Source organism: Alosa pseudoharengus, unplaced genomic scaffold, assembly GCF_046254945.1.
Source record: "Alosa pseudoharengus isolate Yale_2024_CS ecotype anadromous, Long Island Sound unplaced genomic scaffold, YU_APseudo_1.1 YU_APseudo_1.1_scf_4, whole genome shotgun sequence".
Classification (NCBI taxonomy): domain Eukaryota; kingdom Metazoa; phylum Chordata; class Actinopteri; order Clupeiformes; family Clupeidae; genus Alosa; species Alosa pseudoharengus.
In genome coordinates this window covers 34351977-34424065 of record NW_027468774.1, presented here as the reverse complement: position 1 = coordinate 34424065, position 72089 = coordinate 34351977, and the positions used below count along the sequence as shown (strand labels likewise).

The window sequence follows — 72089 nt, the reverse complement described above, 5'->3', positions numbered from 1 at the left end:
AGAATGTCTTCATGGGAAAACATAGTGTGTTTGGGTGACTCTGCGTAAGCAAAATAGAGTGTGTAAACAATATGGTCAACCACCTGTCACCACACAACACTGTTTGCCTTTGTCTGTCTCAATAGACTTTGGAGCAGTAAATACAACTGACGACCATCTCCGCGTCACACTAAGCCGGTTACAAGCGTAATATTATCAATGAATTTTAAAGGTCCAGTATGTAGGAAATAATGGAAAACAAACTGTAACCATTCCAAAAATGATCACCATATGTTGTCAGAGAGTGAGGAAACACGATGAATTGAAGTAATGGCTTATTTGACAACATTACTCTAACCCGTGAAACCCCGTAAAACCCATGACAAAAAATCAGTTAGGGGGCGGAATCTCTTGGAATTTTCGTTTATGTTTTGAACGATTAATTCTAGAATAGCGTATTAATAATGGGCTAGCGCGTCCTCCTATTTGGGTTGCCAAATTAGCAAAGGCCAACTGTCAACAGCTGTCAGTTGTAGTCATGAACGCCTACGAGAGGCAGGCAAATTTCCAAAATTAAAACAAGAAACAAATTAAGTGGACATCGGAGGAGCTTCCTGAGATGGTGACGTCTTCGTCAAACTAAGAATATCAAGTCTGATGCAGAGCTGGCCATATTTCTCCACAACAGGTAGCCTATGCTAAACTTCATCTGCATCGCTAACTTCAGCTAAATATGTTACGTTGGTTAGAGAGGTATTTTTTTTTTCACTGTTTCCGTAATGTGTAGCTGGGTCATGGTTGGAGAAACGTTAAAGCAGCTGCAGGTCAACTAACGTTAGCTAAGTCTTCATTACATCTGGCAACCCAGCGTCTGGTAGTCTTGAGAACGTTCACCAGTGTTTTGATTTTGGACAACAGAACGTTCGTTAACAATCCTACAAATCGCACCTTTAAACATAAGGAAAAATCTCTGCTACAGGATCTCTCTTTTCTTTCTTTGTAAGAAAATGTAATTCTGAGGAATAGTTTGTTTACTTTCAGTGGCATATTCATGAAGGCTATTATTTCTGAGAGTCATTCTGAGCATAAGCATACAGACGAAAACCCATTGCCTATGGGTTCTTCACTTTTAAATCTGGAAAATATTGGTTGTGTAATTAATGGTGTACGGCAATATGTGACTTTTCTGTCTTTTACAGAGTTGTCAGAAGGTTGAAAGATGGCACAGCAGAGATTTCTCCTATCCAGAGGAACCCACACACTGGTGCTGCAGTGACCTATGAGTGCTTTTCCACCAGGCCGATTAGGGGGGTCACTCATGCATGTGACTCTACTGGGCAATAACACTGACCAGAACATCAAAGAGCTTGGCTTGTTCGTATGGCAATCTGAGCACACACTCAACAGTAATGACATTTATTTTACCTGTGTCCTGGTGGGATCACAATTTCTAGCAAGTTGTGCTAGAAATCACAGCCATGTTTACGGCAAGTTGTGAGTTCAGTCACTTTTGACTGCAACAATCCCAACAACCCTCTCAAGATCCTGTGGTCCCATATGGCTGTGTGTCTCCTTCCTGTTCTGCAGATCCTCCATTCACTATAAGGAAAGGCCAAGGACCAGGAAAGATATGAATAACGTAGAGTGTTTTACATATAAAGATGTATACTGAAATATTTTCTTCTTTAATTATTATATTTTTATGTTATTCCTTGATAATGTTTTGGGATTATGCTTCTTTAAAGAGAACAGGCATTTTTTAACAGATGTGCCCTTCAGACAGGCAGCGTTCCGAGTAGGCAGCAGGTAGGCAGTTAAAGGGGGGCTGTGATAAGCCTTTGGGCCCAGAACAGAAGGCGCCCAACGGTTCAGTCGACTGCAGGGGCACTGCCAGTACCCGAGTTAAATAAACCACCCTTTTAGACCTCACATCGTATATTTTATTTGTGCATGAATAAAAACACCAGAGTAATGCATGGATAAAGAAGATATTTTTTTAATAAAGATCTACCACCACACCAGGAATATCAGTTGAGGTGATCAGAGAATATTGAGAAATTTCATCTTGAATAAAAACAGCCATCTCATCCCTAACCTGCCTCCAACCACCAACTGGTCTTGACGAGTTTTTGGGTAACACTTTATAATAACTACACACAATTCATCATTTATTAAGCCTTTGTTACTTATTAGTTAATGGTTTGTTCATCATTAGTAATTTCTAATTTATCATCAGTAAAGCATTTGTTCACACAGTTATAAATAGTTTGTTCATAGTAAATAAGCCTATATCTTAAATATGTTTATACATTATTGTTAATACTTAATAAATGATGCAATAATATGTTTTTGATTAAGTAATATTTCCATTATTTAACAGTTGTTACATACACATGCACTAATGATTAGTTAGGGTGAGGATACATATTTTATAAATCACTTCCTAATACTATAATTAATAATTAACTCAGGAGAAGTGGTTAGTTAATGATATTTTGTGAGCTCATCTAAAGTGAGGACGTTTTATGCCTTGCAACACATATACAAATGAGTTATAAAGTTTACACTTGCATTTATTCATTTAGCCGATACTTTCACCCAAAGAGACTTACAAATGTCAATGAAATTAAAGGGCAAGGCCACATTGGTGGACGTCGGGGTTTGAACCCACAATTTTATGGGATACTGCATGTTAACCTGGCTCCCTATCCACTACACTACCTCTGCCCAGTGGTATTACAACAGTCAATTCAAAAATATAATATAGATATATGTGTTTACTATGAACAAACCATTTTTAACTGTGTGTAAACATGATTTACAGATGAGAATTAATGTAGGAATAATGGATAGATAGATAGATAGATAGATAGATAGATAGATACTTTATTGATCCCCAGGGGAAATTTAAGAATGCTTTACAAATGAAGAATACAGCATTTAATAATAGTTTACAGATGTTTAATAACAGTGTTTAGTAGAAGAAAACAGAAACTCTTGCATAGTTGTAGGGGTTTCTACCTGGGCCAAGGTAGTGTAGTGGATAAGGAGCTGGACTAGCATGCAGTAGCCTGAAAAGTTGGGGGTTCGATTCCTGGCTTTCACTGTTATGTCAATGGCCTTCAATTTAATTGACATGTGTACGTCGCTTGTCTGCTAAATCAATGAATGTGAATGTAATCTTTACAACTCATTTAAAAATGTGTTGCAAGGCATAGAAAGTCCTCACTTTAGATAAGCTCACAAAATAACCACTTGTAACCCCTGAGTTAATCATGAATCATAGTATTAGGAAGTGGTTTATAAAATATGTATCCTCACCCTAACTAATCATTAGTGCATGTTTATATTGCATAATTTATTAAGTATTAACAATAATTCATAAACATATTTTAGATATAGGCTTATTTACTATGAACAAACCATTTATAACTGTGTGTACAAATACTTTATTTATGAGAATTAACATAGGAACAATGCTTTACAAATGATGAACAAAGCATTTTGTAAGTTTGCAACTGGTTTATAATAAGAAAATGATTTCATTATAAGTGGTTGTTTCATTACTTATTAAGTATAAATAATGTACTTACAAACATTTTCTGGATAGGCTTATTTACTATGAACAAACCATTTATAATAGTGTGAACAAATGCTTTACTGATGATGAATTATGTATGAACAAGAAATTACTAATGATGAACAAACCATTAACTAATAAGTAACAAAGGCTTAATAAATGATGAATTGTGTGTAGTTATTCTAAAGTGTTACCAGTTTTTGCTATGGTTATATTTATGGTGAATATGCTGTCTGGATCTTTCAGGCAAGGAGTGAGACACGATAATATCTTGATGGGTGACTATCTGATCACCCTAACAGGAAATGTGGTTATTGAATACATGGGTCATTGCCAGGTTTGGAGAGAGAACATCCTATTCCTTTTCTGCAGATGGCATTTTTGGACAGGGTCTCCCCATGTCCACAGCTGGGACTTTTACATAAGAGGGCTTAGTTTTTAGTGAATGGAAATGGCTGACTATTGGGTATTACCAGATATAATATCTAACAGTATATATTTGTATTGACACTGTTTTTAGTAAATCATGTCTGCAATACTTTATTTTCTCTAATTGTGGTTATTATATCTTTTCACTTTTAGCTAAACAGTACAAACAATATAGAAATGAGCATGCTCTTCTCTTTTCTCAAGCCGTTCTAATAGCCACTCATTCAGTCAACTCCTATGTGGTTTGAAGGGTATTTCTGGAACATCTGTGAAATGAAATCAGCTGTACCTTCACTTGATCTCTACCTACATTAATACTCCCAAGGGTGCCATTTATTCAGACTGACTCACTAAAGGCTTCTTGTTCAGGCTGTTCACACCGAGTTGAAGATCCCCACCCCCCACCCCCCTTTGGACTGATTACTGAGAAAAACCAATTAGTAACGGCCACCACAGAGGCACAGGCATGGGGTACAGTAAACATAAATCACATAAAACAGAAAATGATGTTCCCATTTATATCAACCCCTGTGGATATCTTAGGGCAGGAGTGGCTAACCAGTCCAGCATGAAGAGCCAAAAAAAAATTCCACACAACTCAAAAGAGCCGCACAACAAAAAAAGATGCCCACACTACAACAGCGACTTAGGCCTACAGTTTAAATAGATCTTCTCTTTTTCATTTTAAGTGAGACATTTGGCCGATGCTACAAATTAATGTTTTCAGGAATGAGTAGCAAGCAACAAAGATATCTGTTGTAGCCTACTTGCAAAGGTCAGTGCCTTTGGGAAATGTTCAGGTTTGAAGCTTTATGCATCAGTTAAGTCTGGCATACCAAGTACCAAACTAACGTGTAGAACACGTTTTTTAACGGTGTTATTTTGGTTACGTTGACATATCAACCAGAAGGTTACATAACCCGCTCACCTCACGTCCCCCTTGAGGAAGCAAATTCCTTTGAGGGCCCAAAAGCAAAGGTGATAAAGAGGTCTGTCACTCTTCACAGCAGGAGCCTATGTGATCTTCTCAGATCTCTGAAGGCACACTCTACAGGCTTTTTTGTTCTTCACTAATTTATGAAGGGGCATAAGCGATTGAGAGCTCAACTCAGCAGGCTAAGAAGGCATCCCACTGGTAGATCTCTAGATTCTTCATCTCTCTTCACGAGTGGCAAGTTCCTGGCCTGTCACTAAACTTGCTTCTTTGTATGGCAAACATGCATGTTCATTCATTCATTCATTCAACCCATTTATACTGAAAGGTTCATTGAGGGTAGTCCTCATTTTCAGTGAAGACGAGATTTGTAGACTTATCATGTATATTGAAAATTATACAAATATTGAAATTATGAATACTGTGATTGATTGCTATGACAGTTCACTGGAAAATACCGTTTTCCTAAGACATTTCCAGCTGAGGCTTAAATCAAACAATTTGTCAGAATCTGGTATCAGATCAAATTCGTTTCATGGTTGAAACAATGGATGGATACTTGAGCCAGAAGTTACACAGGGTTTTGATTGAGTAATTATGCCCCATCTCCTTTCTGGGCTCAGCAAGTTTAATGACAGCTAAACTCTTCACGTATCTCGTCACAGTTAATATAATTTGGAATTGTAATCTCTTTAATTTGTAATCTGTGCAACATCTGTTAGTGTGTCTGTATACCCAAATGACCGTGCTTCTTGAAAGCTGACCCAAAGTTTAGCCTACTTAAGATATTGTTATTTTATGAGTCGTTCATTGCTAACTTTAGCCAGATCTTACTGTTATCTTTGTGTGATCTTATGTGCACAAACTCTGTTATTGAGTACTGCCAAGTGTAATATTGATTAACTAATACACATAATTGACAATTATACAACAGTTAGATTCGGTCAAACTATTTATTAATTTCTGATTGGACTAAAGGCATTCTATGAGTCATCAAGAGTGGTGATATCCCAGGACATCCCCACTCACTTTTTCCTGCTAGTAATGACTCCGCATATTGCAACACAACATTTCATTCATTCAAAGCAAGAGAGCAGCGATCTCATAACCTCACATTTGAGTGAGAAAAGGGAGTAAATAAAGAGAAGGTGAATGTTAAATTTATATGAGACATACAGACAAGTAAAAAGCATAGGCAATATACAAGTTACCCTACAGTCACATTAGCTACAAAAGATAGCGATAACTCATTACAAACTGGTAAAACAAGGCGCAGGCATAGACATATAAGAAACCCATTCACAGCCAATGGGCGCTAGTTGCTTGCTAACATGCTAACGCAAAGTAGGTGGCTGGCAGATAGATCGTACATGAGCTCAGATGTATTTGAGTTTTCAGATTAAGTTTAAGACTAAATTAGATTACGATTAAGTTAGATTAATAGTGCTTATTTCTCGCTTTTACAAAATATAAGGGCACAAACCCTGAACTGTTAATACAGAAATACTGCTGTCTATGAGTTAGCTCTGCTATCTTAGATATTTTTTGGAATTTGCCTCTCATTCATCTTGCCTCTCTTGTGAAGGATGAATAAAGAAAAATCTAAATAAACAACAGAAAAAACAATTTTTCATCTTAAAACTAAATTAGTTGATAATGGAATTGTTGTATAAAAGCAATGCGATGACACTCGTGGTCGTCAGGTTGGAAAAGGATATCGCCAAGGCTGTAATTGCCCAAGGCCAATTTAATGACAATAGAATATCTCTATAATTCACTTAATGTACATCTGAAGGGCTGAGATTTGTGCTGTATTGTGCCATTCCTTTGCATCACTAAGTCTACACCGGCGGACCATGTTTAAAAAAAAAGAGCTCGATGGTGTTTTATGCCCCCAACGTCGTCTTCCAGGCAGCGCTGCCACCACTGACTGCACCTAATCCTGAACCTAACCCCAACCCCAACCCTAACTGTAACCCAATGCCCATACCATGCACGGGTCCAAGTGCCCACGGCGACCCAGGTTCGAATCTGACCTGCGGTCATATCCCGATCCCATCTCTCTCTCTCTCTCTCCCATTCGCTTTCTGTCAATCTTCACTGTCCTGTCCAAATAAAGGCAAAAAGCCCAAAAAATATACATAAAAAAGGGGAAAAAAGTCCATGGCACACTAGTTTCTCGTCATTGATGAAAAACATTTTTACTGTGTAAAAGAGGGGCATTAAAGCTACAGTGGGAGAGATTGAGACATAAGTCATGGTTTCTATCTGTAACAGCTTGGACGGGCCTCCACATGGAGAGAGCACGTTCTATCACTAAGCCTGCTGGCATAGCGCACACTGGGACTGTATGTGAGCACTGCCTTTTGTTTCAGAGAGCTTTTGTTGATTTTGGACAACTTTGCTTTTCACAGAAGAGGAGTGGTCCACTGTTGTCATGGAAACGCATACACACACGACACACACAAGGCACACAGACACACACACACACAGCACACAGACAGACACACACACACACACACACACACACACTTGTGCAGTGTTCACACAGTCACAAACGTTTTGCGCATGTTCACACAGTCACAAACGTTTTGTGGAAACACAGGCTCAGAGGTAACATTTGTGTGTGTTTGGAAGACAGCAGGCAATGGTGATTTCTCAGAGCACCAGAGCTTTCCTGGGATTTGAGGAGAGTTTTGGTGGCAAACTGACAGTGGATTATACATACATGTTTTGGATTAGCATTGCTCAACTCTGTTGCGATGACTCAATGTTTTCCCTCAAAACTGACGACAAATCCATGCAAAATGATTTTATGAAGAAGCCAGAAGCCATTGTGTGCTCAGCTCAATGCAGTACCAATTTATACTAATGACTCATTACCTTAATAGTCTGGATCAAATGAATCCAATAAATCAATTGTTTCAGATAACTAACAAAAATTCTAGAAGGTGTTTTCTCATTCACAACTTTCAAACCCTAAGGTAAGGTAACATGTACAACATTGAGAACATGTGTAGCCAAAGACCCTTGTGACCTGTATTGACTCCATGACACAACACCATAGGGTTGGTTTTTGTATATCAAGAAATATCAACAGATAAATGATGCTGGGGCCAATTCGATTTTCCATTTAAAACCATAGTTACGCTCAAAGAGAAAACATAATTCATTACAATTATTTGTAATGGCATATCTGCCCTGGGTGTAGCACTTGTGAGAAGCAAGCCCTCATCTATAAGGACAAACAGATGTGTGATAACAAATTAACATAATGCTTGTTTGATGCCTTCATGAATCATGCGTGAAGCATCTTTGTTAGAGCTTATAAACACCTGAACACATACAAGTTGACGCACTGTTTATGAAGTTTGTACACACATACAGACACACACATACACACACACACACATTCTCTCTCACACACACACACACACACACACACACGCACACACACATGTAGAGAGAGAGAAAGAGAGAGAGACTTTTGCTTAACATCTTTTTTTTCTCAATTCATTAACTGTTACCAATCATTACAGTGCATTCAAAGTATATACAGTATCCCCCAGAATTATTGGCACCTCTGCTAAAGTTGACTAAAAACCTGTATCATATATAATCTGTTTAATCTGTTTGTGATTTATTGTAATCAATGAAAAAAATAAGAAAAATCCAACCTTGAAGGGAAGCAAATTTATTCTGAGAAAAAGGAAAATCTCATAAAGAAATAAATATTTTTAACAAAATCAAGTCGCTCACAATTATTGGCACCCCTGGTTGTTATACCTACTTAAACCTCCCTTTGCCAATAAAACAGTTGGAGAATACAAAGCAAGGGATTTAAGGCTGTTCGTCTTTACCAAATCTTCCCAGATCGTCCAGATTCCTAGGTCCACACTTGTGCATTCTCCTCTTTGACTCACCCCACTGTTTTTCTATGAAGCTTAGATCAGGGGACTGAGGCCAAAGCTTGATTTTGTGTTCAGTAAACCATATTTGTTTTGATGTGGATGTTTGCTTTGGTTCATTGACCTGATGAGATTGACAGATTTCCTTTGAAAATGTTCAGGTTTTTCTTGGTGTTTATGATACCATGCACTGTAATTAGGTTTCTAAGGCCTTTGGGAATAAAAATAGCCCCACAATAGCACAGCCCCTCCACCATAACTCTCATTAGGTATGGGGTTCTTTTCAGTATAGTCGCTCTTCTATGTACGCCAAACACACCTAAAGTGTTTCTAGCTAAGGGACCGTTCGGTATTTATGGAATGGACCACCGGAGGAAAATAGAGGAGGGTCATGTCTTTTTATTTTTTGTTGAGGGGAGGGTCACCCAACTTTTTTTAGTGTAGGAGGGGGGGTCACCCAAATTTTTTAATCATGAAAACAGCAACATTTCAAAGTGGCCTAGGTGCATATTTTTCCATGTAGCTCTGTCTCAGTCTTCACACTTCGGGCATCCCTCTCTGCACACCACGTTTACCCCTCATTTCCTTCTTTCTTGCAGAGTAGCAAGATAAAGGCCTCGCGCTGCGGCTTTCGTAGAGACTCAATGGAGATGAGGGACACAGGCACTAGCAAAGGTTCTAGAGGGAATGTGATTTCTGGCGCCATATTACGTTCTCTTTCGTTTCATAGCTGTCAACATTGAACATTGAAAATAAGGGAGATGCCCCGGGTTTCTCACCCAAAACACGGGAAAATGTCAACATCGTCCCCATTAAAGTCGGAAGGGTTGTAGCAACAAAGTAGCCTACTTTATTCACGCCTAACAGCCTATATTACAGTAATTTGGTCAACTTTACACAGCCCTAAAAAGGCTACATTTACCTTTGGCTTACTTTTAGTATATCGTGTAACGTTAAACAGCGTGCATGCTTAACATTAGTAAAGCATACTTGTGCTTCATGCATCCACATCCAGCTCTTAACGTTTTGACAAGCATATCTACCAATTGACCTTGTTCCTGCCCAATCTCTAGCTTTGCTGTCTCCATCCTTTCTGTTTTTGTTGTTTGCAAAAAATATATAGTATTTATTGGTAAACAGCAACAAGTGCAATTTGTTAATCGCTGTCATTCTCTCTCCTGTGCAAACAAAAATGTGTTACATTCCAAGTAGCCTAGTGCATAATTCTGCTTCATAAAGTTCAACACATTTGCTTATTTCACAGAAAAATATAAATAGCCAGTTTAGGGTCTACAGTGCAGAGTTGGTAAGGGACCGTTCGTTATTTATAAACGGGGTCACCGGAGGGATTTTGAGTGCCTAAATCAAAAGTTGCATGACCCTCCCCTGCCTGCAAGAAAACTTTCAACGACCCTCCAGCAGTTTTTCCAAAAATGACATGACCCTCCCCGACCAATCGTCAATACCTAGGGCTATGGAGCGCTATGAAAACACATCGACTTAAGCAATCGTTCGAAATTCACCCTCTGCTTTCTGATCTTACACATCACACTTCACCAAGATGGTGGCCATTTCTGTAGATTTACTCACTAACATTGTTGTGGAAACACAATAAGCATGGAAACTAAATGCACACTTCCTGCAACTGCATTAGCCTACTTGAAATAATTTACTCCTCTAGTAAGTATTCACATGAAATAAAACAATAAAACATTGAGACCATTCAACAAAGCACACTGGGTAATAACAAATTCAACACATGAACTTGTTGCTATGGACTCGTCTCTAGGCTTCCTCAGTCATTGTAAAGCTGCCGAAGCTGAACATTATCCAAAACTCAATTTCTCAGACGAGCGTCAATTTGGGAGCTTGCTACACTCCTTCCTTCTCAAATGACTTGAAAAAACCGTTTGCACAATTTCACAAATAATCACAGGGACCGAAAAATACCTAACAAGCCAACTTTTTCCGGGTTTAGGCCTATCATTTTAACTTTTCCCCGCTGTCTTGCCGTTTTAATATTTTCCAGTAGAATATCCCATATTACTGTAATACTCTCATAACATTAGTCCTGCATTCTGGCCTGTCTCTGTGTTGTCCTGTTGTTACCCCTTGCCCTTCCAGAGAAACAGATGTATTCAAATCATCGTTTTGCTTGCTTGAATGCGAACTCAGAGTGATGTTAACCTACAGTAGGCCTATTTAAGTTAACGACGTGGTTGTTGTGAGAGCACGATTCATTGGCGCTTGCAGTGTTCGGCCGTAGGCTATGTCTACGTGCGCACCTGCCAGGCTAAGAGCCAAAGAAATCCCCCTGTATATTCACTCCAAGTTGGCCTACCATAACTTACCAACTCTAGCCTACACTGTAGACCATAAACTGGCTATTTATATGACCAATGTATTTGTATTCTGTATTCTGCTTTATGAAGCAGAATTACGCACTGCTACTTGGAACGTAACACATTTTTGTTGGCAGGAGAGAGAATGACAGCGATTAACAAATTGCACTTGTTGCTGGTTAGCAATAAATAGGGCCTACTATATATTTTTTTGCAAACAACAAAAACAGAAAGGATGGAGACAGCAAAGCTAGAGATGGGCAGGAACAAGGTCAATTGGTAGAAATGCTTGTCAAAACGTTAGGAGCTGGATGTGTGGATGAATGAAGCACAAGCATGCTTTATAAGCATACACACTGTTTAAAGTTAGGCTAGGCTACACGGTAAACTACAAGTAAACCAAAGTTAGCTTTTTTAGGGCTGGATAAAGTTGACCAAATGGATATAGGCCGTTAGGCGTGAATAAAGTAGCCTAGGCTACTTTGTTGCTCCAACCCTTCCAACGTTGATGGGGACGGATGTTGACATTTTCCATATTTTGCGTGAGAAACCCGGGAAATCTCCCTTATTTTCATTGTTCAATATTGACAGAGCTATGGAACGAAAGAGAACGTTATATGGCGACAGAATCAACAATCAAACAAGCCACTTTGATTTTTTGCTGTTTTCATTAATACAAAAGATGGGTGACCCCCCCCCCTCCTAGACAAAAAAAGTTAGGTGACCCTCCCCTCAACAAAGAATAAAAAGACATGACCCTCCCCTATTTTCCTCCGGTGACCCCGTTTATAAATAACGAACGGTCCCTAAGTTATGGTAGGCCAACTTGGAGTGAACATATAAACAGGGGAAATTTTTTCTCTAGTAGCTGAGTAGCCTGATGGTAGGCAGGTGCGCACGTAGACATACGGCCAAACATGCAAGCGCCAATGAATCGTGCTCTCACGACAATCACGCCGTTAAACTTAAAGGAATACGCCACCCCTAGGTGAAATTGGGTCACTCCCCGCAGTCCCTAGAGTTGGATGAGTGAGCCAAAGCATTTTATAGCCGACCCAGCCATTGTCCGAATCTAGAAACGGCCCGGTTAGCTTTAGTTTAGCGTAGTCGCTGTAATCCGGCGATATCAGATAGCATGTCGTTGAAAAAGTGAATCAAATAACTCAAGATTTTTTATAATTATTTCTCGTAACCTGTACATTCACATAGAGTACAAATATCAATGCAAATTAACACAAAGGGATTTACTAGACCAATTTAGATTTGGAACTATTTTCGGGCATAGCACCTGCAAAGCACTGCTGCCAGGCGCAAAGACATCACGCAGCATCTGTAAACCCTCAACTTCCGGCAATACACCAGCGTGACACCATAGACAAAATGTCTATGAGCGTGACTACCAAGTTCTCTGCTACTAGGCTGACACTGACAAGTGGGCTTTCTCTAAGAGTTCTAATGGCGATGAATATGGAAGATTACACGATAGACGAAGATGATGACTTCGACTACCAAGATCCAAGACCCTACCTTTTCGAACCTGAGTTCACTGAAGAGGAGTTGCGAGCTTTGGATCTGGGAAGAGAGGACGTTGCGACTAGTATTTATATACACAACCCCCCCCCCCACCACACACACACATATATATACAATACAGCTCTGGAAAAAATTGAGAGACCACTTCACATTTTTCTGATGTCATCCTTTGGTTACTGAGTGACATTCTGAGTTGACGGTAATCAGGCCCGGGGTGGGTAATCGGGAGAATCGGGAGAATTCCCGGTGGGCCGCTTCACTTTTGGGCCGGTCGAGGAAAAAAATATTGACATTTGTCACGTTAGTCTAACTTCTCTTAAAGTAGGCTACACGTTCCTCATTCTGTGCATGGCACCGTTGCCTCTGCATGGGTTGTAGCCTACCGTGTGAGGGAGTTCTCCCCTCCCAAAGAGAGTTGGTTGGGTCCATATAGCCCGTCTTTTCCAAAGAAAGTTTTCTCAGATAGGGATAGCCGGTCCGGCCCTACAGTAGCCATAAGCGTCAGGAAGGATGGATGGTAGAAAGAGGCCAGGAGGGACTGAAACGGCCAGGTAGATGCTGCTAAATGTGCCAAGCTTCTAGATTAGGCCTACAGACAAAAGTGGCAACTGGTAAAGAGAGATAGCTATAGGCAATGATTATTAGCAGTTATTGGGCTAATATTGGACGTTTGTAACGTTGTCAAGCTATTTGCAAGCAACATATTACATTTCTTAAAATATTAGCCTTTTGTATCCGATTCATAGACTTTGCAGTATGCAAATATTAATAACAAAACTGAAGTTTGATCTTTGTAGGCCTATGCGGTAAAAATTGTAGCCTCTGAGCAGCAGATCAACCAGTCGACCACTGAAAATGATGAGCCCGAAATTAGTGATAAAGAGGCCATGACTACAGGGACAAGTAGAGAGGATAAATTAAAGTTATTTAATGTAAGAAAGAGCCAAATATGTATGCTACATGATGAACCTATATGCCTTGTTTGCTTAAAAGAGGGTGTAGTAAAGGAGTAGGCTAAATCACCAAACAACAATATAGCCTATACCCATGCAAAAAACATGTAGCCTAAACATTACTTCAATATGCCTCTTTGTGGAAGCGTGGGATAGGCTACATTTCAAAGGCTTTCTTTCTTTCTGTTTTTGTTAACTTGTGGAATAGTGGAATATTTTTTGTTAACTTCTCAGTTGAAGTGAATTAATATAACCTTTACACATTTGTTGAACCATGGTACTAATAAAAACTACAGGATAGTAAGAGCTGAAATGTTGCTTCATTTATCCAATTTCCACCACTATGGAAAACGTGGGCCGGTCTTGGGCCTGAAACTCCCGGGCTGAAAAGTGGCCCCACTCCGGCCCTGACGGTAATATTCAAATTTGCAGTGGTCTCTTAATTTTGAATATGACCATCAACTCATTCAAACTCTTTACGCTCTCTTTATTTTTTTCCCAGAGCTGTATATTACCATTGGATGTTTGTTCATCTAGCTATCTAAAACACTCTCCCATGTGTCCACTGACGCTCCACAGTGTCCACTAGTCCCAACTTTGTGTGGTGGATTTAATGTCCAACAGATGTCTATTAATTGCTCTCAGCACTCTTTAGCCATTATATGTGAACCCAACAGGTAAATGGCATCCTCCTTGAGCATGTGCGTCCTTTCCTGTCCTGGCGGTGACCTGACTTATGTGGTATAGGAAACAGGACTCTAGGAGGTTCTGGAGGAAGCGCAGGAAATTGCGGATAATTCACTGCACAGATTGGACAAAAATCAGGTTGGCCAAAGTCAGTTAACATGTGAGTGGAAAAGAGACCCCTAAATAATAGTACAACACCTGGTTTAGAGAATTGAGAGCACTCATGTGCAGTGGTTAAAGTGGGATTTGGCAGGTGAGGGAACCCTAAAATCCAGTGTCGATACAACAGGGTGTAGCAATACTTTTTGGACAAGAATTGCTAGCTTCTTGGTCACTTCTATACACGCAAAAAACTGACCATTTATTTTAACAATATCATTACGCTATATTGTTGGTATGAAAGAATATATTTATTATATTAATTTATCTGAGGTGGTGGAACCGCGTTCCATGTTACAAGGCTTACTTACATACCTTGTGGTAACTGGTGTTGAACATATTGAGACCAGTTTCCTGGATATGGATTAAGACTAGTCCCAAACTAATAGCTCTTCTTCAGTGGCAATCTTCATTGAAGATTTACAGAATTCAGCACTTTTGGTCTCCTCAAACAATTGAACCTTGTCAGCAATCGGTAAATGTTATGACTTTTTTGGTCCTTTATATACTAATACAGCAACTGTGTAGTTGCATCTCAACTAGGGGTAAAGGATGCCCTCTGACCTCCAAATGTTTAACTTTAAGAGATATGTAGGCCAATGTCAGACATAGAACAAAAATATCAGAAAACATTGCATAAATGGTAGAGATCATGTCTAAATGAATGTGTATAAATCTTAGGCTTCTGTGACCTCTGTTCTTAGAGGTCTGTGGTGCAGCATTTTTGTCATTCCAACAGTCTGAGCTTCTAACCAGTCACATACATTGTTAACCTGTCTGTGTTAACTTAAGCCCAATTAAGAAGGTGAGGAATGAAGGCTGTCTGGATAGGGTGGTAATGATGTTAATGTTATATGTTATATGTTACATGTGACACCATGTATTTTCATACACAATTGATGAACCAGGAAAGTATGATGATACATACTTAAATGAGAACTATGTCATTTAGGTGTGAATAATGTAATTGTAAATCAGGTTTATAGGCCAAGTATACTTGCGTATACAAGTAATTTGGTCTCTGCATTTATCCCATCCGTGAACACACAGAGCACACAGTGAACACACAGTAAGGTAAAGCACACACTAACCCGGAGCAGTGAGCTGCCTTGTTACAGCAGCACTTGGGGAGCAGAGAGGGGTTAGGTGCCTTGCTCAAGCCGTGGGTGTGGGCATGGGAGAGCAGTGCTCAACCACTTCCCCCAACCACATCTTTCCTACTGTTCGGGATCGAACCTGCAATCCTTCGGTTCCAAGCCTGAAGCCCTAACCAGCAGGCCACGGCTGCCCCAAAGCTCAAAGCTCAAACAAAGCTCATTCATGTTTCAAACTATGTATTACATGATATCAAGAATGAAGGCATAAGATGGCATAGGATATCATATGTTATCCAATAAACATATTTGAGACATCTGCAATCAGGAAAAGAATTGGAGGAAATGATAAGCAGCTGAAGATCATGGCGTAGATAGCAGCTCAACTGCAATATCGTTGCTTTAATGTTTTTGTGCTTTCTTTATCAATTCTCTCATCACAGATATATATCAAGTGAGACTGAGAAATTGGAGCCACCACAAAGTAACTGAGAGAACCGCAGTTACAGCACACATATTATAGCCTTTCAAAATAAACCTGGTCTTTGCTTGTTTGGCTTGAGATTAATTTTCTATCCCCTTTCAACCCAATGGCTCATTGCCCTTGCCCTGTACAGAGAGCGTAACAGTTTCAAACTCCCCCCCCCCCCCCCCCCTTCACCATAAAGTGTCTAGTGCTTGTGACGAAGCAGTGCTCCTGGAGTGGTCTGCAGGTTGGAGGCCATTGGGGAAACGAGCCCCTGCAGTTTGGCCCACAGCCAGCAGAGAAGGCGCAGCACGCATTACCTCATCGCCGCTCTACTCCTTGGATATGGTGAGGAGAATACATCGTTAAAGTGAAAGGAAAACAATGTCCTCTGAAGACCAACACTTTTATGTCTTACAGTGCAGTCAGCAAGGGATAGTCAATCAAACAGGGCAATCAGTTTTAAGACCATTTGTGAGAGTGATGTTGCACACTACTGATAAGAGTTTGGTTGTGCGATCCTAAGCTGTATATTATATGTATTTGATATTGCAGCTGCAATTCTGTCACTATAAACTATCACTGGCAAACAAGTCAAGATGCTGTTTTTCACTGCTGTATTTCCTTTATACTTTTGCTGTATTTTAAAGTACTAACTACTTGTGTACAGTCTGTATACTCTGTATATTAACAGTTAGAAAATGACGTCTTTGTACCTGGTGTTCCCAAATGAAGTATGAAACTTGCTTGCCATCTCTCAGACGTCATGCAGGAGGAAATTTTAATTGCACGGTGCACAGATGTTTGGAAAATTTCTGAGAACACCAAAGACATAAGTAAGTGGAGGGGGACAAACCAAAATGGTTGGCATGAAATGGTTGGCCACCACGTGGTTTCTGGCAAATGGCAGATGTGGTACTGCTTTACAAGTCTGTGTGGTCGATGTCTGTAAAATGTAGCCTAATCCATGTTGTTGGAATGAACCACATGATGATGAGAACAATTTGGCAATGAGTTGTTTGGGTTGTTCTTAGGTTTCAAGAGAGACCTTTTACTCTCTGTCTATTTCACATGTTGTTAAGAGAAGTGTTAGTCAGTTACTTGGCCTTGTGCATATGTAGTTATTCCTTCAAATTTCTCTTCTCCCTTCGATCTTATCAAAATAAATCACCAGTGACTCCATGGCACTCTTTTTGGTGAGGGGGGAAAGTATGACCCAATATACAATGAAATAAAGCCTGACACGAGCCGCAGAAACCCAGCTGAAATAATGGGTGGCTGTACTTTTAAATGCCCAGGCCAAAAAGTGAGCTGTTTTATGGAGCCATGGTGAAAGCTCTGCGATTCACAGGCTGCCTTCTGTTTCATTAGCAGCAAGCGGGCAGCCCAGAGTCCATGCCAAGGTGATTAAGCTAATAATGTTCACGTCTGAGTTCCGCAGTCAAGCTGGCCACTAATGGTCAAACAGAGCGGGCAGTGGGGAATTGCAATTTATCATGAACAAATCCCTTCAGCAGGACATCCTCTGAGCTCCAACACACACGACTACGATGGAAAACAGAGCAGATTGGGAAAACAACTATGTGGGGCCTGTGCCCAGTCTACTCATCAAGAGAGGAAAGTAAGTGTGGTGTTTGATTATCACTGGAACCCCTTTTAGTGAAGGCTTTAGACTATTTTTGAAATGTTTCTTTAAAACTTCAAGTCACTCCAGCCGCAAAGTCAACAAATGCCATGTCAATGTCACCGATTGCTCAATGACCAGGAGTTTGTGGACAGACAACTGTGAACTGTCATGCACATCTGTGATTTCAATATGAGTTGTAGTAAACAAATCATAAAGCAATCACCAAGGTCTGCTTTTGTTTTACTGAACACACAATGAACACATTTTTTATTTTTTATTTTATTGAACTGGTCACATTTATATTGTTAATATACACCCCATTATCAGTGTTTGTTTTTACACAGCCATGTCTTTAATTTGAGTAGAAAATAGAAAGTTTTAAACACAGAGAAGTTTCATTTGCAGTTTGAATCACACTTGATCCAGAGGAACTGGAGCCCAGATTGAGCTGAGCAGCTTTGTCAGGTCTTGAAACATCGATCACTGATGCTTCTGTGGAAGCAGTGGCACCAGAGAAAGAGTTGGAGAAAATCTGAAGGCTTTAATTTCTCTGGACATTGCAAACTCTCCTGTTGCCTGTGTCTCTGACCTAATTCTGTCATTCTGTTCAATAGTCTGAGTATATGCTACACAGAGTGACTGCCTGCTCATAAAACTGAAAAAAAGGAAAAAAAGAAAAAACAACGGAAAAGAGACTCTTGTATGAATGGCAACTTCTGCCATCCCTGTACACACTTAATCCCTCCCTATGTGCTATACTGCTGAGCTAATAGCTTTATTAGTGCCACATGTTTGGCTTCTGTACACTCCAGTCTTTTGAGTTACTGAGCTTTCTGGCTTACAGGTCCCATGGTAATGGTGGGAAAATGATTGGCAAAATTTCTACAGGGAGTTTTGGGCCCCTACTGTCGATTTCAAGGCAGCGCTGCCTGATAGGCGCTAGGGTTAGGCAAGGGTTAGGGTTAGGGTTAGGTGCCTTGAAATTGACGACGGCAGCACTGCCTTAAAGTCGACGGTGGGGGCCAGATCGGCAGTATTCTGATTTACCTTCAGTGCAGAATACCAGTAACTAGGTTTCTCCAAATATTTTCCGCAGAGTGAACTGCATCAGGGGAATGCGCATCATCGGAAACAGACTAAAAGTGGGTTTGGACATGTCACCTCAAAGTGTTCGTCATCTTAAACAAGCTATTAATTTCACACAAATCTCCTCACTTCGCCCTCTGGGCACGTGTTCTGGTGATGCTGGACTTTACCCTAAAGTTGTTACCAGTGATCTTTTGGGTTCATGGTTTGTGTTGTGGAAAATGCAGTCTCCAATTGCCCACCGCCACACGTGCAGCCAGGAGAGTCCTCAGCCCAGCTGTTCTCCAGTCAGTGGAAAGACTTCAGCAGCCCTGCCGTCTGCTGAGCTGCCTCTGGCTAGGCTCACTCGTGCTGCATGACGTAATGCCAGCGCACGCTGCTGGGTAGAGGGGGCAGCCGGTCCAGCTGTTCAAGTCCAGTGTGCCATTTCATGCGACCGGCCAACTGAGGCAGAGGTGTTGTTGGTGCAGGCACTCTCCTGGGCTGGTGTGGAGCTATGGTGACCACTGTGGGTGTTCACACAGCCTCCCCTGGACTAGCCGCAGGGGGCAGGGTTATTTTCTCCACAGGCGCCTGCCTGAGTAGACCAAAAGGCACTAAACATCCATGAAGGTGGCCGTCCTCTTGTTTGCAAAGATAGGTGAAAAGGATAGTCTGTGTTGACAGGACTAAAAACAAACATGATCACCCACAAAGACTACCCCCCCCACACACACACACAGACATACAGACACACATACACACACACACACACACACACACACACACACACACACACACACTTTGTTGAAACCTCTGCTTTAAAAAGAAGTGTTAATGAGTTGTCTATGTTTCATAAAAGCATTATCTCAGAACAATACTACCCTAAAGGTCTCACCAGGTAGCACAGTGATTTTGTTTAATTTAGGAGTAGATTTACTGCCCTCTCTCCTTATTCAGCCAGTAAACTGCTATAAAGACCTTCTCCTACCATCAAATCTGAATTTAATACACAAAGGCAAATATGTTTCACATGGCCGCGGTCTGAGGTAAGCCCCTGATGGTGGTGATGTCAGCCAGAAAAGGGTGTGGCCACTTAGTCCGTGTGCTCTCCCAGCTGGAAGCTGCACTAAACCCTCTGCTTGTAGAGCAACCTTTAATCTGATTTAACAACTTTAGTCTGTTATTTCCTCAAGGTGTCATATTCAGACTCGAAACAGAGAAGGCAAGTATTAGCTATGTGACTTGGACTCGATCTACAGTGAGTTCTCACTTTTATTTGATTTTACTTGCATTTTCAACTTCATTATTTTGTCAGAGTGTCACTTTCACTCTCAGAAATGAAATCCACAGTGAGCTGTGTGGCTTATGTTCAGAGGAAATATTTCCAAACCCAGAGGAAATATCTATCATACTTTTTGGACAACATTATCATAATAAAGAATTGAAATATAAATTTACTTTGTTTTTAACTCCAGCCATTGAGCTTTTGGGCTGTTTACATCTACTTTGTTGCGGATCTTGTCTCTCACTTGACAGAACAGACTGAACTGAGACGATTTGAGGGTCTATTAATGACTGTGACAGCAGTAGTCATAACAACACGTCCATGGGAGTGCTGCGACTGGTGCAGATGGGCAGCAGGCAGACAGAATCGGCCATGGAGGCTGACTGATGATGATCCCACAGCTTCTGTGCGGTTACACTTTACTTGAAGGTATCTACATTAGAGTGACATGACACTGTCATAAACATGTCATAAACATTATAAACAAGTCATAAACATTTATGACATAACACTTCTGTCAAGTGTCGTTCGGTTTTTGTCATGACAAGTTAGGGTTAGGGATAGTGTTAGGGTTATGACAGTGTCATGCCACTTTATGACAGTGTCATGTCACTCTTATGTAGAAACCTAAAGTAAAGTGTTACCTTCTGTGCTTCAGTGCACCCCCCCCCCCCCCCCCCGATATCTCCACATAACATACCTGATAAAAACAGCAGTTAGTTGCCATCAGTACCAAGCGCACCTAGCGCAGCACTGGGAGTGCTCTTGTGCTAAAGCTGGCTTGTGTCTGTTGCGGTTCAATTATTCCTACAGGACCTCTGTCATTCCAGCAGCAGGTAGGAGCCCAGTGGCGTGTGTGTGATAAAGATGTGTGAGGTGACCCTAAGCAGCCTCTGACTGGCGCTGCTCAGCAGTAGATGGGGTGTGATAATTCCTCAACTTGACCAGTTCAAAATAGTTAGGCACAGAGCCGACAGAGGCAGAGGGTTTTTTCAGTGTTGCATTAAATGCTGGAATGGCTGAACTCTCTGATTGTGTACTTGGCTTCGAGTCACTTTCAACACGGTCAACTAGAAATGTGATGTGTGATATTTTTGGGATAATTCACCAAGCACCGTCTTGGCTCCAACTGTGCATCCTAACAGCATGACTGCTGTATTTGCTGAAGTTGCATATACTGATAATTTTGTGAATATGAATAATGCATAGCTTTCGCAGTGAAGAAGGAGACAACCAAAGACCTTACTTCTCTTTTGGTATTTTTCCAAAGCACACACAAAGACTTGACTTAGAGCTTTACCTGGTGATTAAATGTTCAAGGAGGCCGACTGAAAGGAGATGGCCACACATGGATTAGCTACTATGAGGCTGTGAGTGTGCACTGGACTCAACCAGTTATCAGCACCGGACTACCCTGCCACCCAGGCTTCCATGTCAGGGAAGGGGGATATTTACTTTGGACAGCTGAAGGCATAGAAGACATGGAGAGCCATTGCCAGACTCCAGGAGGTGGATGAGAGCTCTGTGTGTGTGTGTGTGTGTGTGTGTGTGTGTGTATGTGTGTGTGTGTGAATGTGTGTGTATGTGTGTGTGTATGTGTGTGTGTGTGTGTATGTGTGTGTGTGTGCGCGTGAATGTGTGGTGGTTTTGGTGAAGGGGGTATTTGAGAAAGCTGCTGTCTCAGTGTAACCCTTCTCCCAAACTCAAAATGAACTATTAATATAACACAAAGTATCTGCCCTGTATCAATCCGTTGCTAGTCAAAAGCAGGACATTCACGCATAGCAGAATAAATAATGGGATGTGGATAATTATAATCTTTCAACAAGATTGCAAACAAAGACAGATTGACATTTCAGTGGCACAGGCAGCATCTTCAGGGTGAAGTTGCAGTTGGGAAACTCAAATACAAAAAGTACCAAGCAGTGTGCCAAGCCACGAACATCCCACAGCTTCCTGTGGGGGAAATGAAGTCCCACATTGGGAAATGGTTCCACCTCAAGCACTCAATGATTAATTTAGAAACTGCATCTCTTAGCAGTACTAACTGGCCGTGATGTTATTTGTGATCGAGACCACCCTCTCATGTTATTTTCTTTTATTTAGTCAGGCTTTTATTGTATGCCAGGCTGCTGTTACTTCCAATGTTTATAAGCCCCAAAAACAGTTGATGAATGAAAAACCTCCTTATTTGCATTCAGCCGGTTTCAGTGCATGCTTCCGTGTGACTAGGGACAAGAAGTGAAAACTATTGTATTGGCAATGATGCCAGTTTTATAATGACTGAAATCCCTCAAGCCCTCTGACAATTATCTCCATTTATTACTGTAATATCAATATCAATTCAATATGCTCATTCAAGCCTATGTGTGTGGTTTAGGGGTAAAAATAAAAAGCCAATGTCCACATGGGGTTGTTCTACCAATCCACATAAATTCTTTTTTATTTAAAGTCTTTTCCCTGTACGTAAATCTGATTATTTCAAAGGCTGACATGGAGTTGAAAGGTCAAAACCCCTGACAAATCTGCTTGCTCTCATGGCCATCAGAGGTGTTAACCTATAAATGGCCAAATCCTCTCACAGACCTGTCTACTTTAGCTGTCCAATCCACACATTATAGTGCTTTGCTTTGTCGCAGAGGAATGTTGAGGGAAAATCCCATCTGAAACTCTTGGAGCACTGTTTGACTCACTGATTTAAAATCTCATCCAATTTTGTCAGAGAAGTAAATGACACTTTTATCTAAAGAACACAATTATGAAAAAAATGATAAAAAACAAAAAAAATACTTAATAGCTAAGCAGTGATGCCTAATAAATTCTTAGTAGTACTGCATAGGAAATGTTTTTGCTGTGGATAATCCATCATTAGAGTCTATTATTCTGACCAAATGCAATCTTGGTTTCAACAGACTCACTTCTTTGTTTAATTTAATTTCACTTTGTTAAAATAATCAGGTTAACTTTGTAATCACTGGTCAAGCCTAATGAATCACATTGATCAAGAATTTCTACCTTTTCTTCCTATTTCGCCTAACCTTTACAAACTGGCGATAAACTACGCGGGCAGTCAAGAAACAATGTTTTTACCTATATGCTGAATAAATGTATACATTTGTCCAACTGCATGTTTTGAAGTTTGTAGGTGTTGTTACCATTTACCACATCCACTTTCAATTTCAAAACTAACGTCATCAGGGCCTCTTGTTCATTTTGAAAACTGAAATAAGACTGACATAACCATGTTATAAACATGTTATAACAGATAATATATCTTTTCACCATGGCAGTTTGGGTTCTATTAGTTCTATGTTCTCCTACAGTGATATTCAGAAATCCCAGGGTGAGATCAAAATGACACATATTGGAATACAGTACACATGGTTACAGCTGAAACAAAACTTTGTTTAATCAACCGGGATCTGAGCATGTAAATCTGAGGCTTGTTTTGTGGTAGGTCTACAGAGGGAAACGTTGTTGTAGAATAATTGTGTGGTCTTCCATTGCAACAAATATCATAGCTGAAATGTCCATGACAGTATCTGGGCTGACAACAGCACACATCAGCCTCATTCAAGGGAAAGCAGGGAAGATAAATCGGTTTGCTGGGGGAAAATAACCATATAGACCTGATTCATTGTGGACCTCAACGTGTGAATAGTGAAGTTTTGCTTATTTCAGTGTCCCTCATGGACTCCATCAAATCATCCAACGTTAACCACTGAGCAGCTCAGTGGCCCTCCTGGATCCTTCTGTTTGTTTTTCACTGCTGCAGCCAAAGATTCAGGTGATTAACTATTGACATGTAGTGCTCTTTGGAGTATTACACAATTTTAAATTGTGTATAGTCTTAAAAAAGAGACATATACATTCCAGAATTGTTCTGATAAATCCATCAAGGCACTGAATAGACATATAGCAATGAAATCTGCCTAATTTTAGCTCAAAAAGTTTACTTGTTAATTAAGTAACTTGTGCTATTTTAAAATTCTTGCCAGAGTATGTTTGGGTTGCATGAATTATAAGGGCAAATTCACAGCAGGAAACACTGAATAAATGACTGTACTGGGTATTTTAAGATGAGTAAGACCATCACAACTGATGATTAAGAATGACTGGGTATTCGAGGGAACAGAACTAGCTCTAAAACACTCAAAGGTAAACGCCTTTTAAGGAAAACACTGCTCCACAAGAAAGGCTTTGGGAAAGTTAGTTTTTACATGAAAGATGGATACCATTTGAAATAGTCTATTTTTATGATTTCATTACACTATGAACAGGAATGCATTGAAGATACATTGCAGAACCCAAAGTCTTATCTGTAAGAGGAAGTAAAAGGGACCTGACGTCAGGGCAAAACTTTGAGAAGAACAGCCTGTAAGGAGACTCTGACCTGGCCCATAAAAAAAAAAGAGAAAAGGAAGTGAGATGATATGATGATGTGAAACAGGAAAATGGCAGAAGCTCAGTGTGGAGTTGTGGCCCTATCCAGCTGGAGGTGTAAGATCCCTTTCACAGATCCTAAGGGACAGAATAGGATGGAGCTCAACCCAACCCTGGATAACAGGACAGGGACTAAACATGATGATAACTTGGAGCAAGATCAAAACCTCACACACAGAAGCCAGCAGAGCTCTATCAGTTGGTTCCATTTAAGCATGTGTAAACATGCTTGATCCAGAAACAAGATTCTGGTAGAGGTTTATATCCCATTACATCAGGACTGAGAAGGGCTTTCAGAGCTTTGAACGTTTTCAGGCCAGATATCTAAAGGTTTTTATTCAGAACCCAACACAAAAGAGGGCATGTAAGTTGAACCTCTTGAAAGCCCATTTTGGCATTAAATATTTAAGCATTAGCAAATATTGCAGCATAAAGCAACTTTGTGGGCGTGGAGCAGCCTAGTGTTCAGTCGGCCTGGATTTGATTCTCAAACCCGCTGTTGTGAGTCTCTGGTATAAAAATGTCTGCTAACCCAACCTTAACCTTAGTGCTTCTTGCATTATGTTGGTATTTGACCCTATGGCATAGAACATTTAATCAGTTTAGTGATAAACTGTTGGTTGGATTAACTATGCATGATTTGATCAAAATCTGGCAAGCCACTTGGGAGACATCACACAAACAATGTATGACATGGGGAGGTGCGGTCATTTTCAGATCCCACCCCATCTCTCTCTCCCACTTGCTTCCTCTCATACTTCACTGTCCAAATAAAGGCAAAAAGCAAAGCAAAAAACAACAACAACAACAACAAGAAACCTAGAATACAAAATGATTTTTATCAAGGCTCTGTGATGAGCAACTACGCAAAGTTTGATGAACACAAGCCACTTGAGAAAGAGCAGTATTACATCTAGGATGCTCTGTGACCTTTACCTTTGACCCCATGACTTTGATTACTTTGGCAGTGCGTATAGCCTTTGTAATGATTATCTCTGCAAAGTTGAATATCCTTCAGCACACTTGGGAGATATTGCACAAAAACTGTGCTGCTGCAGACTAAAGTTGTGGGAATAAATCACAAAACATAAGTCCAGTTGCACTTCATACTTGTAAACACTAATGTAGTGATAGTTTACAAAACTCCTTTATCCTTCAAAGTTTAGATATACAGTAAGTCAGACTGAGACAGGATCAGTGAACACTTAGCAACATTTATTATACTGTAACGTCGGCGCAAAAAGACAGTGTTCGCGTTCTCCCGCGCAGGGGATCCTGGGATACAAGAGCGAACATTTGGGGGGTTTATGTCGTTATTCTCCTTAGTTTTGTGTGTAATGTTAGCGTCTTTATTGTAACATGTTTCCCTTTTAGTTCTCCCTCGTGTGTGATCCTTTTTGTGTGGGAGGCTGCGTCCTCCCCTGTATGTGTAGTGTGTGTGCGTGCTTGACCTGCCCCGTGTGTATTATGTTCTGTGTCTTGGTCTTGGTCTTGGTCTATCTGTGACCCGGCTCTCGTTCCCAGTGAATAAACCTTTTGATTGGACAACTGTGTGGTTAGCTATCAAATCGTTACATTGGTGTCAGAAGCGACTTTCGAACATGACCTCCACTCAGCGGGAGCAGCTGGGAGCGGGAGACCTCATCACTGGGTGGAGGCCCACGCAAGAGGATCCAGAGAGAGCCCTTGTAAGGGCTACTAAAAAGCTCAGGGCCTTCTATCGCTACTGCCGACGGAGGAGAGGAGCTTTCGGTTGGAGCTGCCTGCGGCCATGGGAGAAGTTCTTGCCGGAAGAGGAGCCTGAAGAAGCGTTCGCGGAGAGGACGGCGATGGCCTGGGCGCTGACTCCACGGCGAGCCGCGACGCGTGAACAGAGAGGGAGTGCGGCGAGGAAGAGGTTCCTAGACGATGGACGGTTGGCGGAGCCGCTGAGGGCAGCGAACTCACGACGGTGGGGCAGCTTCGACGGAAGGGCCCTCTAGTGTGTGACTGTTTTGGTGTGTGCTTTAACTTTTGGGTGCGTGTGAGGGGCACCGTGCAGTGCTAGGCGCTAGTTCTAGTTGGCCTGTTGGCCGGCGCCTTTTAAAAAAAGAAAAAAAAGTTCGTTGTGTGGAGTTCGATAGCACGACCATCTCGGGGGTCGTGCCTTCGCCGAGGCCGCGAAGGAGTGGAACGAGCCGGGAACAGAGCAGTACGGCTCTGCGAGATGGCAACACGAGGAGGGACGCCGAAGACGGTAGCTGCAGCGGGAGAGCTCAGCGCGGTCCGGTTGCTGTGGAGTCGGTGCCTGTCTGTCCCGGTCGGCGACTCGACGGAGCGGAGTGGCGTTGGTGCAGCTTCATCTGGCCCCCCTCGAACCCCGGTGCTTGGTACAGTGTCGACGGTTGTAAGGCCACCTAGGGCCCCGTCTGGAGAGGAGGAGTGCCGCGGTGTCACGCCGCGGAAAGTGCAGCCTGAGGGCGGCTGCTGAGAGGGAGCTGGTGACGAGCGGGTCGGCCACGTGGCTGCTAGCATGCCCGTACTGGATTGCTAGCAGCGTGGCGCCCGTTGAGTGAGCTCCTGCGGCGTGCACCCCACGTGAGTTGGCGGTACTGTCGCACTGAACTGAGTGGCGGGCGACGCGCGCCGACGTTAGCATGTGGCTACCTCGTGGGCATTGCCGAGGACGGCAATGGCTTGTTGGGGGAGCTGTGTAACGTCGGCGCAAAAAGACAGTGTTCGCGTTCTCCCGCGCAGGGGATCCTGGGATACAAGAGCGAACATTTGGGGGGTTTATGTCGTTATTCTCCTTAGTTTTGTGTGTAATGTTAGCGTCTTTATTGTAACATGTTTCCCTTTTAGTTCTCCCTCGTGTGTGATCCTTTTTGTGTGGGAGGCTGCGTCCTCCCCTGTATGTGTAGTGTGTGTGCGTGCTTGACCTGCCCCGTGTGTATTATGTTCTGTGTCTTGGTCTTGGTCTTGGTCTATCTGTGACCCGGCTCTCGTTCCCAGTGAATAAACCTTTTGATTGGACAACTGTGTGGTTAGCTATCAAATCGTTACAATACAAATAAAAAGTAATTTATGACAGCAAAAGCATAATCTCTGGCTCCAAAACATTTAACAGCCACAACATCTTTAATTCCCAAGGGAGTAACATTAGGCAGACACTTTTTAAAAAAAAAATATGAGAAAACCCCTCCTCCACCTCGCCTTTCCCACTTCCTCGAAACGGTTACTTTGCGTAGTGGCCCCTGCGTGAAACTGCTCTCCTACAGACAGGCAGCGCTTTGTGTGTGCCACACCAATCACCATGTTAACACCGGCAGGGTAACGCTGCCCCTGGGTGATCTCATGGGACCCTTAAAACTGTAATTGCCATGTTATAATGGAACACAATGACACCACAGCGCACGTTTTTGGATGGAGTCATGTGGTAGCGGTCCAAACCCAAACACTGCAGACGATCCCACCCTGGGCAGGGCGGCCTGGACTCACTGGGCCGCGCCCGCTGTTTGCTCTGGCCGGGGCCTGTCAGACGCTGGTCAGATTGATGCCTGGCTGGCTCCCTCAGTGAACACATATCACACTTCACATGGTTCAGTGACACGTTGAATTAACAGAGCTTTAAATGTTAACTTGTTGAGCAGATCATCACATGTCAGATGAGCTGAGTTATTTGCAGGGCTATACCATGAATTAACTGTGGTTAGATTTCATGCTGGGGAGTTTTAGCTGATGCTGTTGTGCTGTCAGGAAACAGTGCCCTGATTTTGTCTCAAAGTCTGGCAGGGAGTTCCCTGGTGATTTAATGAGCCGCAGCGATGATGTCAGGTGGATGGTCCTTAGCTTCTGGACCCAGGTATACCACCAGCCATTGACTTGGAACCCTGAAGGCCTTTCCTCATGAGACCTGCTGGCCACTGACCAATGATGAGATCACAGGCTCTTTGCTGTGTGTGTATGTGTGTGTGTGTGTGTGTGTGTGTGTATGTGCCTATACCTCTCTTGCTCACAGGGGCTTCGCTATGTGATGTCCTTCCACAGGAGGGTGGAAGAGCAGGGGTTGGGTGGCACATGAGCTCAAGGAAAGCCAGTCACAGAGGGGGTTTCAATAGCAGTGTGAGGAAGCAGAGGTCAGCCTAATGTGTTTGGACAACATCCATTACAAGATAATGAGTGCTCTAAGGTACACAGTTCACTAGTGCAGGCCACACCTTCAACAGAATTATGGTTAATTTTCCACTGACTCACTGAAATGTATTAGCTTTGTTTACAATGATGTAAACGGACTTGGTTCAGCTGAGAAAACCTAAAATAGGAACACCTGTCCTATTGATGCATTTTAAAGAGAGAAATTTGAAGAGTTAGGGATAAAGGACTTGATCTTTCCTTTGAAGTTTAGTGTTGGTACTTTTTTACCTTTTTGTCTAAATACCTTAATGAAAAATGCGCTACAGTGTATATAGAAGTGTCAAATGATATAACATCACACAGATGAGGGTTAAATAGGCCCTATGTGAATAGAATGTTTTTGCCCTTGGGCTGAAGCTATTTCTGAATGGACACAGATGATCTGTTTATATCATCTTTTTGAATGATAAATTGCAGGTATTCTGTGATTCTAAATGCATATGTGAATCATGCATTTTTATCTCCACAAGGTCTAGAAATGTTGCATGGATGAAAATGTGATAAAGCACTAATGTGAAGTCTTGAAAAAGAATAAGTCTTCTGTCGATAACAATGTCTCAACAGAGAATGATGTATTGCTGGTTAGTACTGTACACTAATCAAGCATGAAAGACCAACTGTAAATCAATATTTCAATTGCCTGCCACACAAAATATTGTTTGTAATCACCTGAGAGATCACCATAAGCCTCCTTTTGTATTCCTGACCGCTCCTGAGAGAAGAAAAAAACGTCATCCTGGATTTACTAAACTTCCAGGGCATCGCTGCGCCTTGTGGGGGGGATTGAGTCCAGACGTGGCAGGATCGGGGGAGAAATGTTTTGCGATAGTGACATTAGTGTTTTTCATGCTGAGCCAGAGCTGAAACCGCTAACACAACATTATCTGCAGAGCCATGCTCTGCTTCAGGACATGTGGAAAGAGCCGAATGGATGGAGGTAATTGCCTTTAACAAAGGCTTCATTCTCTATGATATAGCACAATAGTCGATGCAAACAGATGTGTATGAGTGCCAGTCTGTCTTGTTCCAAATCTGTTCCCCATTTCAGTCATGCTTGGGAAAAGAACAGACGCAAAGCTGACCCTTACACAGTTCTAAGAACTGTTCCTTCTCAGCCACAATCATTCAAAGTGCCTTTCCATCAGAGTTATATACCGTTAATTTGTATACTTACAACACACAAGTGCTGATACCCTGAATTTATGCCATTTTGGTGTATACATACATGTACGTATTTGAAGAATGCAAGATTTTGTCTCACACATTGCATGACTCTACCAACCTGATCCTCAAACTATGATTGCTTTGTTAGACATTTTTACAGCATCCATTCCGAAAGTGAAATGACAGTAGCAGGAATTGCATCCACCCAGGCGAATCCCGCATCAAGCCTGGTAATGATTGTGAGAGACGGAGGACAGAGGGTTCTTTCTCTTGCTGTTTGATTTTGTCGTGGAGAGCTCACTGTAGATCAGAGCGAGGTAAACAGTTCCAGCTGGGCTCCTGTGGCACTGTGCTGAACAGTGAGACAGCTTGTAGTCCGCTAGCTGGCAGATCCACAGAGGACTTGTGGAGTTTGTCCTCAATGACCCCAGATTAGTGGACTATTGTGAACATTGGATACTCCATGTTCTGTTATATGGCAAGACCTTAGATTATTATACATTCAGAGAAGTTTTTTTTTACTTCAGAATGATCAGACAGATGATCATGACAGATGATAGAAGATCAAATGACAGATGATTAGAAAGAGGAGTTTTTTTTGGAAACACTTTACTTGACAGTATTGACATAAGAGTGACATGACACTGTCATGGCACATGAACCCTAACCCTTACCCTAACCCTAAACCTAACCCTTGTTATGACAAAAACCGAATGACACTTAATGACAGAAGCGTTATGTCATAAACGTTATGTCATAAACGACTTTTTTATGACACGTTCACGACAGTGTCATGTCACTCTTATGTGTCGATACTGTCAAGTGTGTGACGGGTTTTTTTTAACTTCATGAATGATCAAGCACATGATCTTGGTTGGTCTTATAAGCAGTGTTTGGAATAACAGCATTTAAAAGAATGGCGTTAGGTAACAACATTATTTTTTCAGTAACGGGGTAATCTAACTTTTCCCGTCGTTACAACCTCGTTAACGTTACTGGACGTTAAATGTGATGCGTTACTATGCATTGATTGAATAAACTGTGTAATCCGAACGCACCCCTGGCTCACAGCTAGTGAGGAGGTGGGTTAATAACGACGTAAGCGATTATGATTGGCTAAGGCAGAATCATGTTTCATGGTAGCCAATCAGAGCCAGTGTTTTTACACACTTGCCAGCACACGCGCCACACACACACGCATCAGCTAAAAATAGAGATTTGACGAAACAGCAGAGGTCTGGAGCAATCCGATGAAAAGTTGGCATTTTCAAGGTGGAGATATAAGCCCTAGGCTACTTCAAATTCATTGTGGTCAAAGGCAACAACGTGCATGTAATGTGTACATTATGTCGAGGAGCGAAGACTTTGTCAACGTAAGCAACTCTAATTTAATGAAGCATCTCACACACACATCTAAAGCTAGTGGCCAAAAACACAGATACCTCCACCACAGATGATAGCTCGCCATCCACTAGCAAAGAAAGAATTGGAGCAAAGTCCTCCAAACAGCAAAAGCTAGATCTTTCTGCCTCACAACAAAAAACTATGACACACAGTCTGAAGTCAACCGTAGGTCTGTCGATGTGCAATATCTTGAATTTCCCCTTGGGGATCAATAAAGTATCTATCTATCTATCTATCTATCTATCTATCTAATAAATATTGAAAGTTATGTAGCCTACAAACACCTGTCTGTTCTACTCATTTCAACTGGCTGCTCAAAACTGCTAAAAAAATCCAAATTCTTTGACATATAGCAACTTTTTTTTTTAACAGTAGGCCTAACGCAAATAGTTACTTTCCCTGGTAACAAGTTACTCTTATCATAGAGTAATTCAGTTACTAACTCAGTTACTTTTTGGAACAAGTAGTGAGTAACTATAACTAATTACTTTTTTAAAGTAACGTTCCCAACACTGCTTATTAGCGAAACGTTCTCGCAGACCCAGCCAAACATACCACCAGGTCAGTGTTGCGCGGGTTTGGTCACAAGCGGCCCGCGGTCGCCCGATATTTTAATCAACCCGACAGCAACTCGGACCGCGAATATTAATTAGGACAAAATTATACCCGACCCGCGATCCGACCCGCTTATTTACAAAATGTGTGCTTTTGGTTATAGCCTGCATGCAGTGTTACAGTAGGCCATTTCTGTAAAACAAACGAATTTATTTGCGAAACTTTATGCAGTAGAACTACACGCGGTAGGCATGCAGGACATAATGTTTGCGCAGGAGAGAGAATGAGAATAAGAGCGCAAGCACGCACGCAACCACCAAGGATTAGAACAGGATAAGATTTGAAGGCCATGGACATACATCTTTCTTTCGAAAACAGAAATGGTGAGGCAAGGTAGGCAAGATACATTGCTGGTCAAAACGTTAGCGCAAGAACTGGTTTATAATGCTGAATGAAGCACAAAGCTTTACTACGTCCACTGTTTAAAGTAACAAACACAACGAACTAAGGTAACTTTTATGCATGCGCGAACCTATACATACCGGTAGATATGGCTGTGTAGTCTGTGCCATAACATTTATTCCTGCAGGCTGCCCGTTTTGGCTGTCATACTTTTAAATGGCTTCACAAGAAGTAGGCCTAGACCATAACTTGTACTACTGTCATCTTCTTTAACAACATTTCCCAATATTTCCCATAGCCTATATCGCTTTTCCTGAAGGGGTGTCTTTATTATTTTAACTCGCGTCTTGCTTGTTGCTACTGTTGACTTTACTGTATTGATCCTTTACTGTATTGATGCTAGCCTTCTCGTGATATTTTAAGTAGGCTTATTTGTAGAAAATATATATTAAATTGATTTTAACTGACCCGCCCGCAAATGACCCGAATATCATTAAAATATTTTGTTTATGACTCATAACCGCGGGTGACCGCGGTCATCCGCGGGCGACCGCTTAATTTCGGGCAACACTGCACCAGGTACGTCTCTGAGGTGCAAACTGGCCAGCGGGGTGCTAGAGAGAAATGTTTGGACATTTTTTACTACAGTTTGGTCTGGTCGAACTAAATCATAGCCTACATGAGCTCAGAAGTATTACCAAACCGACATTTTTTGTTTTAACAGTGCCTATTTCTCGTTACCTTTTAAATATAAGGGCACAAACCCTGAACTTAGTTGTTAATACAGGAATATTGCCGTCTATGAGCGACTCCAGCAGCTTGTACCATCTCCGAGGTGCAGCTGTTCGCGGGTTCGAGTTCGGCCGTGTGCCGAGTCCGACATGCGTGTGTTGTGTTGAATTGAGCGGCTTGACCCTGCACACGGCTGGACTCGAACCCACGAACACCTGCCCCTTGAAGCGGAAGTCGAACATGTTGACAATTGAGCTCAAATCCCCAGGCTGCTCGCTCAAAAAAAGGAGCTAAATCATAGACGGCAGTATTCCTGTATTAACAACTGAGTTTGTGCCCTTATATTTAAAACGTAGGTCTAGCTCCCCGGGGAACGTTTCGCTAATGAGACCAGGTTGTGATCTCGACAGATAATCAAACAGATCATGACAGATTATAGCATAGAAAACTGAAATATGTTATGTAACACAGACATCACTCTACCATCTAGTCATTCATGGGCTTCTCTCCACTTATACACATGGCCACCGAACTGAGTAACACTTTATGGTATGGGTACATTAATTATCATGAATTCATGCATTAATTAATTCATGATGTATGCATTACTTTATTCCTTGACACTCATTGACATGAGTTCATAGTCTCTCATTCGTGACCTCTCGCATGAACAACACATCAACTAAAGCATTAGTTACACTCCCTCTCACACCAACCTCAAGTTTCTTGAGAACTTTAACCATTAGTTTCTTCAGAACTTTAATCATCCATTGGGAACACATGGAACCGGTTATGTGGTTACCCTGCAACATTGCTCAACGTTGCCACATGTATCGCCTAAAGCAACACGATGAAAAACTCATATTTATGCCCCTTGGTGTCAATATAACACCATTTAGCACTGACACGGTACCCAGTTCAAAATCAAAAAGGTTCATGATGCTTCCTGATTAACAGTGTTACACAGTGCAATATCAAGCAATCTGGGCATGCATTGACAATTTCCAGAGGCTTTTATCTCCACTTTGCACCACTTGCAGTTGTGACTTTTGAGTGACTGATGAAGGAATAGATTATATAGACAGATATGGAAGGTTTGCAAAGTGATTTCATGCTCCCTTTAAAAACTATTTTTAGTATTTTCAAAATACAGTATTTTATTTTCATACATTGTGTGGCTACTGTAGTGTACAATATTTTGTAGTTTATTTTGATACACTTAAAATTAGCATACTCTATTTTTATTTTTAAATACATTTTAATGTTTTTTGCCCATCCCTGAGAATGATCAAGGTAATTTCTTTTTCTGCCAAAAATGTGGTCATCACTACTCATAACTAGATGTACCGCAGAGCGGTACAAAATATGACCGCCGGCCAGTCCAGCACATTTTTTCCACAAAAAGAAATCACGCTGAAAGGCCTATATGATTCTAACTGTCTCACTAAATTGCATTATCCACACTCAATTCTCACTGGTATCTGCTAGACAACAAGTACCAAAACATGATTAGTTCATAGATTTCACATGTAAAATACATTTTATACAACCCCACCTCCATCTTGCCTGTTCATAATTATGAGAAATTCTTGATTGTTTGTGTTATGTTTATGTTATGTGTGTGGGTGTGTGTGTGTGTGTGAGTGTGTGTGTGTGTGTGTGTGTGTGTGTGTGTGTGCGTGCCTGCGTATGTGCCTGTGCATGGAAGCGTACATATGTCTACTGTGTGAGTATGTGTCATGATTACTGTGAATGTGTGTGTGTGTGTGTTTGTGCACATGTGTGCACATGAACTGGGCTAACATGACCCCTGGAGGCAAATATACGGAAAAAATGGTCATCCTAGGCCCTACAGTTCTCAAGATATTCACAGAGAACTGTGTCTGGCCTACCCTCCTTTCGGGGGGTCCAGTCCAGCGGGGGGGCTACAGATCAAAACGAAAAATGACAGTTCCATGCTATCCATGTGGGGGTACATGCCCACCAAGTTTTGTGTACCCCGGTCTTTCAGTGTCCCGGGAATCCTTGTTGGTGTACGTCACTAAATGTACACATAAATTGTTTTATTGTAAGGCCCCCCATGAACGAAAGTACACAAAACTTGGCATGCATTCGGAGGGTGTCATAATGATCCTACACTTTCAATTTCGTGCAGTTTTGACCATGTCAGCCAGAGATATTGTGATGAAAACACCAATTTTTTTGCTTTTTAATTTTTAACTAGGTGGCGCTATACATGAAATAAGTGGTAATGGGATGGGTTGACATGGCCCCTTGAGATCAACATACAAAAAAAAGGTGGACCTCCTAGGCCCTACGGTTCTCGAGATATTCACAGAAAACTGTCTCCGGCCACCTACAGGCCAGTTGGTGTATAGTAACATAAATGAATTTATTGTGTGGCCCCCCATGAACGGAATTCCACGAAACTTGGCGTGCATTCAGAGGGTGTCATAATGATCCTACACTTCCAATTTCGTGCAGTTTTGACTATGTTAGGTCACAGATACCTGCGATTACAACACCTCATTTTTACTTTTTTGTGTTTAACTAGGTGGCGCTATACATGAAATGAGTGGTTATGGAATGGGTTGACATGGCCCCTTGAGATCAACATACAAAAAAAAAATGGTCCTCCTAAACCTTACGGTTCTCGAGATATTCACAGAAAACTGTGTCTGCCCTACCCTCCTTTCGGGGGGTGCAGTCCAGCGGGGGGGCTACAGATCAAAACGAAAAACGATGGTTCCATGCTATCCATATGGGGTTACATGCCCACCAAGTTTCGTCTACCCCGGTCTTTCAGTGTCCCGGGAATCATTGACAGAAATTTGGACATGCGAAAAAGAAAAAAAAAAAAAAAAAAAAAAAAAAAAAAAAAATCTGACTAAACCTATATGACCGCCGCTTCGCTGCGCGGCGGTCATAATAATAATAATAATAATAACTTGGACTTATATAGCGCCTTTCATGGTACCCAAGGTCGCTTAACAATGAGGGGGGGGGGGGGGTAAGGGGTCAAAGGACTTGGTGAAAAGAAATGTTTTGAGGTGCTTTTTGATCATGGGCAGGGACGGGGCAGAGCGGACATGGAGTGGTAGACTGTTCCAGAGTGTGGGAGCGTTGGCAGAGAAAGCCCTGTCCCCAAAAGTCCGCAACCTGGTGCGGGGGGTGGCCAGCAGGTCCTTGTCAGAGGACCGCAGGGAGCGTGACTGAGTGTAGGGGTGGAGGAGATCTGTGAGGCATTGTGGTGAGAGTCCATGGAGATATTTGTAGGTGAGCAGGAGGATCTTGTAGGCGATGCGTGACTTGACTGGCAACCAGTGGAGCTGTTGGAGAAAGGGAGTGATATGCTGCCAGGGCTTTGTGTGGGTTAAAACCCTGGCAGCTGAGTTCTGGACATACTGGAGTCTGCTAAGGGCCTTGGTGGGCTCATGGAATTCTATTCAGTACTAGGGTTAGAGTTAGGAGTGCCATACTTAATGATGAGTCATTCATCAGTGTTAAAGAAGGACCTATTTACCACTTTAGCTGAGGGGCCACAAACATGATGAAGTCATGAGAAGGTAATGCTTAGTTAATGATGATATATGCATGCATGAAATAATATGGATTCTTGTATATTCCCTTAATAATTCAAGAAGTCTTACATGCATGAATTCATGATAATTCATGTACAACCCTGAATTGAATTCCATGAATAATGATGACCACATTTTTTTAATAAAACAAATCATCATGCTCATGCTTAATCAATCATAATTCATAATGATGCTTTAGTTGATGTGTTGTTCATGCAAGAGGTCACAAATCTATGAACTCATGTCAATTCCTGATGATTCGTAAGATATTAAGGACTGAAGTAATGCATAAATCCATGATAATTCATGTACCCTAACCGTAAAATGTTACCCCCGACTGTCCACATAACTGCACAAAGAGGATCTGACCCTGAACAGTTCCTGTCTGAAACTTGATTAAAGGTGCCATTAAGGCATACCTGTCAACATTTAGCTTTCCAAAAACGGGAGATTTCGGGGGGGGGGGGTGGGGGGTCAGTGTTTATACCGGATCTGTGTTTGCATATTTAATACGTTTCATACACGTGTTTCAACACTGCATTTCGGTCATTGCTTTTACCTTACCATTACCTTACGCATGCCAGTTATGTATCCACCAGCTGCCTGCCTGCAGCCTACCTTCCAAAACTCCAAAGCTGCTTGCTGATGTGTTAATCAATTAAATTCCCAACAATTTCACAACAGCTAGTTCTGGAGTAGGCCATTCAACTAGCCCGCTTGCTTACGACGAGATTCAGGCTGCACAGTCGGCACCCGCTTCCTTATTTGGGTTTTGGGTTGCCAGGTTTTAGCCTATGACAAAACGGTTGAAATTGAAACTAAGTGATCGTGTATGTGTAGGGTGTATTTCATACACAATCTGGCAACCTGAATGGACTAATGATTTTAAAATGAAGTTTGATGGCCATGCAAATTACGGGAGTTTTCCGGGAGAAATAACAAAACGGGAGGGTGCTGGGAGATGATCTTGAAATACGGGAGAAACCCGGGAAAAACGGGAGTGTTGACAGGTATGCATTAAGGAAGTAATTACCACTTCAACATGTGGGGACCTTGGTCTCAGCTACTGAGGAGTAAACAAGCAATATGACTTTTACTTAAGAAAACCAAAGTTTTATAATCTGCATTATTGACTGATAACAAATCACAACTAAGTCCCCACTAAGATCAGACAAGCGCTGGGAATAAGACTTAACACAAATTAAGCAGGGGCCACAGGAGTAGAGTTATTTTAGCTCTGCCATTAAGCAGGTAAAGGTTTTACCTCCCAGTGTAAACTGTATAGTCGTCTCCATTCCAACAAAAATAAATAGTTGTTAAGGAATCGTTTATTTTTGTGGCCGCAAATAGGTTTACTTTGCTCTTCTGCGTTTGGATCAGAAGTGGCCTCTTCAGCACTTGAGCAGGACCAGAGCTCACAGGACGTGCATGTGTGCGGGCTGAAGCTTGCTGGGAGACTGTGTTCATTCTCACTGTTGGGAAATTGCAGGCGGCTATGACAGATCCCCAGTGCAGTTTTATGTGCCAGAGCCAACCTCAGTATTTACCTATTTCCAAGACCATTACATTGCTGACTAATTGCACTGTTTGGACATTGAGAGGCAAGTGATTACAACACATCTCACAAAACCACCGTGCACTCGCTTGTAACTGTAGGGTAACTAATCAATCTTGGACCGTTTAATGACAGCGACCGCTGGGTCGGACCGGCACCGTGGCTGGCCTCCACATTTGCATTGGTCAGACAACTTCTCCAGATCCAGCTGTTAAAATGTATGACTCACTCACTTGTTCCTATATATTCTAATATTGAAATTTATAGAGCACGCTACTTGGCACATGGCATGGGGCCAAGGTCTGGTCACATACAGTATAGCAGGGAAGGGTTCATTCACTATTCTGTATATTATATAGATGTTATCACTTGATTCCATGTTCATTTTTACTATACATTGGTTAATGGACATGACTGATAACTGACAATATCTTACTGACATTATAAATCTTTCTGAGCCTTTAATTAGACTAATATGTCTCACATATCATGAGACTTTCTGAGTGACTGAAAGAGTGTAATATCAAAGAATGCATCAATAAATTCATCTCATGTTTATTTATTTCAGCAATGAGTTAATCTAATTGTGCCAGTATTGTATTCTTTGCCATCAGGTGTGGAAATTGATTTTTATTCACAATTCTTAATGATTTTTTCCCTATCTTGATCATCAGATGACTCCCTATGTGCATCTTGATCACCAGAGGACTCCCTATCTCCATCTTGGTCTACTCCATTCTTATTTTCCTTGATTGAATGAATCAACCACTGACTTCCACAGAAGACTCCAAGGAATAATAAATGTGGATAAAACACTCTAACAGAGTTAACAGAACCCAGATCTCTGGGTGCAAAAGGTTGCTGCCTTTCATTACCACAAGTTGATATTTTGTATCTCTTGATGTCATGGATCTGATGCAAAGGGGGCAAAGGAGGCATGTATAAAACGCTTCATTCCTCTGTCCACTGAGGGGAATGGGGACAAACATGTGTGTGTGTCTCAACCCTCAGACTGAGCTAATACACTGATCTTAGACCAGATGAGATAGGTGTGTGGCAGGTTTCGGGGGCCACATACATCCACCAAGGTCACTCCTGGGCCCTCAGCGTGCTCCACGTGGGTCACTGTCCCCCATAGCATTAGTAGAGCTAGTCTTGGGGCTCGACTATCATATTGCATGACATCATGTGGGCTCTGAAGGGGATTCCACCACAGGACAGAGCATATTATGCACCGCAGCTCTTGACCTCAGGGAGGGGGCGTCCAGCCTGCAGATCTCACTGGGGCCGTGCGAATGAGGCGAGTGTCCGCGCATGTTATTGCCGCCTCTGGCTCCCCTGAGCTTTGGAGTGTGCTTGTGTTCTCGCTAAGGTGGAGTTGTTTTGTCACTCTAGGAATGTGTCATAACTTGGGACTGATTCTGTAACCACAACCCTCTATGGGTAATGCATCATGGCTTAAAAGTAATCAAGAAATTACATGTTTGGGCAGTTGTAAGTAAAACATCGGAATTATGAATTGGAGTTGAAGTCAGGTGGAATAATCAATGACTGACTGTATTAGATCCAAACCATTCAAGGCTCCTCAATCAATCAACCCAGTGACCCTTTTGTGTGTCTATCACTAATCTACTGACCGCAGTTGGTCATCGTCACCACGGGAACATGGAAAGTCCACATGTGTCCATCTCAGAGCCAGGGGTGACTAATGCGTTGTGAACAGCTTCTAACGGATTAGAGATCTGTCACCCTGCAGCACTGTGGGCCATGGAGTCCAAGGTGCATACAGACCCCTCACTGCTGCAAAGGTGACCCCTCAGGCGGAGCAGAGGTCTGCGGGTGGAGGGTCAGCGGCCAACCTGACACGGCGTGCTGCGCTTGTGTAATCAGCACAGGTCACCGTGGTCCTGTGAGCACCGGGGCGCTAGCACGTCTGAGGAGTTCTGACTGGAGAGGGAGTTCTGTCCTGAATGAGGTACTGCGTGTGCTCATGCATGCATGGAGATATGGGAGAGGGAGCAGGGTGCCCCTTTACAACAAAATATACTGTTTGTTATAATGATTTATTGTGAATAACTTTCCCTCGGATTTTGTGGTCACTGATATGATTTCTGTGCTTGAGCCACATTGTATGTGGGGTTAAACAGAAATATAGGAAGATGATATATATATATATATATATAAGCCATTTATTATCATTATTATAACTAAAGTAGATGTTATGTGAGTTGGTCTCATAAATGACTTGTTCATTAGCTAATCCACCTTGGGAGCTGCATCAAGCAAGCCATCACTCAGGCACTTGACCTTGAGGTTGGCCTCCTTTGAAGGTAAGTAGGGTGGCTGTGTGGAAGCCCAGCAGTAAAAACTTAGTTCCTTCTTCCTGTCTGACCAGCAGCCTTGAATTAACTCTGGTGACGCTCTGTCTTCCCTTATGGCCATAACCCCGTGCCAAAGCAAAGCCTCCCCACATCTGTCACCCAGGATTACAGTCATAGCAGGAGAACAAGGAGGGCTTTAAATATTGAGAGCATAAATATGTCTAATGAAAAAGTCAATGATGAAAACATGCCTTTTTCAATATGGTAGATTATATTATCATTAATTTGTCTATAGCGAATGTGTGAAGCATGTGCAAATATCAAAGAAAAGGTTCTTCATTCCTGTAACAAATGTACTGTAAATGGAAGATTCTTTATCTGCCAACTGCCCTTAGTTGGTCTTTACTGAAAAAACAGAAAGGTGTGGTTTTTGTTTTGCTTTGCTGTTTGTTTATTGTTTTGTTGCTGCATCACAGATAGGATTCTGTGTGTAGACTGAATAATGTGAGTTTGTGTGTGTGTGTGTGTATGTGTGTGTGTGTGTGTGTGTGTGTGTGTGTGTGAGAGAGAGAGAGAGACAGAGAGAGAGAGAGAGAGAGAGAGAGACCTGAAACAGAACTTCAATTTTGCACTGTGCTCTTGGGCAAGTAGTTACTGTGGTAACAGCACAAAGCAGGGCAGGGCCTTGTTATTCTGATCTGAACATGCTGAATGAACACATGGTCTTGCTCTCGTCAGAAAGGTCTCTTTCTCTCTCTTTCTCTCCCTCTCTCTCCCTCTCTCTTACATGCTCTCTCTTTCCCTCTGTCTCTCTCTTATGCTCTCTCTCTCTCTTTCTCTCTCTCTCCCAGTGTCTGATTGTCCGGTCATTATTGAATCAAAGAGAAGCAAGCAGCTGCCCTGTGGGTGGCAGACCAGAGACCATCAAAAAGCTCAAATTGTGGAAAATTTGACAGTGGCTTGTAATCATTAAGGTGGTTTCTCCCAGAGTTCAAAGGTCACCTTTCCCCATTACTCACACATCTCTCCTCCACAGTGACCAGGGGAAACTGGAGTTGCGCACAATTTCAAAACATCGCCAAAAAGCTTGGTGGCAACAAAGATGAGAGATTCCAAGATCATCTCCCATGAGGAATGATTAAGACAGATTCTTCATTAAGGTATATGGCAATCCATAGTGGAATCATGTCAGGATCTCTGTTCTTAATGGCTTAATGTTGTTTTGAAAGAGAGATGTAGCCTACCTCTTGAGATTTGCTGGAAACTCTGCCTTTGCTCTGTGGTCATTAGGGCTGCACTCGCACTGATGAGGTCTTACTAAACAGACTACTGGTGGTTTCATCAAACTCCACAACTTAACAACAATTCTCAGAAAGGCCTCAGGAGAAGTGAGAGAGCAGCTTAATTCCAACATTTGGACACACTTGAACAGTAATAATGATCAGACCAGAACAGGTCAAAGCCACGCACATGGTCTGCTACTGTAACCCTGTCACTGGAGTAGGCCTACCCATGTTTAAGCCTCCTGATTTTCTCATATGGGACATGACAGTTGTAGGTCAACAATGGATGATTATCTCTTGATCACTGGAGCCTTAATCACAAATAAGGGTGTAAAGGTACCCCTATTAACACCAAACCATTTAGGTACAGGGCGTTAGGTTCAATATAGACGTGTAAAGAATATACTGAATGCAGTCATCCGTACAGTAGGCTTTGTGATTTGAATCATGATTTTTTACTGTTACACCCCTACTCACAAATGTACTGGCTTCATACAGGACATGTTTAGGAGGACTGATTAGTGTTACTGGCACCATAAATCATATGAGTCTTTGCATTGATATGTAGAGAAAGTCCATGGACCACATGAATAATGCTATAAACATGAATAATGCTGAAATACCCCAAGAATCCTTCACAGTGAAGTGAATCTTGTCCACATGTGTCCATCTCAGAGCCAGAGTCTGCAACCTAATCTTGCCAAGGTTGCTAACATTCTGAGAACTGTACTGTATGTGTAGAGAACATGAACAAACTTTTGGCTTCTGGCTGCAGTTCACTCTCTGTCAATTCACTATAGCTTGAAAAGCATATGGTTACTGTTCATCAAACTCCGTACAAAAAAAAGTAAAAGGCAAAAGAACATTTGGCTTTCAGATAAACACCTCTCCAGTCAGTTGAGGACAGAGGTTCAATATTGCCTCAATGTCTTCTAACGGCATCACCATCCAGCCCCAGCCAAATACCCCTCCTATACTTTACACACGTGCGCACAAACACGCACGCGCGCGCGCATACACACATACACACATACACACACACAAACACACACACTCCCTCTGTCCTTCTGGAAACAGGCACCCACACAATCTCCTATTCCCTCACACATACTGTAGACACACATGAGCACACTGTCTTACCTATGCAGTCATTCTGTAACTTCTTGTGCTTCACAGAACTGCCAACCAGATAAATCATCAAAGCAATCATGCCTGTTTCACACTGTTGAACCAATTAGTGTGCCTAATAAACGGGATGTAGCCTACGCACTATATATCGGTTAGCACAGGAACAACAGGTTCTGTTGGAGTTCCTATTGGAGTCTTCGCTAACACGATACAGCTTAAACACACACACTGAATCGAAATGTGAAATTGGGGTGCCTTTGAAATAGGCTATTCATCTTCTGTTTTACATAGCTAACCAACTATAATGAATGCACAATACGAATTAAATCCACCAAAACGACAATAAAGCTGTTGGCCTCTCACCGTAACAGCCATTCACAGGAAGCGAAGTCTTTTCTGAGCTCTGGCTGATGGGGAAACAGCGGAGTCATGATACCTCACCGCACTTCATGGAGAACAGCCCTGCCTGACGCAGCAGAAGATTTAGAATTATGTGGCGCTACCTGGTGGTAAACATAAAAAGCAGAAGCATATGGAATTACAATCTGCTGAGAGAGGACTGACTGAAATTGATATTATAGGAATTCTGGTAGATGATACTCATTATCGAAATATAAAACAAGAGAGGGCTGGCTTGCAATAATAATTTCAAAAGGCAGCATTACATATACAAATGATCAAAAACGAATTTTTCCTAATATAGTGCAGACAAATATTGTCCAACGGTGAGTGAAATTCAAAATCGGTATATTTGACTGGTCAGTCCCGTTAATTAGCAAAGTAACTTGGAGTGTCGATTTGGATGTTTGAGCTGGTAGTTCTTTTTTTTTTTTTTTCCTCAACAAGTTGCCGCCCCTCTCGTCCACACAACCTTCCCCCCTTATTAAAACAAGTACAAAACTCGCCGGGTTTAAGGAGTCTTACCAATGCTAGGGCTGCAGGAAGCATAAACCAGGGGCGCCTGGAAGAAATTAGACGCAGGAAAGGTAGAAGTAGAGTTCTGCGGCAGTTCACAGCTTTAACCTGTAAGCTTGGAAAAACTTGAATTAATATCAACCCTTGTCTCCAACCTTGACTACTGTTGGATGTATTTTCCCTTTTTTGTAACATTTGATAAGTGACATCACCAAAACAGACTTTCAACATGTTTATACATTTAAAAAGGCATATACTAGGCTATATGATTTATGAGTAAGAGGATAAAGAAGAAGACAAATTTTCAGGCGTTATATGGAAAACGTGGATATTGCACATCCTTGCAACTGTATGAAGGGAGTGTTGAGCTTCATGAAGGCTATTCAAAAGAACTCCCAAAAACTTTTACACAGTTTCAGCGCTGAAAACGGAGCCTCGTCTGACTGCATCATATAGGACCTGGACAACCACATAGCTGCTTCAAGGTACGAGTCAATTATAATTTCTTCGCGTCCTCAGTAGCAGGCATGACAACACAATTGAGTACAAAGTGTAGTCTATTATCTGTACAAATATCTTCTCCCTTGACAAAACATTTATGGCTGAGCTTGCATAAATGTCAATAAAGGATGCATATGCCGCGTGTGTAAATGAATGAAACTCACTGTATCTTGTCATATGGAGTTAGTTACATACTGACCCCTGGAGACTCCATTGGATACTACTTGCCAAAACACTAGATTTTTACAGAAAAAGGATGGAGACCAAGATTTTGCGCTACATCTTCTCGTTCCATTGAAACGGTCTGTAAGTGTTCATTGTGGTAAAGTTATGCACTCTTGGGTCGGGTGTATACCTCTATGTCCACATTCTATGGAAAACATGACATTGATTTCTTGTACTGCTTTACTACTGCCTGTTGGAAACAATGGTCGCTCTAGATTTTAAGGAAAATTGATCATTTTTGGAGTGATATTGCGATTGAGGCAACAATGGCAACATGATAGTAAGTGAAACCATCAGAATAACACCATGATAGTCCAAAGCTCATCCAACTAGTTCTCATGTGGTAAACCTAATAGCCTGATGATTGTCTTGTTGTATGATTTTCAAATGGATATTTATTTATCCAGCCAAGCTCTTACAAACCAACTCATGCATGCTTGCGCGGTCACACACACACACACACACACACACACACACACACACAAACACACACACACACACACACACACACACACACACACACACACAAACACAGCATTTGGCTAGACGAAGAGATGAAGTTGCTGCAAACCTAGCTGAAGGCAACCCATCTCTGCAACTATAATTGGCCAGATGAGAGTCACAAGAGATGCTAAAGTGCTATATAAATAGTGGCATATGACTTCAGAGCTTTTTCACACGCTCAGGTCATTTAGTCTTGATAGGTTCTGACAGCAGGCCAGAAAAAGGACAGCCAATCAAAGGACATTTAAGACATTTCTTACCAGAAATTATGTGAAATTGTAAACTAAACCCTGATGTAATTGAAAGGTATGTGACAGTGGTATTGAGACAGACAAAACTAAGACTATATTGATATTTATATCAATATTGACATTGATCTCAACAAGCTACAAACTGGTTTCTGGTGGGAGATCAATTCAATTTCCATGTATGTGTGGTATTTAAGTGAGATAAAGATCCTCCTCAATCCTATGTATGTGTCTAAGGCAGACTAGGTCAAGTCACTTAATCTGGCCCGGGTCTCTGTAATCCAACTGTGAGTGTGAGAACTGTGTTCTGCCCACAGCGGAAGCATTCCACAGGCTGGTCCTCATTAGAGCACAGTTGGGGCTTGTGCCAGCTGTGTCCCTCAGAGACACAGGAAGGTGGAGAGAGGGAAGGAGAGAGAGAGAGGGAGACAGAGAGAGAGCCAAGGGCTGGGCAAAAGCCTGGGAGCTGCTCCGCCGCAGACGCAGTGCTGTCGGGCGGCCAGTGGGGAGGCCGGCCGTGCGCGGCAGCTTGATGGATGCGTCTCGAAAGTTGGTGGAGGCGCAGAGCAGCAGCAGCGTCAGCGTCGGCGTCGGCAGCCGTGGCTCTTTGCCACGGCCGTAATCGGCGGCGCTGGCGACACCCACGGCTCCCCGCCCTGCCTCTGAGAAACACGCAGTCCTCGCCCACCCAGAAGCAGTTAGCGGGGCTGGCTGCTGCGGGGCTACCCGAGTTCCAGGGAAAGAGGGTTTCAGGGGGACTGGAGGCTGCTCAGGCTGGGATGAGCTACTGCTGTTAGCTTTAGCGTTAGCTTGTCTCAGTCCCAGCACACCTGCCTTCAATAACATCGCTGCACGTGGGGCCGGCCGGGACCTTCCTACCTTCACCATAACATTCCAACACATGATACTTCTGCAGTCAGAACAGTAGTAGATTAAGGGATTCCCTCCAGCTCAACCCCCCCACCCCCACCCGATCCCTCTACACACCCATCCCCCCACACCCACCAGACCCCCAGCACACACACACACACTCACACACACACTTTATCACTTGTTGCTTATCACACCTTTAGGACAGCAGCTGCTGTCATCTCCTTCCTCTTTCCTGCCCTGTGTGGCCTCCACGACAGCCACTAATGACTAATGACCATAATTAGGCATCCTCTGTTTGGAGAGTTTGACATTCCCCACACAGACACCCTTATCAATGCACCTGTTTATAGTAAGCAGTGCTATGTACAGGTTGTGTATTGTCCATCCATGGCAGGGGACACACAGGACATCTTGGCCTCTTTTCCTCGTCACTTTGGCTGAATAGAGGGAAATAGTTAATTCGACTGGGTTTCTAAGGGATGATGCACTGTGCTCTACCGACATCTTCAAATGTAAGTTACACCAGTTCAAGCCGCCCTAGGGGAAACTTTAAGCCATTAGTCCTAGATTTCCTGCTTGCCATAATGACCGTCTGGAGGGCCATCCTTGTTTTAATGTGTTTCAAATGTTCATTTCCATGACATTGCAGCATGCAGCATCAGCACGTACATACTGTACAGCATTGTGGCCTCGTGTGTGCATGTTTACCATACATGAACTCAGACCCGAAATGCTTCAATGTATCAATCATCTCTCACATGGCTTTGCAGGGCTTTACTGTCCTCCTACAGGGAAATGGCCAAGACCCATCATAAATCCTTTTTCCAAACAGCTCGCTCAAAGCTTATTGACATTACAGCCAGCTATCTTACCCCTCCCGTGAACAAATTGTTCAGTATCAGGTCCAGTGGAGTTACAGAAGCCATCACTGAACCACTGAGCACTTTACGATACAGCACAAGTGAGTTGCAGTTGTGGAGCGAGACCTTCGCTGGCCGTGTCTTTGGCCCGGCGCTCTTGTACTGCTTTACGCCAGCCCGGGTGTAATATTTCATCCACTCCCAAGGCCTGAGAGTTGGTTTTCCCCACTGAGGATGATCCCCCCTCTTCGGCTCCCCCCCCCCCCAAGCGGCGCTCCGCCACCTCTGGCTGCGCTCCAGTGGCAGTGCAGAAATGAGCTCAGCCATGTTCAGCTCTGGTGCTGCATGGGTCCTGACAAGGAGCATAAATATTAGGCTCTTATGTAACTTTTACCCCCTTGGTTTCCCTGACAGGCTGTACAAGCAAGTCCACTGTTGCTTCAGTGGGCTTTTGACAGGATGTGTTTGACAGCTCTGATATTGATAAGTTGCCTAAAGGTGAGTGGCCAGATGCTGGCACAGTAAAATAGTTACTAATCACCCAAATCCCTGCTACAGTGTTTTAATTTCTTATTTTACCACATGCTGGTAAATACTGTTGCTCTCTTACTGGAGTTAGATCAATGCTACAACCCTGGTACAGCACTCCAGCTATCATACCAATATGATGATGATGATAGCTTCTTTCATTTTTCCTATTACCACAAATAAGCTGGACAAGTATATACTATGGGTTTTTCCCCCCCTAGTGTCTGTAAATAAAATACGTTTTGTTGTTTTGGTGCAGTGTAATCCAACAGTCAGTTAAATCCTTCAAACTCAATGAACAGGAGGGATCTCTCTCACACACACTGTTAAACTGTTCAACTTTCAATAATTTAAACTGTTTTATTCTAACCAGGGGAGAACACCCACCTACTCATGCACACACACACAGACACACAGACACACACACACACACACACACACACACACACACACACACACACACACACACACACACACACACACACAGCACCCATCCACCCAATCACACATGCATCCCTTTATCCTCACTGAGAGCAGATTGCTTTGGATAAACATGAAGCATGACATCACATAAGTGAAACATCCAAAACCTTTGTGGCTTTGCGCTTGTCCTTGCCTTGTGATTAAGGCTCATCCTTCATGTGTGAAACTTCTCAATAGTCGAGGTGAGAGGTCACATTTCAACCATGACACAAGGGTCACCCAAGGTTTACAGTATGACTTAAAAGGGCAGAACCCCCGTATTGATGTGTGTGCTTCTTTACACAGTGTCCACGCCATATGTTGTTGATAGGCTCGCACACGTCTGAGCGCACAGGGTGGGGTGCGGTTTGTCTGGCGGACGCGAGTCAGGAGGCTTGTAAATCCACAGCTGACGTTAGAGCACCCAACACGTGCCAGTTGCACTCACACACTGATTGCGTCTCCACCGTCAGGCTTCCAAAACAATGGCATCTCTATTGCTCCAAGTTTTTTTCCCCCCTTTATTTATATTTTGGCAGAGGCGAGTACATTTCAGGGCCAAGGTTAGTCTCGCCACAGATAGTGCAAGTGTGTGGTGTAAAGAGTAACAGGGAGTGTTTTGGTTTTGCTGGAGTTGCCTTTGACCGCATGCTCTTACTGTACTAATAGTATCTCAACACATTTTTTTTTCTCCACTGTGGACAGAGCATTTTGAGAGTAGCCCCGCAAAAGGTTGAAGTTTCACCGCGCGTGCGTTCCCACGGAGATATGAAGGCATGATGTCAGAGGGTGGTGCTCCACTCAAGTGTCTGCCAAGCAGATGGGGGAACAGCATTCGAAGAGAAGAGAAGAGAAAGCTGGAACAAAGGGCTACAACACTGATCAGACCTTAGCAAGGGGAGTGGTACAGGGGGGAGTGTGTTAGTCCTTTGTGAGGACCAGTCTCGTTTCTTTGCGAAAGATATGGTGGCTCTTCTTAGGATCTTCTTCTTCACATACTTCTCTCATGCGTCTGCCTCTTCATGCATTCGTCGGGGGGGGGGGGGGGGTGCAATAGGGCAGGGGTTCCCAAACTTTTCCACGACAAGGCCCCCCAAATACTACTAGTTTCTGGCCAAGGACCCCTTGATGTGTTATTAAACCCATCGACAATACTACGGCAAATGTAAAATTACATTAAGCTAATTCTAATAATTATTTTAGCCACAAGCACTTTGCAATTGAGCATACAGTGTGTAAAAATTGCATTTGGAGCTTTCTACTAGAGCTATCACTCTACTATCATTCCCTGTCATTATCATGGAAAATATAATGTTCAGATATGCGACAAATTATTCTAATGGCATTGTATAACAACCCTCATAGTAATAGGTATATTTACAAATTTTCAATTGTATTTATTTGTTTCTTTTATTTTTCCTTCCAAATTGCTGAGGCCCCCCTGGCACCCCCCCCCCCCCCCCCCCCCCCCCCCCCCGCGGCCCCCACTTTGAAAACCACTGCAATAGGGCATGATGATGGCAAAAATCCACTGTTATTTCAAAACATTTGATCATTAAAACCCCTGATAAATAGCTAGTTGTGCATTGTGATATAACATCAGCCTATGAATGTGCTTTTATCAAATGAATGAATATTATATTATGTTAACTTTCAACTGAAAGACGTGTCTCTGAAGTCATGCTGCTCTTCACTCCCTCTTATAGGCTATGCATTTGCATTTTTGGTGGTAATGACATTTTTTGGTCATTCTGCAATACTGTAAGATGTTGCCTCATTACTGAATAATGACAAATGACAAATACTACTCGTCTTCTCGAAAGTGCTTCTCGTCAGCATCTCCTTTTTCTTCAGAAAGACGTTTTATTGCGTTCATAGTTAAGCTACCACATATTTCCAAGGAATAGCTTTGTTGATTCCCTTGTAGTTAAGATCTTTCGATTGTTTTGGTTGGCTGACCCACATTAGTGCTAAGTGATGCAAGTGACTCATCCTGGTGAATTTTTTACAGGGGTGGTATCACTATTTGAATATTGTTATGTTTGACCACTGATTCCCAAACAATCCTTGCACATGTCCCTTGCAGGCCTCTAGTTAGCACTGAATGTCCTCCAATTGTTCATATATACCTAATATTTGACAGTGCAGCCAAAGGATTAATATACAACATGACGTGTCTCTTTTTTGTGTTGCTCTCCAGCTGATTTAATCTCTCTCTCTCTCTCTCTCTCTCTCTCTCTCTCTCTTTCTGCAGATGGGATGTGACAAAGTCATTACCTACCTTCGGATTTTTGGGACAACACTGTTTGGAGTCTCCCTACTCGTGGGAATCTCTACTGCCTACATCATGGGCTACCAGTTTTTCACCACTGCTGGCAACTATTTGTCATTTGGTCTTTACGGGGCCATACTCGTCATTCACCTCATCATCCAGAGCCTGTTCGCCCTGCTGGAACACAGGAACATGCGGCGTTCGCTGGAAACGCCCATCAAACTCAACAAGTCCTTGTGCCTGTGCATCGCGGCCTACCAAGAGGACCCCAGCTACTTGAGGAAGTGCCTGATATCGATCAAGCGCCTCACCTACCCCGGCATCAAGGTGATCATGGTCATCGACGGCAACAAAGAGGACGACCTGTACATGATGGAGATCTTCCGGGACATCATGGGCCACGACAAGGTCTCCACGTTCATCTGGAAAAGCAACTACCACTCGCGAGGTCCCGAGGAGACCAACGAGTCGTACGAGGAGAGCAAGCGGCAGGTGGCCCAGCTGGTGCTCACCAAGAAGTGTTTGTGCATCATGCAGAAGTGGGGTGGCAAGAGGGAGGTCATGTACACGCCCTTCAAAGCCCTGGGAAGGAGTGTGGACTATGTGCAGGTGAGGAGCGCTCGGGGGTTGGGATGGAGGGAGGAATGGCGTCTGGAGGGATGGGATGGGGGGTGGTGGTGGTTTGTAGGTGTGTGTGTGTGTGGGGGGGGGGGTTTGACTTGGAGAGGTCATGCCAAACCAAATAAGACCATGAGGAGGGAGAGGTGGTGGGCTGCACAATGACACTTTTGTGCGGCCGCTGGACGGAGGCGGCGCAGCGCTGCACACAGAGATGATGTTCATGCAGGCCAGCCGGATGGGATGTTCATTCATATGCTTGGGTACAGATGGGGGGAGGGCAGAGTACATTTCCACTGTCACAGACCAGCAGTGAGCTCTCAGCAAGTCTCAGCATGCAGGGGAAAACTTCATTTAGTAGATCAAAATTGCATTGAAATGTTGTGCATTTGTCCACATTTACATGCATGTCTTTCTACATTATGCCTAGTCACACACAGCAAAATACAAAAAATATGAAATATAAACCTTAGACTTAGTCCTAAGAACATCCTTATTTGTAATATATATGTAGCTGTAATTAACTGTTACTCGCATAACTTATCGTCTGCATAAGCAAAAGTTGCACTTTAGTCCTACATTAGACCAATTAACTTCAATTCAACGAGTTCGTCCTTTTGTTTTAGTCTGTTGTAGTCTGCAAACATAGTGGAATCAGGAATGTCAGAAATGCACATAATGCATGAATGGCCTTGTGCGGGGAAATTTCACTACTTTCATATGCTGGATAATAGTGTCAAGCTCTAAAAAGAAACTGTGAATTATGTGCCTTTATCACTGCCACCGCAAGCACCTGGTTTCAATGAGTTCCCTGACCTTTAGTTCAAGTTCAGAGCCATAATTAAATTTAGGCCTATCAGTGCAAAGCCTGAGCTGACTACCAGGTTTGTGTGTGTTTTTTTGCGTCTGTGGGGTCGACTCTTATATGTGGCTGTGAGTGGCACTATCTTGATTACTTTAGAGAAAGCTAAGAGCTTGTTTGCGGGCCGCGTGTTTGAAAAAGGATGGCAGTAAAAAAAAGTAATAGATATTACAGCACAATTCTTCAACTGTGTCTCCAAATTAGCAACTGGGCAACCACTGGGAAAGCACTAAAAACCTTGTTATTGTGTTTTGGTTTTCTGTCATATCGTATGCAAATGACACAAATGATACCTTTCAATGATTTCTATTTTTCTAAGAAAACTGAACAATTGCTTCTCGCTGGCCCTATAGCCATGTTCATAGTGAGCAGTATGCAGATGCAGCAGGTACTGGCTAAATGGCTTGGGCCTCTGCCCTTATCATAATAATCCACCTGCACAATTTAAAGACACTCTTAGTGAATAGCTATAGACCGCATTACGGCATTCAACACGTGTGTTTACAGGGCATCAAAGGCACAGTCTCTCTATCTGAGCAGTCATCTGAATGAGTCATGATTGCTTGCAGTTCGTTATATTGATGACTCCTAATCTGTATCTCATCACAGGGTTTCGTAATTGACTCATAAAAGTGTGCATTGAGAACACTCTGTGAAGACCATTCATTTATGGTTAGTGGAAGATCCCATCGACCCTTGTTAAATGGACTGATATATGTTTATGTTTCTTGAAGTATCAATAACAAAGGCACATCAGTACATAAAAAACACGGTGTGGAGAGTGGATTAAAGTGATATTCAATAAATAAATGAGAGCGAATGAAATAAAACAACATCATTTGTAAATGCGTTTAGAGCATCTTAATGAATAATATTTAACTTTACCCTCATTTAAGAACAGTCAGTTTTACTTATTCTGTGATAAACATGTTTTGATATAAGATACGTTCACAAAAACATGTTTTTGATATGTGACGCATTCTTCAGATCTCAGGCTACATATTGTAGGTAATGATGTCAAACACATTCAGTACAAGAGCAGAAATGCTTTCCATAAAAACGCCTCTGTCAAGTCAACCTAGGGGGAAACCAAGTTTCTATCCCACCGCATCATGTTGCTGTGATGCTTGGGGGATCTTGATAAAATCATGTCCCATTAAGGCATGAAAAGGAGTCTTGTGTCCTGACAACAAAGATCAGCTGTGCAAATGTCAGTGTCCACAAACTGTAGAAAACAGTACAGCAGCAGGCTTGAATGTGACTTAAGACTGTTTTAGATTGCGGATTTATAAAAGTTATAAAAGTTTTATGTAGCCATGGCAACGTTTCCACATTCACTGGATCGGGGGGCTCAATTAGACAAAATAAAAGATTCCAAAAGGTTTCTGTTTTTAGTGTTTTAGTAAGGGTTCCAGCAAAGATCCTTGATCCGTTTCAACCCTCTCTGATTCCAGCCTAGTAGGGCGCCATGGTAACCCATCTGTTTACATCTGTCTGTTGTTAGGGTATCATAGTGATAATGCTTGTGCCAGCATGCATAAAAGTTTTGTGTCAGTGAGGACTACAAAGGAACATGCCTGTGACCTTCCATGAACTTTAGCATGACCTCATAGGCATTGGAGTTTACAAGGCTAGGTGCATGTGGGAATTTTGTGTGTGTATGTGAGACATTGCATTTTACAGGTGGATTTGTGATGTTTTGTCAGGTGTGTGACTCGGACACCATGCTGGACCCCGCTTCCTCAGTGGAGATGGTGAAAGTACTGGAGGAAGACCCCATGGTGGGTGGAGTTGGTGGTGATGTCCAGGTAACCTAGCAACCTTGTTATTATACACGAAACACGTACATTCGCAACATGCTCCTCCATTTATTTATTATTTTTCAATTTGTTTGTTTATGTCTTGATGTCTGTGCTTTGCGCGTATGCTGGTGAGCCACGGCGCTCTGTCCAGCATCTTTGTTTCTGTTTATTGTCAATTATTTGTTAATTTGTCTGTTTATGTCTTGATGTCCGTGTGTGGAGCGCTTTGGGTTGCACTCTACATAAAAAAATGCACTTCATAAATAAACTTTACTTTACTTACTTTACTTTACTTTACTTTACTTGTAAAATATCAGACTGACTGTCTGGGAGCTAATTAGTGGCATTGGTAATTCAAGGGACCATGCGGGGTAAAACAACCGTTTCATGAAATTCTTTAAGGATTACAAGATGACAGAGATCCTTAGGTCAAAACGAAACCCAAGAAGGTTTTTTTTTCTTCAGGAATGTAATTAAAAACCAGAAGAAATTAAACTTAAAAAGAAAAGAAAGTTTAAAACACATGGTATTTCTGATTTGTGTGGGTCACGCTGCATGCTTTTGTCAAGTGGTGTGTTCACAGTCAAACTGAATGAAGTGGTGAACTATCATCATGTACAACACCAAATAAGTCAATGTGAATGTCAATGTCAATTTTATTTATATAGCGCATTTACAGACGGCTTAGCCTCACCAAACTGCTTCACAATAAAGTGCAATAAATAAATACAGGAAGGCACAAAAACAAAAAGTGGTGTCAAATGTTTTTTATATGGCATGTAGACATTCCACTGAACTATATTTGGCACAGCGTTATTTCTGTCAAAATTAGCTATAATTGTATGTAGAGCAAAGCAAAAACCTTCATTCAGACCAATAACACAGATTAAGTTTAAAACTCATAATTTATTTAATTTGGTGAAATTTCCAGTAATGTAATTTAATTGAGTGCAAAATGTTCAAGAGATTGAATACAGGGAATCTGTCCAAAACAATTTGAGTATTTGACATTTTGTTAAGGTTTTGAAGCTTTACCTTGGCTGTGAACCCTGACATATAACACATACAAAATAACTTTTATAGATATGAATGGTCATTTTCGAGTGTGTCTGTGTGAAAATATCTTAAATTAAACATTACTATTGTATTCCTTTATAGCATTTTATTATGAGAGCATCCTTCATATGAGTTTTCTGAGTCTTTATTTAACACTCTTAAGCAGTTGGTAACTGATTTACATTCTAAGAGCTGTATAGAAATAATCACAACAGAATGTAAAACAAATTGAAAACCTCTTCTCCCCTTTCACAGATTCTCAACAAATACGAGTCCTGGATCTCATTTCTCAGCAGTGTCCGGTACTGGATGGCCTTCAACATAGAGCGAGCCTGCCAGTCTTATTTCGGCTGTGTGCAGTGCATCAGTGGGCCCCTCGGCATGTACCGAAACTCTCTGCTGCAGGAATTCCTTGAGGACTGGTATAACCAGACCTTCATGGGCAGCCACTGCAGCTTTGGCGACGACCGCCACCTCACGAACCGCGTGCTGAGCCTCGGCTACGCCACCAAATACACGGCGCGCTCAAAGTGCCTGACGGAGACCCCCATCACCTACCTGCGCTGGCTCAACCAGCAGACGCGGTGGAGCAAGTCCTACTTCCGCGAATGGCTCTACAACTCCATGTGGTTTCACAAGCACCACCTGTGGATGACGTATGAGGCGGTCATCACAGGCTTCTTCCCGTTCTTCCTGATCGCCACCGCCATCCAGCTCTTCTACCAGGGCCGCCTCTGGAACATCCTGCTTTTCCTGCTGATCGTTCAGGCCGTGGCCCTCATCAAGTCGTCCTTCGCCAGCTGCCTCCGTGGCAACATCGTCATGGTCTTCATGTCCTTCTACTCAGTTCTGTACATGTCCAGCCTGCTGCCCGCTAAGATGTTCGCCATAGCGACGATCAACAAGTCTGGCTGGGGCACGTCGGGGAGGAAGACCATTGTGGTGAACTTCATCGGGCTGGTGCCCATATCAGTGTGGTTCACCATCCTCTTCTTTGGCATTATATACACCATCATCCAAGAAACCAAAAAACCCTTTCCAGAGTCCGAGAAGATTATCTTGATAATCGGCGCAATAGTATACGCCAGTTATTGGGTGGTGCTTTTGACGTTATATGTGGTACTTATCGCAAAGTGTGGCAAGAGGAAGAGTGAACAGCAGTACGACATGGTACTGGACGTATGAGCGTCTCCCTGTGGTCCCCTTGCTTCTCTCCACTACGTTTACATTGTGAAAGTATTGTAAGACTGACCCTAAGATGGACTCTCAGGTAGGTGATCGACACCTGCGACACCCGCCGCAAAAAAGAGAAATCTTTGCTGCTGTGACTGAAACAAACAAACAAACAAGCAAAAAAGGTATTGTGATGTTCAAGAAACAATATGTAGGCTGTCCTGAAATGTGCACCACCAAAAAATGGGCATCATTTTCCTGAAATTTTTGCTTTTGTTTTTGTTTCACATATGGAAGTATGAATTCCGATGCACTTTTAAATGTTTCACTCTCATTGCATGTAATGCTTGACAGACTAATTTGAAGTACCAAATACCTCAGTGGTTACGTTGTCACAGTGTGAGTGATCGGGATGCAGTCACGCAAGGCGCATTCTTGTCTGAAATAATTTATGATAGTTTTTTAACATTATGTGTATGTAAATGGTTTTTGAAAACAAAAGCCAAAAAAAAAAACAGAACTTAAAAGCATTTGGTCATGCTGTACTTTTTGATTTGCATATTGTATTTTATTACCTTTATATATAGACATGTTTATTTTTGTTTAGCCACCAAAGATTCTTTATTTTCATTCTTTTTTGTATGAAATCAATCAATGCATTGTGCATTAGACTGTTGAGACAATGAATTATGTATCTGACCAAAAATGTGAAATTAAGAAGCTGGGTTTTTTTCCCCTGCAATAGTAACAATAAAATGCAATTCTAGGGATAAGTTATTGATCTACAAGAAGGGTGATTAACCTGTGTTTCATAGTTTTCATGGAAAGAAAACCAGCATATTTATTAGAGCATTCTGTGGTTTATAGCTTTTTTTTACCAGATTGAGAGGATTATTTTGATATTTGTTATACTATACTGTAGACATACCAAAATGACATTAGTTTTGTTCCTGTTTCGATGGGAGTTTGTGACGGTGCCCTGAACATATGAATTTTCAACATATGGGTGGGTGAACAGAGCAAAGAGTGAAAAAAAATATGATGCAAAATCCTGCACAAAATCAAAGCTGTAACTTTTGCACAATAGTGTGTATGCTCTGTGTTGTGAAACATTTGTGGTTCTGCTCTGCCTTGCTTGTCTCCTGTTGTTGATGAAACTGTTGAGGGCTGTGTCATTCTGTATCTCACGTGCCTGGCCTCCTGTTTCAGCCACAGTTAAGACAAATATTTATCACTGAATGTCCGCCAATGAAAGGCAGCAGGAAACAAATGTTGTGCCTAAATTACGTGCCTTAACCAGCAGTCAGTTGGATTGGCTGATATCCTGGATTCCGAACTGCTGGATTTGAACCTACTGTTTTGAACCCACATCCCCACCCCCTGAAACTCATTAGAAAATCACCACCCCATCTTGTAGTCACTTCTATTTCCAATGAAGGACACCTTTATACAATTCATCAACACCAAGACCAATGTATTTTGAATAATAGACCATTTCCAACTTTCTATTTTTATAGTAAAGAAGTCATAGCATTTGAAATTTAATTCTGACAACAACAGAATTTCATTAGAGCATCAAGATGTGTGTTTCCTTTGATTTTTGTTTCATGTCGGACATCTTATGGACAGTGTTGTCAAAAAGCACTTTTCATTTTTGTGCCAAAATTAATAAAATGATATGTTGCTTTTATTGGTATTTGTGCTCCTTTGTAAACATAATACATATGAGCTATAAAGTGAAAATTGTCCAAAGTAATTATGCTCATGCAGTTGAGTAGTAACAACTGTGTTACTACATGGTTATTGGTACAGTTATGTAAGCCCAGATTGGTACTGTCGAGCGACGTTACACAGGACTTGAGCTAGCTGGCCACTGCTATTCTATTTTACTGGTGACAGATGGAGAGAGTAAACGAGTACAAGGCCTCCTCTGAGAAAGTATCAAGGGTGATAGGTTCCCATGGCAGTGGTTTTTGTTTACAGTACACACAAGCTGAAGGATCAAGTGGCCAAAAACCAAGGGTCTAGACTTCTCAGACTTCTCAAAAAAAAACAAAAAAACACAAGGCAGAAAAGCTGTTAGTCTTTCCACATTACTTAATCGTCTAATGACTGCATCGTTATCATCGTGCAAAGGGAGGAAATCAAGCGAAGGTTAACCACTGGTTAGAGGGCACAGGGGCAGGCACAGCACTCAGCTATTCTACTGGACTATTCGTTAGCCTGTGATCCCAACTCCTATTTTTAGCACCCTCATTCAAACCTGCTCCAGACTACACAGAATCACGCTTCACGGGTTCCCACAGAGCACAGTGTTCCTCAGACCTGCTGCTTCCATAAGCAAGTGGCACTCCCTGGAGCTTCTAAGGGGCAGAGGTTCAGCATACCATCCCTCATCTCAGATTATTGAGAATCCCGCGGCCGCAGCTGGAGGTGAAGCTGGTGGTGGTGGTGGTGGTGGTGGTGGTGGTGGTGTTGGTGTTGCTGCCTGCGACCCCTCCGTGTGAGCCGGGGTATGGGGGAGAGGCGCTCAGCCGTTTGGAGAAACAAACGTGAAGGAATCTCGCACCTCATGTCTTACAAGGGGGCCACTCCTCTCAGTGGAAAAAGAAAGCCTGAACATGCTCGCCAGGAAGGGGCTTGGGCGCACAGAATGTTTCCGTATTCCCTTGAAAGTGAGCGATTATAAACATCAACTAAAAAGTCGCACCATGTTACAGTAGCTACCTTTTTTCTGAGGAAAATGCATCTGTTTTGAGTGTTTTGTGCCAGTGCCAAAAGTCTGACTGCCACCCAGCACCAGGCCTGCGGGGATGTTTTCTGAAGTAATGGAGCAGACCTCATCTTTGGCCGCGCACTGAGGCCCGAGCCCATGTGTCGGAGAGAGAGGGAGAGAGAGAGAGATGGAGAGAGAGGGAGAGAGAGATGGAGAGAGAGAGAGAGAGATGGAGAGAGATGGAGAGAGGGAGAGAGAGATGGAGAGAGAGAGAGATGGAGAGAGAGAGATGGAGAGAGAGGGAGAGAGAGAGATGGAGAGAGAAAGACAGAGAGAGCCTGCTGCTCCGTGGCTCTGCCTCAGCAGTCTCATGAGCGTCAGCAGCTCACGCCATGGGTCAGCTCTGCCAAAAACATTAAAACACTCTCTCACTTCCTTCTCTCTCTCTCTCTCTCTCTGTCTGACTCTCTATCTCTCTTTGTTTTTGTCTCCCTCTTCTCTATCTCTGGTCACCCCCCCCCCCCCCCAGCCCTAACTTCTCTTCCTCCCTCTCTCTGTCTGTATCTCTGTCTGTCTGACCTGGATTCTATATTCCCAGCAGTGGAAATGGATTTAACTCATGTTATGTTCTGTTGCCCTCACCCCCATTTTTCTTGGCCCGACCTGCACACAGTGGAAGCACTATGGTTGTCATGGGCACCATAAGAATAGGGGAAGGCTGTGTGACGTAATAGTAGTTCTGCTAGCTTTTTAGTCCATTATACATATAACTAAGTGCTTGCACTGAAGTGGTCTGAGGTCTCGTACATTTCATCATGCAAGGATGGGCACTGCTGGTGTGGTGTGGAATCTAAGAGGAAGGTGGAGGGAGGTTTTGTTTTGCATGTGGATAATTCTTTACTTGTGATTTCAATTTGTTGAAGAATTAAATAATCAGATGCTTCTTTTCCCAAGCTAAGAAGATAAGATACTCACAAGATCAAAAGATTACTGGTCTACTGTAAAACTGTTTGGAGAGGCTACTGAAGCAAAAAAGTCATGATGCCAATTTCCTCAGGAAATTAAATTTGAAGAGGAGAGAGATGAGGATATAAAGTTAAACGAGCGTTAATTATATAAAGTGGAACTGGAGTGATGCTATATTATGATAGACAGAAATATGATACAAAGATTTACATGGGAATTATGCACATATGCAGTTTTATAGTGCTTATCCTAGATAACACATAATTTTCATTCATCAATATTTCATCTTACTTTAGCATACTTTGAACGAGTAGATGCTAATGTTATCATTACACTGTCAGCAGCATTACAGGAACACAATGCAGCTATTTTACCTTAAAATAACTGCTTCAAAACGCATTCAAAACCCATTCTGATGCTACACTGACTTATACCAAGGAGAATGAATAACATGGCCAATGAGCACCCGGATCGCTTGATATTGCACTATGTAACACTGTGTAGGATTGTGACCCTTTCAGTCAGTTTATGGGTACCATCTTAAAATTGTGTTGAATATTGACGCTAAGGGGCATATCAATTCTTCCATTGTGTTTATTTGATGGTGTTAAACTGCAGCATTCATTCAAAACGGCATGCAGTAGCCCCTTCATTCTATCTTAATGGTGAAGAACTTAGCCCCGGGTCTGTGTTTTACAAGCACTGTTAGCCACACAGCTTCACATTAGGAAGATTCATGTTCTCAATGTTTATCCCTCCATATTTTCTGGCCAAGATGCACATAGCATGTAGGGTGTGGATGGTAAAGTTGCTTCAATCTGCTGAGCTATTGCCAAAGTCCTTTCCTTTCATCAATAAATGTGTGTGTGTGTGTGTGTGTGTGTGTGTGTGTGTGTGTGTGTGTGTGTGTGTGTGTGTGTGTCTGTGTGTGTGCGAGTGTGCGTGTGTGTGTGTATGCGAATGTGTGTTTTATGTTAATCGTTTCATTGTTCGGGCCGGTGGGGATAGACTCACACTGAGACACATGGTTGCAGACTCCTTCCCTGGAGTTGTGCTCTGGCGTCATTCCTCTTCCATTAAGGCCCCTTCACAGAAATCATATTTACTTTGTTAACAGAGGCACAGAAGAAACCATGACTTTCTCAGAGAAAGTTTGTCAAACTGTACAGCAGTGGTTGAGAAAATCAAATCCCACATTAAAAGAGACAGAGTGAGTGAGTGAGTGAGAGTGTGTATTAATGTGCAAGTGTGTGTGTGTGTGTGTGTGTGTGTGTGTGTATGTGTGTGTGTGTGTTAGTGTATGTGAGAGTGTCTGTGTGTGTGAGTTACAGAGGGACAGAGAGAGGGAAAAGGAAACCCCCGCCCATTAACCCTTCTCCCCCAGTCTTCCCAGTGCTGGCCAGCAGCTGTGAGTTCCATTTGAGGGAGTTTCAGGCATAAACTCCAAAGAATCTGACACAGCTGAAAGCACAGCCCCTCCAGCCCCTGCAGGCCCTCCTGCTCTCGACCCTCCAGACACGCTCGTCCTCACCGCTCTCTAAACCGCACAGCCACATGACTCAGCCCTCTGACACAAGTCAGGGGAATGAGGAGCTGCGAGGGCCATATCGGGGTTGTTAATTGTGTCTTGTGGTTACTTGAGCTTTAAGATCCATAGAGAACCATTAAGTAATGTAAATCTGATCTTTCTTTTTTTTTCTAGAAAAACTAAGGTACATTTTGACATTTGTTTTGTGTCAAACTGGATAATCAGAAAGATTTTGTTTTTAGACTTTTGCATTCATGAATTATTCCTTCATATCATCAGTAGATGGTGTTTTAAGAAATGACAAGATGAAGGACATGTTATCTGACCTAAGTTTATGATCATTTATATTTTAATTTCTAATTACAGGACTTGGAAACAATTGAAATAAGCTCAAATTATACTAAATAAAAACAAGATAACAACCACTGTTGCCTAGGTTTTTTTTTACACTTCATCTGGCATCTGGTTTATTCTATACATAACTGGTGGCGTAAAATCTCCACAGACCAGGCTTTGTGAAGTGCAACACCAGGGAATAGTTCATTTAATAAGCCATGTCAATGGACACAATTAAGTAATTGAGGGTTAATTATGGGAGTCCACCTTCCCCCGTCAAAATTGACAGTGGCAAAGGGAAGTGAACTAGGGGTGCTGGGAGAGGTGAAATACTCCACAAACACTCAAAAGTGACAGGTTCAGCAGACACAGCCATAAATCAAGTCTCGTAGAGAGGATAAACTGAGTAAGAAAGGCAAAAGAATGAATCAGTCCATCTCATTCAAAAACGCAGAATTCATCGACCAGCCAGCAGCTTGTCCAGTTAGCTTGAAACTGGGACATGAACGGCCACTGCCCAGAAGGTTTGGGTCTGCCAGCAATCACTTTCTCTACTGGAGAGCGAAGAGTTACGTTTGTAAACATGAAGTCAGAACAGCAGGGACTGGTCCAGTCCAGCGCGATGTTCTCAGTGTCCCGTGCGGCATGTGGTCGCTCTCCAGCTGTGGGCAAAACGCTTGGCAATTTGTCAGATGTGCTGCGAGTGATCATCTCTGCCTGTTTATTTGACAAGGCCTGCTAAGGGACCAGTGAGCAGTGGGAGACACTGCCATTGTTCAGTCTTGACCACCATGGGTATCAGATACTGGACTGATTGAAATGGAGGAGAATGTCTTAAAAGAGAGACCTGGATGAATGCCAAGCCAAGACATGAAAAGAATTCAACATATGCTTGTAGTTGACAGTTTACCAGTAGCTGACCAAGATGCTGTAGTATACGATAACATAGTCAACTGTAACATAGTCAACTGTATTTTCGATGACTCAGCAACACCATATACAGTCATATCCTACAGAATATGTACAAGGCTGTTCATGTGAAGTGAAATAATATTGCTCAGATTTCTTATTCAGTTGCAGCTTTACACATGGTTTATATATGGTTTATACATGGTTGATTACACTGCAGGCATTCAATCTCTCCAGCCTTTTTTGCAGACCATTCTTTTGAATTGTTCTTTTGTGTTGCTCTTTTTGCATGTTGCAGTTTTTCTACATCCACTGGCACACGGACCTCCTCAAATCTGTAAGTCTGTTCTTGGCAGGGAAAAAAGGCAAAGCTTTCTTCCCCCTGAATAACAAAAGCTGCACATAAACACTCCAGCCCCCTCTGAGATGTGGTGTTGGTGGGGTGTGTGTGTGTGTGTGTGTGTGTGTGGGGGGGGGGGGTGTTTCTGGAAGGCAAAACCTGACCGACCACCAGTGTTGAGGTTCATGTCGGGCTGCCCAAAGCAGCCAGGGCCCTGCTGACCAGCGGAAGGCCCTGCTGGGAATACAGAGACTAGTCCCTTGAAGGTATCTCTTGTGTTGTGAGGCCAGATATCCACACAGGCCCGTGTGCTGAGCCAGGCTTTACACAGAGGGTCATTGATGTAAGGTAGAGCAATTGAAAGCCAGGGGAGAATCTGGAAAGGGATCTGCTGGATTGGGGAACTGCAATCAGAGCCAGGGCAGCTGATGCAATGCAAATTGCAGGGCCCCTTTTTTAAATATACCCCTCTTCTCTCTCTCTCTCATTCGAACACACATAAGGCAAGTTTGTATTGGACCATACATGTATCTGATGAAGACTATCAGATCCTTTGCTCTTGGCCCTGCCGAGCTCCCTAGTGTGTCTTGGTAGCAGTGATTTGAGACGAGTTCTCTTTGTACTCATAAACCGTGTTGGCCAGTCTGTAGTGTAGTGTCTGTAGTGTGTGTGTGTGTGTGTCAGTGACTGTGGGGGATCTAAGGTCTCGTCTGCTGACTCCTGCTATGAACTGCAGTCCTCAAAGAGGAAAGCTATTTACACAGGGGAGCATCCTGGGTCACTTCACATTCACAGTATAGCTCACACACAGCATAGTACTGAGGAAGGCACACACTTTGACTAGTACTCAAACTGCACTCTCACCCTCTGGTAGTCGTATTGATTGTATTTATTGTTACCTCCTACTTCAAAGGTCTCCTTTGCAATGTAGCTTGAATGTTGTTCCTCATTTTTGTAAGTCGTTTTGGATAAAAAGTGACTGCTAAATGAATAAATGTAAATGGAATGCAGCTTATGAGCTTATATGACTCGGTCCAGTATCCTCAGCCCTTAGATGTGTGTATCAGCCCATTTAAGTGTGCTTACATGTATGTAGTGGTGAAATTCTAATTGATGCCTATTCATACCATTTTCAAACTTGTAATACATCTTAAGGGAAGACGTTAAGCAGTTCTGATTGTAAAAAAACCCTACATGCACAGCCAAATGAACACCTACTCCGAATGTTCATTCTGTAGATCTGAAGATCTAAAGATTGTATTTTCTGTTGTGTGTGAATTGGTCAGAGAAAGCAGCCAGTCCCAATGAAATGTCGTCTTAAGAGGGATGTTGGCTATTTGCTAAGTGCCTGTTACAGTACTTATTAGGGTACAAGCCTTGGCCTATTTGGACAAAAAAGAAGACAAGTATTCCCAGGATATAACCTTTCCCTAATATCCTTATCTAAACAAATTGATCACTAAAATCACTGAAAATAATTCATAAGAACAGGTATTCAAAACAAGCACATTAATCAATAATGAAGTTTAGCTTTCTGGACTCACAAACCATACTCCTCGATGCAGAAGTCTACATAAAATGGAAGCAGCATGTTTGGAACCCAACAGTCTAATATTCAGTTGTGAAACCACACATTTGAAATGGTAAATAACAGCAGTGGAATGCCAGTTTGGCAGTAAAAAAATGTCCCCTTCCTTCTGAGTGTGAGTAATCAGTTGATTGAGTACGCAACATCCCCCCCTGGCAGTGTGCAGGCCCTTTGATTTAGTGCTGAACTGGGAGAGTCACTGGGATCCTACCCCAGTCCAGATGCTACATACGTACAAGGACACTTCCTGCTGCTAGGGGCTGCTCACGTCAAACCGGCCGCGACTGCCTGGGTCGGAGTGCACTCTCTGTCCCACGAGGGAGGGTGTGTGCTGGGATGTCACTGATGGGGATTCCATGGCAACACGCTCACTACTGTTGGAATTATCTCATCACCTAGTAACAACATCTGGACGTACACTTTGACACATAGCCAAAGGATACCATACCCACCCTTCCAAAAACACATAATGCAAACCACCCCAGCTGTGCTACAGATTTATAGTGTGTGCAAACAAAAACCTCATGGTGTGGACCATCAACAATGATGAGGTTTAAAGGTTACCACTTTACATTCAGCCCTCTACTAATGTATGCCTACAGGGCACGGAACAAGTGATTAACGGAAAGAGTCGTCTGATCCCAAGCCAGTACTGACATTTAACCAAGTCAGATCTTAAGAACTCTTTTCATCCTCGTGTGCTGATGACTCTAAGACGTAAGGGGGTGGGGGTGGCGGGGTGGCTTGGAAGTGCTTTCTCAGATGCGGCTGAGGTGGGGTGGTATGTGTGTGTGTGTGTGGGGGGGCTGCTCAGCACATTATTTATGTCACTCACTCGTCACTTTAGGAGCTGTCTCAGGGAGCATCACATGCTGCAGTCTCACCCTTCGCCCAGAACTGGTTCTTCACTTACGCACTCCACTCCTCAAGGTTTGACCAAACGGCAGCTTGGAACAGAGCTAGAGTCATGACGTTAGAGAGGAGCGTAGCGAAGAAGGGAAGATGATAAACACAGCTTTAAAGGTTTCCTAGAAAACAATCATCATGTCTGGTCAAACTCCAGGTTTTCGAGAGAGTCCAAAGACATCACGGTGCTAAAAAAACACTGCTCTCATGTGCATAGCAGAATGAAACAGTGAGTGAAAGCTGTTGTTCTTTTGTTCTGAAAAGGTTAGTTTTAACATGTACTTCAATGTTTTACAGCAAGACCTCAAAGAATAACATAGGCTCAACCAAAGGCAGAAGATAAATCCCCCACTATCAATCCTACAACTCAAAAGCTTACCCGTGTTGAACAAACCTGGAATACTCTGTGATACAACAAATTTTTGGTGCAGTAAGCTACCTTAGTTGTTCATGGCACTTTAGTCTCTATAAGCTAACACATTAAATGTGGACAGATTGCATTTCTAGTTAAGCAAAAGCAGAAACAGATGTCTGACAGAGCTGCAGATGGAAGATCGCATTTCAGTGGACAGTCCTTCTTAGGGTGCATCCATGTGAGTGTATGAGTGTGACCGCATGCTTATAACTTAATCACATACGCATACTCTCCCTTTTCCCTGTAGCATTTCAAGAGAGTCGACCTACATGGTTGTATTTAGGCTGGGCGTTTACACTGGCCAACAGCAGTTTATGTTACAAAGCCAAGCAAATGAGCAGAAATCAGCTGAGGGAGAAATGAACACTGGTGGCGTTCAAACACTTTGAAATGCGTTTCAAAGAGACAGAGGGAATCTATTCGGTTTTTGGTTGAAACAGCCTTAGGTTACACATCAGTCATTGTGTCAGGCTGCACTTTCATTGGCATATCTTTGATGCACGGATGTATTCCAATAGCTGACCACCATTAATTTGGACACAGCCTGATAAATAATTAACACAAATCTCTGTATTTACAATTTCCATTTGTATCACCTTTTAAACTGTTTCACAACTTTTGAGACAAATACCTGATTGATATCAAGTGTAAATGACGAGCGGATGTGCGTTTTAGTGCATTGAGAGTGTTTATGTGATGTTCTGTTGCTCTTCTTAAACAATCATCACGTTTTCATGCAGCCAATAAATGGTTTCGAATCAGTTTAGGCCTATTGGGAATAAATCGAATATGCGTGTGTCTTGTAATCACCTTATTCTGATTGAAATAAACCGAAAAAGGCCATTTTAAACGGAATATGCTCCCAGAAGGAAGATTGTTGTAGGCCTGCTCGTGCTCAATTCAGACAGAATGCCTATTTGTAGGCTGCATCGCTGACTTATTCGGAATAATGTCGATTGCTATGTAAACAGGAATATGCTCAAAACGTGACATTCTACTTGCTTGTAAACCGGTTAAACGGAATATTGACATAAACGGAATTTGGGCAATAAACTAATTCAAAACCGTTTATTCCCGGCATGAAAACGTGATGGATGACAGCAGTTCATTCTGTTTACCACATATGATTCCCATCTCACCACTGACAGAGCATCCACCTGAATTGCAGAAGAAAATAGGATTAGGGTGAAAAGACTCAACCATAACAGCCAGGCTACTCTGGGTGCACTATTGAACCCTCCGTTCGTGGAGAGTAAAAAAAGTTTTTAGAAGACTATAGGTCTAGAAGCAGAAAGACCTTGCTTACAACAGCAAAATCTTCATGATTAATCTTCTTAAAGTACAAAAGCATTGAAACTGTTCAAGCTACACCTTGTGAAATGAAAAAGGGAAAGATACCAAATATTTTGTGGAATCATTTCAACCTTTGCAGCTTTGTAGCTCCTCATAGAATAAATGTTTGGTTCATATGGTTTGCTGGTGAGGTCTGCGAGAACAGTGGACAATACGACCACAGAGGACAGAGGGCCTGGAGTCAGACTGGGGAAAATCCTAACCTAACATACAACAGCAGATAGAAGATTTTGGTCGAGGCTCCGACCATCCAGATGTTCATCAGGTAAAAACCAAAAACTGTCTATGACGCCATTTTCCACAGCCTTATCTGATTAAGTCATGTTATTCACAGAGGTTACATCATGGGAAGCAGAATGCCACGTTGAAAATAGGCAAAGGGGTGTGGTGCTGTCCATTGAAGTGGACACAACCTCGCCATTGTCAATGAGCCTCAAGGGAAAGTGTGAAGGTGAGAGGTGACGAGTGTGAGAACCTTCTTCAGGATGATCGAGTGAGTGTGTGTGTGTGTCATTTGCCACACTGACCAGGGTTCACGGAGAGCACGTCGACAGCGTACGTCGCGTCCACAGCATTCACGGCTTCCCAGCGCTGACCTCGGGGTCGTGCGCCTGCTCTGATCCAATAACATCAATATTGTCTCTGGTGCCTTCTGAGACTCCGACCTCATTCATTAGGAGAACCTATGGCCGAGGCAGAGTGGAGGAGGGGAGACCCCAACAGCTGCTTGGAGATCCACGCCAGCACATAAAGCAAACCTCACGCCATAGATCATGGTGATGATCAGTGTGTTCTTGCAACTTTTTTTTCGATATTGCACAAGAGGAACATTTAACATTAAAACACCAGATGATTGAAAGCTGTTCATCATTTATTCCTCTAGATTGTGAAAAGCATGGCCTTAAGTTTTGTGATTGAGTGCATGTGCAAGCATACATATGTGTGTGTGTGTGTGTGTGTGCTTAGGTTCACAATCATGCAGTTTGATGACAGCTGTATGATAAGACTGTTCATTGATGGTTTCACCATTAAGGCTGTTGGCTGCTTAAACAGGCAGTCAAAGTAACACAATGCAGTTCTTTTACCTTAAAATAAAGGCTTCAAACTCATTTTGATGCTACAATGGCTTATAATACGGAGATATTACGCAATGTAACGTTGTTGATCGGATAGGATCATGACCCATTTAGTCTATTTTTTTAAGAACTGGGTACTGTCTTAGCGCTAAATGGCATTGAATATTGATGCCAACGACTCAACGAGCATAAATATCATGTCTTCAAGGGGGTAGCTTTAAATCCTCATAACATTTCACCACTCTAAACATAAATCAAATTTGATGTCAGCTCCAAGTATCTTCCCATCAATCTTTGTTTTCAATCATGACAGGTAATTGAATTATTGTTTACGCAACACACATAGCTTAAATAGCTTCTAGCTTTTAAAGGCAAGATGAATAGGATCATAAATGGAAAAACACTAAAATGTTTTTTTTTTTAATTATGAGGCAATTAGGGGGGGGGGAGGTCACTAAAGAGCAGGAATTCTTGAACAATCATGAACTGAGAACATTTGGAAGAGTTTGAGGAATCAATTACATGGTTAGCATACCACGTCATGAATCTCTCTACGCGTGTCATGTCAGAAGTAAGGAGAGGGTTATTAGGCGTTCCAGCGCTGGAATACTGTGGTGTTTGTCCACATAAGGCATGGTGACAGTGGTCAATTCTGTTGTTGTTTTTCCTGTGGTCGTCCAGGGTTGAGCTTGCCGCGACAAACTTCTCTTCCTCCCCAGTCATGGTGGATGAACCTGAGTATGAGGGAGAAGAACAGGAGACTGATTCTGTACTGATGACCATCTTCCAGCACAAATCCCTGTTCTGTGTTAGAGAGGTGCACCAATCCACACATCCAATTTAATAGCAGTTGGGCTTGCCACACAGATACAGTATCTCGCAGACCCTTATCTCAAGTCCACGTGTTCATTCCCCGAAGACACCATCTGAGATGTTAGTACATTTACACTGAGCCAGAGCTGAGGTCAAGTAACTATTTAATGAAAACGTCATCTGTGCAACAGTGTCAAGGCCAGAAATCAGCGAGTGTTTTTCTCCTCTCGTTCCCGACGGCCCGTTGCTCTAACTAGCCCACTGGTTCAGTGTGGCTGTTAATTAAAGGTGAGGTGGAGATAGGTGCTGGAGGTCCAGCTGCATAAACAACACCCTGGATCCCCTATCAAGGTCCTTATTTTGGATAAACACATGAGGAAGAGCCACTTAATAAAGAGGAGATGTTTCCTCGGCCACAAGTGGCATACTGTGAAAATATAGTTTCAACGGAGTTGCTAATGTATGGTGGATACAGCATCTCACTTTTGTAAAATTAAAGAAATCCAAAACCAAATATCCATACCCTTTTATTCCAAAAAAGTTGAATTTCCTCTTTTATCATTTGTTCTAGGCTGTTAAAATCATACATGCGTGTGTGCAGATGTTTCAGTGTATGTGTGTGTGTGTGGTGTGTGTCAGTGGCGCCACCAGGATTTATGTGTGGGCCTGGAGCTTTTTGAGTTGGCCCATTTTTAACACAATTGTGAAAGAAAAAAATCCCTGCTAATTAATTGTCTGTGATATAAACATGAATGGAATTTCATGTGTAGGATAGGCCTACCCTGCAGCTGTGGGGATGTCCCGTTACATTAAGCCACCAACCGGATAGCACTTGGTTTATAGGAATATGAGGAATCATATCCGGCTGCCCTGGCAAAGTGATGGATGTAAAAATAATTTGGCAGGTCTAGAAATTAAACTTTCATGCCGCTATGAAATCATGCTAGCCTGGAAAATCCAGACCCTGGTAATCTAGAAAGATTAAGGGTCTGGCCACGAATAATGAAAATGGCCCAACTCAAGGGGCGGCACCAAGCATGCATTTGAAAATCTCACTGCATGCAATTGGATCACACTACAACCAATGTTTGTTTAGCTCGCCTCATGGCCCGTATATCAGATACACCGATGTGATTGGTTCCTCACGATGCAAGGGGTAAAAGTAACGTGCATTATTACCATGGAGGTATTATATATACAGTAACTGGAGAGAGTGACTAAGTCCCGCCCTCCATACAAATGATGGTGGAGGCTAGGCTAGTAAATCCGGCCAATTCATAGTCAACGCCATATTGAACACTGGGGTTCGGATCCAGTGCCAGTCGGCTCTGACCATGCGCCAAGTTCCAAAGCTGGAAATGACGCATGGACCAACGTTGATTTTTATTGGATATAGACCTCTGAAGTTCGCCTACAAAAAAGCTGCCATCTTTGACATCCGGTATCTGGCGATTTTTCCTATGGGAAAATATTTTTTTTTTAATTATCGCACCTGTTAAACTCTCGCGGGGATGAAAAAGTCTGAAATGCAGACGTTTTCCTGAACACACTTTTGTCCTCTGCCTTCGAGTGGATACTGCGATCTCCGGTACATGAAGGCGGCACACTTAGATTTTTGCTACCCCAGAGCTAACTTGCAATGCAACTTGCCATAGGTAGTTACTGTAGCTTCAATTAACAACCCGATCTCCTTATATGGGCAAAGATGGCCGTTTTGGTTCTTTTTTGTAGGCGAACTTCAGAGGTCTATTCTGTAAAAAGAGAGTCGCCTTCCAGTTAAGAGGGTGGCGATAATACACATACATGGCTTGCCACGTAACAAGAAGAAAAAGTTGCTCGGGAATGCGCGTGGTTCGAGTGGAGTCGCCCTGAAAGTGTAACTTAATTTCATTGGTTAACAGCAGCTCTAACAAAGAGCGGTCTGCCTGCCGTCCTGCTGCTGCAAGACTTGTCTATAGCGCTGTCACTTTTTATTTGATATTCGAATATGCATTCGAACATGACGTGAAATATCCATATAAATGAACTATTCGGATTTTAGTGCCATGTGTAGCGCAGTTTTACAGTCTACTATCATCCAGTAGCGGGTGCTCTAAACGTATTAGCCAATAATAGCCAGTAGCCACAATAATGACTGGAGCCAGAGCCCTCAAATAGCCACCCTGTTTCGAAAATGGAAGATAACGCACAGAACGGCCAGCCTGAGCGGACAATTACGTCCCCAACTCATCTAAAATGTGGTGTCTGGAAATACTTTGGGTTGTACACCGCAGATGGTAAAGTAACCGTTAAAGATAATGTAGGTTGCCGACTCTGCAAAAAACAGTTTACTTACGCATCCATGACATCCAATCTTCGCACTCACCTGTCGAGTTACCATCCAAATGAGGCAGCGGAGTCAGAGGCACAGTAGACGGCCAGAGCATCGCCAGGCGTCCAACATCGTATGATTGCATACTTTTCGTATAAACGTATGTCCGGGGTCTGCTATTTACTTAGGCTGCGCAAAGCACAGGTATTTATTTGGGGCAGGCTTGTATTCAAGGCAGACCTTTATTTCTTACATTGTGCATTCTATTGTGATACATGCGTTTCTTTTGGAGCGGCATACCAGGCTATCAAAAGCAGATATTTTCGGTTTGGTATGGGATTTAATTTACTTTTGGACTGTTTTATTATATAGTTAAATGTTGAGACTGATGGGCACTTAAATCTAGGAGGTATTTAAGTAAAGTGTCATGTAGTGGAAAAAGTGTCGGAATTTCCAGCTGTTTATTGCAAGACAAGGAAGTCCCTTTCACTCATTCATTGAACGTGCGCGGGGCTCTAATGGAAACCTTATTGCATAGCCAAGTAGCCTAAATTGAGTCATTTTTTTAATTATGTCAGGGTTCTGGCTTGAATTTCTACTTTTCTGTTATGCCCCTGCAGGTCTTGTCTGGTATTGATTAGGGTTGGGTATCGTTTGGGTTTTATCCGATACCGGTGCTAAATCGATACTTTTAAAACAGTGCCGGTGCCGAAACGGTGCCTGAACCGGTACTTTGTATTTAAATTAAAATATCTCATTGCTCCTACGCGTAATAGCCTACATTTAAATGTTAAAACAGCTTGCCATGGATGCACACACAATGGTAAGCTCTGCTTTCAAGTTTACCCAGTGTAGGCGGTTTGCCATAAGGTATGTTAAAACCGCTTGCCATAGAACTGCCAGGTCATGGACAACAGCATTTGCAAGCAAGCTAATCTAACAGGGACTCTTTCTGAATTACTTTCCAGTTAATTTAGTGTGTTCCCAAATGCTTCAAGAAATTTCATGTCTTCCCCCATAACACGCAATAGTTTTGAACATGTTAGGCTACATGTCGGTGTTGAAGTGTTTAGATTCCCAGCGCTAGGCATTTTAACAGCAACTATGGCTATGCGCTACCAGTCAGCTGAGTTTAATTAGTGATAACG

General features: G+C 42.4%; 1 protein-coding gene across 1 annotated transcript; it reads left to right on the top strand.

Annotated features, from left to right (window-relative positions):
- Nucleotides 1-43748: 43748 nt before the first annotated feature.
- On the top strand, nucleotides 43749-55705 carry has2 (hyaluronan synthase 2). Its single transcript, XM_076267039.1, has 4 exons — nucleotides 43749-44185; nucleotides 50156-50782; nucleotides 53360-53461; nucleotides 54767-55705. The coding sequence occupies exons 2-4, from the start codon at nucleotides 50156-50158 to the stop codon at nucleotides 55694-55696; spliced, it is 1659 nt and encodes a 552-aa protein (XP_076123154.1). The 5' UTR covers nucleotides 43749-44185; the 3' UTR covers nucleotides 55697-55705.
- The last annotated feature ends 16384 nt before the right edge of the window (nucleotides 55706-72089 follow it).

Bases quoted from the DNA above. Each gene is read 5' to 3' on its own strand.
- has2 (XM_076267039.1), top strand. From the start codon at position 50,156: ATGGGATGTGACAAAGTCATTACCTACCTTCGGATTTTTGGGACAACA. The intron at 50,783-53,359 runs GTGAGGAGCGCT...ATGTTTTGTCAG, and splicing joins GGAGTGTGGACTATGTGCAG to GTGTGTGACTCGGACACCAT. The intron at 53,462-54,766 runs GTAACCTAGCAA...CCCCTTTCACAG, and splicing joins GAGTTGGTGGTGATGTCCAG to ATTCTCAACAAATACGAGTC.